Source organism: Nicotiana tabacum, chromosome 10, assembly GCF_000715075.1.
Source record: "Nicotiana tabacum cultivar K326 chromosome 10, ASM71507v2, whole genome shotgun sequence".
NCBI classification, from domain to species: Eukaryota; Viridiplantae; Streptophyta; class Magnoliopsida; order Solanales; family Solanaceae; genus Nicotiana; species Nicotiana tabacum.
In genome coordinates, this window is record NC_134089.1 from 140,839,104 (window position 1) to 140,911,192 (window position 72,089).

At 34.7% G+C, this 72,089-nt stretch overlaps 2 protein-coding genes across 29 annotated transcripts; one reads left to right on the forward strand and one right to left on the reverse strand.

Moving 5' to 3' along the window:
• Positions 1-9,094: 9,094 nt before the first annotated feature.
• On the forward strand, positions 9,095-13,877 carry LOC107829457 (uncharacterized). Of its 20 annotated transcripts, none has more exons than XM_075223359.1 (5): positions 9,525-9,853; positions 9,943-10,031; positions 12,278-12,363; positions 12,933-12,998; positions 13,719-13,877. In XM_075223359.1, the coding sequence occupies exons 2-5, from the start codon at positions 10,005-10,007 to the stop codon at positions 13,786-13,788; spliced, it is 249 nt and encodes an 82-aa protein (XP_075079460.1). In that variant the 5' UTR covers positions 9,525-9,853; positions 9,943-10,004; the 3' UTR covers positions 13,789-13,877. The 20 variants fall into 20 exon arrangements, 3 of the variants coding, with proteins under 3 accessions (XP_075079460.1, XP_075079458.1, XP_075079459.1); XR_012695771.1 differs by adding an exon at positions 13,124-13,184 and having other exon boundaries at positions 9,688-9,853; positions 9,943-12,363; XR_012695778.1 differs by lacking the exon at positions 12,278-12,363 and adding an exon at positions 13,124-13,184 and having other exon boundaries at positions 9,696-9,853.
• An 11,013-nt stretch (positions 13,878-24,890) lies between these two features.
• On the reverse strand, positions 24,891-40,189 carry LOC107798533 (uncharacterized). 9 transcript variants are annotated; one of them, XM_075223360.1, is made up of 9 exons: positions 39,924-40,189; positions 37,800-38,094; positions 37,608-37,691; positions 37,464-37,526; positions 32,406-32,482; positions 29,753-29,806; positions 29,370-29,441; positions 26,961-27,032; positions 25,890-26,173 (listed from the first exon to the last, which is right to left on the reverse strand). In XM_075223360.1, exons 2-9 carry the CDS (start codon positions 38,092-38,094, stop codon positions 26,150-26,152), a joined length of 741 nt encoding a protein of 246 aa, XP_075079461.1. In that variant the 5' UTR covers positions 39,924-40,189; the 3' UTR covers positions 25,890-26,149. The 9 variants fall into 9 exon arrangements, 8 of the variants coding, with proteins under 8 accessions (XP_075079465.1, XP_075079461.1, XP_075079462.1 ...); XM_075223364.1 differs by lacking the exons at positions 25,890-26,173; positions 26,961-27,032; positions 29,370-29,441 and adding exons at positions 24,891-25,072; positions 25,605-25,717; XR_012695784.1 differs by lacking the exons at positions 26,961-27,032; positions 29,370-29,441 and adding an exon at positions 30,599-31,908.
• Positions 40,190-72,089: the final 31,900 nt, after the last annotated feature.

Sequence of the window (72,089 nt, forward strand, 5' to 3'; positions counted from 1 at the left end):
ACGCGAACGCGAAGAGCAATTGCCCTCGAACCTGATTCCTTATACGCGAACGCGAACTCTCTTCTGCGAACGCGAAGCACAAGCTGCTCACTCTCCATGAACATGAGCCCTCAGATGCGAACGCGAAGCACAAACTCAGGCCCACCCAAATTCCTTCTACACGATCGCAGAGGCCAAAAAAATCCTCTACACTGCTGCTCAAATTCTGCAACCTCTCAACATAGAAATTGGTCTGATTGACCATCCGAAACTCACCCGAAGCCTCAGGGACCTCAACCAAAAGCACTAACACATCTTAAAACCTCATTCAAACTTGTTCCAATCATCAAAACACCACAAACAATACCAAAACCACCAATTCACATCGAATTCAAGCCTAAGTTTTCTAAAAACTTCCGAAACACGCTTTTGATCAAAAACCCAACCAAACCACATCAAATTGACCTGAAATGTTGCACACACATCCCAAATGATATAACGAAGCTACAGCAACTCTCGGAATTCTATTCCGGCCCCCGATTAAAATCCCACCTATCAACCGGAAATTGCCAAAATACTAACTTCGCCAATTCAAGCCTAATTCTACACCGGACCTCCAAAACCACTTCCGATCACACTCCTAAGTCACAAATCACCTCCCAAAGCTAACCGAACCATCGAAACTCACATCCGATCTCTCTAACTCATAAGTCAACATCCGGTTGACTTTTTCAACTTAAACCTTCTAAAAGAGACTAAGTGTCTCATTTCTTACCAAAACCACACCAACCGCAAACCAATCAACTCGACCACATAAAACACAGATAACGAAGCATAAAGAAGTAGAAATGGGGGAAATGGAGCGGTAACTCATGAGACAACTGGCCGGGTCATCACACAAAGCTACTCAGAATAAACTTGATTCCATTTGTTTTATTCAAGCCTCCACTCTTGTACACATAAATGATCAAAGTTACAAGAAACTAGTAAGGATAAACATTGACTTGTCCATTCGTTTTGTTTGATTCTTAAATTACTTTTTTCACCAGTACTTGTGGGGTTATTGTTTCGATGAGTGAAATGGAACTACTATATTTTGTTTATTGTACTCATTATTCAATTTTTATTTATATGTGACTGAAAAATATGCAAAACATGGTGTTACTATATGTTATTATGGTCTTTGTTCTTCTTGAGTTTAGTTTCTATCTAATTATAAATTTCTTTTTATGTGTAGGAGAAAGTGGGTGATGCAATTGGAAATGGTGGCGGAAAGTCAATTTGATCTTAATGTGAATGCGAAGAACTTTTGGATAATTGAGATGTCTAATATTCATGATACTATATGAATATACTCACTTTTTAAAAGTTTGTTGTTAATGGGCATTTTGACATATTATTTTATTAGTATGTTTATTCATTTGAATTATTATTTTTGGTATTTATCTAATTTAGTTCTTTATATCATCAAAATATATGCTAATAATGCATGTGCTTGAAATAGTTGTAATTACATGATATATGTAAAATGTAAATTTTTTAAAATTAAAAAATAAATTATATAGCCTAGCCAAAATTGCCACGCTTTAAAAGTGTGGTCATATGTCTATACGTCTACCATGTATATAAGCAAAGACCACGCGTTCTAAGTGTTCCTTTAAAAGCCACGATTAACAAGTGTGGCCTAAAAGGTAACAAAAGCCATACTTTTTGTGTGTAGTTGTAGGGTATAAAAGCTTTGCAATATGGGGTGTAACAAGCATTGTCTTTGTTGACTAATAAGCCACGCTTTTAAGCATGGCTTATGTCAAAGGTTACGCTTCTTTTGGCCACCCCTAGAAAAGCGTTGCCTAAAGTGGAAAAACGTTGCCTTTGACCAAAGGCCACACTTTTCCGGAGTAGTCAAAGGCCTAAAATGTTACAGTGATCCTCTTTTATAAATAAACCAATTTTATGTATGTGACATTATTAATTTATTAGTAGCTATTTTAGAAAGAATGCCGCGTGAATGACATGACTCCGGAGTACATTATTATTACTCGAACACAAGCATATGATGGAAAAGGAAACCAGAACTTCAATTGTTTGATTATTTTTCTTTTCGTATTTTCTTCTTAATTATCTTGTATCTACGACTTCATTCGAGGTAAGATTTGAGACTAAAAATTTGAAATTTAAAGAGTTCATGAACAATCAAGAACATAATGGTCTTCTTCGGTATCGTGGAAAATCACGTTTGAACATATCAGGCTAATGTGTATTACAGTACCCTTGTGGTTTGAAAGGTAGAATAATTATACCAATATTTTATTTTACCCAAGTTTCTTCTAAAGGTGGCTATTTGAAAAAACGACACCATTTTGTAGGTCACGATTAATTCTTTCGTTTAGTATGATGGATAAGTAAAAATAATTTGGGGATAAAAATTTAGTATCGCCTTATTCCTTATTTGGTTACTAATTTTAGGTTAAGTTATCCCAGGATTAAAAATAATAGTGGGACAATTTATACCTGTCAGATGGTGGAATAATAAGGAAAATTTTCACATTAGAATAACTGCGCTCCCTACTTTTTAATTTTACTAGTTTTTCGACACGTGCAACCCAAATAAAGTAATATACAGTTTTATAAATTAACAATAATAGTAATATCTTAAAAATGTATTGAGTAATTAAGTAATTATACATGAAAGAATAAGATGTGTGCAAGTTTTGGTGAAATATAAATATGGATTCTTGTACGATGACTTGTTTATCGAGGTCAAACTGATTGAAAATCATCTTAATTATGAAGATGAACTGTGAAAATTTAATTAGATAGATATTATTTTTTACTTAATTCTATTTTATTTTAATAATCAAATTTCAAAATATTGAATGATACATCTTAGCTAGCAAAATAATTATGTTTACGGAGTTTCATCGATTATTTGCCTGATTTTATCCACGACTCTCTCTTATAAGTTTGTTTCTTAGGAGTTTAGACATCTTATTGCACAATTCATAGGTTGTCTAAAAAAGTACAACTAAAGAAACATGAATCCTTATCACTTAGGGATTAATTTCTGAAAGATTGTAATATATCTGTCTTTGTCCTTAAATGTGTAAATTTCTTTTCTTGAAAATTTCATTCATTTATCAAGCTTATTTGAAAAAGGTAAAATTAAACCAAAGATATTATTAAATGCTCGGATATTTTTGTGAAATATATATCTTCCAATTACAAATACTGGTTTAATTTGATATATTCCCTCGAGAAATAAAATATATACTGAAAGCTCAGAATGAAACTTCTTAATACAAAAGATGCATTTAGAACTTTTTGCAACTTATAATTAAGTATTTGATGATAATTAGATGTAAGTAATGTCTCTTAAATTTCACATAAAAAAAATATTGTACAATTGATAGTAAGACCTAATATTTTCTAAAAATGTAATAAAACAAAGAAATTCAATCCATAAGGTATGGCATTAAACATATCTCCATTTCCGTATTTTGCTGATATTAAGCCTTAATAACCAATTTATATTATGCTTTTTCGATCGCATTTTTTGAAATGACACATCTTTTATTATTTGAATCAATACAATTTAATCCTTTATTATGCTATTCCAAATAATTTTTTTTCTTCAATCTAAAAGGGAATATAAATATTTTGTCACAAATAAAGTATCATACGTACATATTATTATTTTTTTGGTATAAGTAAACATTATGTACATATATTCACGCAGACATACATATACAATGGACTTTATTATTATACTTTATTTTGAGTGTACAATAGATAAGGCATGAACTATATTTTGATGATGTTTTTATGGTAATTAGCGAGTCCATTACTTAAATGGCCACTTAGCTATTCGAAATTATCTAATAAAGTCTTCTTTCTTTTGTTTGTAACAGAAAAGTAACTTAACTATGCTCATATATAGCACTCAGAAGGTCAAACAACCAGATTTCTCAAACTTTTGATTGTCAAATACTAAAATACCTATTTTATTACCCTCTAAATTATCAACTTTTATCTTCTTCTTTCTTTTTTGCTTTTTAAGTATTATGATTTTTTTCTCTTTTATACTACATTATGGACTTACAACAACAACAACAATAACAACGACCCAGTATAATCCCACAAGTGGGGTCTGGGGAGGGTAATATGTACGCAGACCTTACCCCTACCCCGAAAGGTAGAGAGGCTGTTTCCAGGAGACCCTCGGCTCAAAAAAGCAATAGGAGATGATATATTAGTACCATAAAAATGCGTAATAAAAATAACAACAATATATAAGAGATATGAAATATGAAATACAGGATACGAAATACGAAATACGAAATAGATGGCTAGTATAATACAACTAGAAGGTAAAGCCCTGCATCAATAGACGACCAATGACATTCCTAGTCTAACTCCTAACTAGATAGTCTCCCTCTATTGTGCTGTAGAAATATTCACACTCTCCCCTAACCTACAACCTTAATGCTCGACCTCCATAATTCCCTATCAAGGGTCATGTCCTCAGTAATCCTAAGTCGCGCCATGTCCTGTCTGATCACCTCTCCCCAATACTTCTTAGGTCTTCCTCTACCTCTCTGCATGCCCACTACAACCAGTCGCTCACACCTCCTTGCATGGAATATATATTTTACAACCTTTATTTTCTTTCATTCTGAATCGTGTAAATAAATTTTTGAATTTTTGTTGTTAATACTAAAATTATTATTACGAACAATTTTTTCTAATTAATTTTTTTACTATGCTCAATATTTTATTATTCCAATATTATATATGCATAAATACTGTTTTATTTTTCAATTTATTATTAAAATATATTTATTCTATAGGTAATTGATAATTTAGAGAGTAAAATCAGTATTTTGGCAATTAAAAGTTTGAGAAATCCCGTTGAATGACCTTTTGAGTGCTATAGACACAGTTAAGTGACTTTATTGCTACAAACGAAAGAACGACGATTTTAGTAAATAATTTCTGATGTTGAATGAGCATTAATGGACTCGGTAATTAGTTGCATATTACTACTATTAATAAGCGGGAATGATGAGCTGCATCTGGTTAAACAAAAGAGCAGCATCCGATTAGAAAGCGGGTGAGAAGGGTTTAATCATAATTTAATCAAAATACCCAACATTATAGTTCGACGCGTGCTGCCAGCTTTCTTCCAGGTTTGACACGTAGTTACCTAGCAAAAATTTGGATTGCTTATGAACTTCCTCTGTGAAATTATTCTCGGCTTCTTCTGTTTTGTTTGTGCAAATCTTTGATGATTTTTCAAGTTCCTCCTCTTCTTTGCTCCGTCTTTCTCTTCCAAGTTTTTGCTATTTGGATCATATACAGTAAAGGTATGATATCACCGTTATTTAGATTTAAGATTCAGTTGATTTTTAATCTGAACAATGTTTGCTTCTCATGTTTGAACTTGGGTTTGTATTAGAAGTGTTTGCGAAATTGCCCGAAAGAAACTACGATTGATCTAAGTTTATTTAATATGTTGTTTCAACAAATCTTAACTCACACCGTCAAAGTGATTTAAACGTGTGGTTTACCTTTACAAAATTAGTTTTTGATGTAGTTCTTGTGAACAATTTGACAAACCTATTTCTTCAAAATTTGAACTTTTTTCTTTTTGGATCTTTGTTTTTGGTTGATTCTTGAGGTTCTTTGAAACTGTTGCTTTTGTTAGGTTCTTTCAATTCTGATCTTGAGTAAACATTACTGTAATCTTTGAGTGTTGAGAGAATTATTGGCAAAAAAATGAGAACTTTTGCTTTTTTAGTAGTTTTAGTTACTTTGGGACTGTATATTATGATCTGTGATGTTTTTCCATCAAATGAAAGTGTGTGTTTCAGGTTAGATCTTAATGTGCTTAAGATACTTTTGGCCAATTAGTTCACAAGAAAAATATTCTAGAAGTTCCTTCAGATGCGGATCTTGGCTGAGAAAATTGAGTTTGAATGGCTCTCGAGGTGGCTGACACGAGCCTCTTAGTACAATTACAGGAAATATAATAGCTATGAAATAAGTAGGAGAATCAAAAGAAAGGGTAATGCAACAGAGATAAGTTGGGGATGGGGGGACTTAGGACCTGGTCCTGACTTGTGAGATAAGAACACTATCATCTCTTCCCCTGTATATCCTTCTATTTTTCTCTTCACTTCTCGATTATTCACTGTGAATTATTTCGTTCGTATCTACAGATAGTTTATCTATCTTTGTTCTATTTAAATTTACCGCAAGCTCTCTAAATTTTGGTTGGAGCGTTGGTAATCACAATTTTGGTTGATAACTGTTAGTTTTCAGTTGTTTTGAATATTTTTTGATAGCATCTTTACGTACATGTTAGTAACTATTCTTGATTTGCACTAATCTACTATGTCTTTTTGATAATATTTGGTAATATTCTTGATTTCCACACATCTACTATGTCTTTTTGATAAAATTTGTCATCTGGTACCAACTAATCAGTTCAAAATTAAACACTCTTATCAAATCTTATAGTATCAGCTATTTTTATTTCAGAATCTCTGTTAGGAGACTTGTGTTTTTTGCTACTCGAGAGTGTAATTAGCAACTTCTATTGCCTACTTCGGAAATTTTTTTATAAGTGAATTTGTGTTTCAATTGTGAACATACATTGTAGTCTACAGTTACTTTACTGTAAATAGGTACAACTATTACTTGTTTTTCATATTTCATGGATTTTTGTTTTCATTGTGGAGATAATTAAGGATTCATATTTTCCCATTTAGAAGAACTATATCAGTTGCTCTTCCGTCCTTAGATATTCAGGAGGTCTACAAGTTTGATGCTTTGGTCTGATGAAAGGACCACTTAAAAGATCCTGTTGGCTCTGACATACCTTTTTAAAGGTAGCAACTAAATCAGGCAGAGAAAAAAGAGAGTATGTACATAAAACCTCTCTTAGCTTGTTTGAGATGAATACTCCCGTTGAATTCCGAAGTTGTCCATATTGGAAATCAATTTCTCATTTCAATCAGAATCAAGTTACTTTGAAGATAGTTCATACATAAAAGTGGTTGACCAAATAAGTGAAGTGGTATTAGCAACTTTGAAAAATTATTTAAACTTTTCTCATGGAGTTGATCCTTTGAAAAACCTGCAATTGGATCCTCCTCAAGGACATTAATAGTTCCTTCTACAACGTCTTTTAACTTTATTAGTTGATTCTAATCTTCTAAAATACATAGTCGAACCTATAACTTTGTATAGTGTCTTTTCTTTACCATGTTATTTAATATTAAAAAATAAATAAATTGGTGCGTCATTTTGTAGGTGGCCTCATTTATTTAGCATATCAATGCATGAAGAATGAGATGTTAAGTTTCTTTATTTTATTTTTATATAGATATATAACACTATAAGTGGGAATAACCAGGCAGCTCATGGTCAACATGGCTCCCTGGCATAAGGATATTTCTGGAATTTCACAGTTACTTTGGCAGCGCCGTTTTTTTTTTTTGAAGAATTCTTATGCCCCTGAATAATCTCTTTATTGCTTCAGTTGCCACTGGTATTTGAGTAAATATAACAAACTTTGAGAACAATTTGACTGTTCAAAAAGTGCATGGTTCTGATTCATGTTGAAGTACACGTACAGCAACATTTTCCGTTCCTTCTTTTTGTGTTCTTTTTTTTTTTGGGCTAAAAAACATGAATGTTTTACTTGCACTTTTCTTCAGTCAATTTTGCTTGTCCAAGGTTGTTTGATCCTTTGACAGTGTAAAGTTATACAGTAATTCTTAGAAAAGTGAAATTCTATTTCCCGGTAAAATAGAAGTAACAGCAGACTTTCCTTAAGCTAAAATTTATCTAATTTAAATATTAAATATGTATTCTACGATTATTAAGCATGTTAATTTTTATTTAATTTAATTATTCAGTGTCAGCCTTTTTATGTTTTAATTATGAAAACATTGTAACCCATCTTTCCTCTCTGAATTAATTGTATCGGATCCTTACTAGACCTTTACATATCATTTTACTGATTTATTTTATTTTATAGAGCTTTTCATTAATTTTATAGATCTCTAAAGCATTAGTAAAAGTATCTTTGCCGAGGGTCTATCAGAAACAGTATATTTGCCTGTTCAGAATAGGGGTAAAGCTGCGTATATCTTATCATCCCCAGACCCCACTTATGAAATTACAGTGGGTGGTTGTTATTGTTGTTGTTGAGTACTAGTAAATTGACATTGATATACCTGAAAATAAAAAATTCATTCAAAATATGTTTTAACAGTAATAGTAGCACTTATAATTGGAGCAGTAAATTGGTTAGCTAAAATTAAATTGATCCATTGTAACTGCACATATCTTCTTTCACAATTCCTATGACTTTGTATTGTTTGTTATTTTCTCCCACTAAAAAATTGTAGATAGTTTATCCAAAAAATGGTACTGCTTCTGGTAAAAAGCAATAATGACATCAGATGCTTAAGAGATAAATTTTATATAGATCTTAATTATGCCGAATTGAAATTTTTTGAAATTATTTTACCTTTTTAAATAATATCTAAATATATAATTTTTGGAAAAAATAAATTAATTTACGCCTGACTTATCAATTATGGCATTGCCTAGATGGTATATTTTTGGGATAGAAAAACATTATTGTACTACTATATATTTTTAATTTGGGTTCGACGAATGGGTATAGAATGACGCCGATCTTACTTGGTAGGCGCTACCATATCAGGTTATACAAAAAAATTAATTATTTTGTGAGAGAGATTGTAATTTCATTTCCAAATCGCTATTTTTTTTAGAATAACCAATGAGTTGCTTTCAATTGTTTTTTGGATTATTTTGTCTGACCGTTTTTCCTTTTTAGCTTATTGTAGTTGCTAAGCAGCCATTCTTTCTCCTTTTGGTTTAATTATAATCATATTTTAAATGTACTGCATAATTTAGATTGTAAAGGACTTTGTTGATTTCTAATGAATAGGGATAAAATTTCCTGAAATCTTGGCCAACCATATATTGTTACTATAATATTAAGAAAATATTTTTTAATTAAAGCCTAACACAAACTTCTACTCTATAAAGTACTTTTTCAAATAATATTGTTCAAAAATCTTAATATATTTTTAAAATTTATAATGATACCTAATTCAAAACTCTTTTACAAACTAAAAATTAACAATGTGTTCTATTTGCTATCCATTCATTTCATATCAAACTTGTTTTCTTACAAATTAACCTGTTCAAACTTATAAAATTATGCGATAAATGAATTCAAATAGACACCATGGCCCATTCTATTATTAATAATGCAGGAACGCGGAACAGAAACATAGGATTTAATCATTTTTTTTAATTTTATAAATTGAGTGAAGTGAATACCCAAGTTGGACAATTTTGTGACAAAAGGGAAGCTAAAAACGTTCTTCAATTACGAAAATACAACCCCATGATTTGTTATTATGCCACCAATAAAAGATAAAACTACTCTAAAAGAAATACAAGAGTCCAAAACACTTTTTAACTAGAATGAGTAGGAACAAATATTGTATTTTTGAAGTTACAGTAAAATATCATACAACTTAGATCACCAAAAATTTGAATGAATAACAAAAAAAAAAAAAATCAAATCTGCAATATAGTGATTGGGCATGGGCCAGTCTTTACTAGTTTATATAGAAAAGCTAAGAATGGTCGACCAAGGGCGAATTTGTCATTCTACTATGCCATTTTATTTTATTTTTTATACGTATTCCTACACAATTCTAGAACCCTCCTCTGCTTTCGAAACGTATTTTCTGCATCTTCACACTTGGACCTGCTACTCCTCTTTCATTTACATTGATCTTCTAGCTGGGTCTCTCAATTTCAGGTAAGGGAATCTTTAATTTTTGCTTTAATATTCGTCTTCGGTGGTTACGTTATAACTTCACGTCTGATCATCTGTCAATTTTTGTCCAGATCTTATCCGTTCTTCTTGTTTTCTCCTTGATTTTTTGGTTCTCTTCGGTCTTCCCAAATTCATGGCTGGTATCATTCTATTTTTCATGGTAGTAATTTCATTTGCTTTCCCCTTCCTTTTTTTTTTTTTTTGAATTTCAAAAAATGTCCCTTTAAATTCTATTATATTGCGAACAAATTCATGATATACATAAGCGAACGAATTCATGACTCTTTGGCGCAAAGCCAGGAGCTCTTCACCGGAGGTGGTACTTTTTCTATTAGTTTATAATGATGAATTTCCGCATTCCAAGTGTTAAAAACTTGGAGCAAATAGAAACTGATATAAAAAATAAGGATGCTAAGACATTGGAAATATCCAATTCTAGGCACACATTCGAAATGTCGGCCGAAAAAATTGAATTTATTTAGAATCAAAGATTTCAAATGTATTAAAAATAAATTATACTTAAAAAATGGGGTACATTTTTATCTTTCTCCAGCCTTATTTGTTGTACTTATTTATTAATAATACTTTATTTTTGTTCATTTTCTCTTCTCTATTATAGTTATTTTACTCTCTGTAGTGTTAATTTTCTATTGCTGTGTTTGTATAGTATTTCAAAGTGTGAGTAGAAAATTCATTTCTTATTGTAGTCGAGTACTAAAATCGGGCTTAGTTCCTACTTCCTAGGAAGGGTATGTGATTTGCAAATGCAACCCTCATGCTTGCTTATGATTTTAAGTTTGAGGACAAGCATTTGAAAATTTGCATCGTAAAATTTTATTGTCATAGCATTAGCAGAGGAGGAGATTGAGGATAGCATTAGCCTTATTTCTATCTGCTTGCTGAGTTAATATCACAGATGTTAATAACTTAATATAAGATAGCTTATCCTTTCATCTTTGGTGTCTGAACATTTTACGGAGGTAAGATCTACTCCTTTTACTAAGTATTATAAATTCCTTCAATAAAATTAGCTTAAGGATGTTGATAAAAGAATAAGCTAAGGGCTAAAAAATGTGCAGATCCTTTGGGAGGAGGAATAGCAGATAACGGTTGTAGGATCTTTTTTTGACATGTTTTCTCTTGAGTTGTAGAAGTCATATAGGTCCTTGAGCTAGGAGCCTAGGACCTAGCCAACATATTCAAAATCAAGCTCTCATATTCTTTCATGTAAAAGAAACTGATTTTCTTGTTTGCTGTTTTTGTATTTGCATGTTCTATTGCCTCTTTTTCCTGAACTAAAATTTCACTTTCTCATGCATGTTCCAGTATTCAATTATGTTTGAAAAGCTGTTTATGTAGAGGCAAGCCATACGGTGTTATAGCCTCATTGGCCAAGCTTCTAAAATCAGCTTATTTTGAGAAGTACTTTTCTCAAAAGTACTTTTTTAAAAAGTGCTTTTGGTGAGAAGCAGTTTGTGTTTGGCTAATTAATTTGAAAAGCACTTTTGAGCAGTAATTAGTGTTTGGCCAAGCTTTTGAAAACTGCTTCTAAGTGTATTTTTCTCAAAAGTGCTTTTCAAAAAAGTGCTTTTGGAGAGAAACTACTTTTTTCTGCTTCTCCAAAACTGTTTCTGCTTCTCCTCAAAAGCGCTTTTTTTCCTTCCAAAAGTTTGGCCAAACACCTCATTTTTTGGCCAAAATCACTTTTGGCCAAAAAGAGCACTTTTGGCCAAAAAAAAGCTTGGCCAAACAGGCTATGAGTGTCATTTAGTATTGATAGAAGTTAGACTGGACTAATAGCACATGAAAGAGTGCAGACATCCCTTTCCATATTCAGTTAGCAAGTTTTCTCTCTTATATTAACTCTGAGTTATTTAATGAAGTTGAGGTAATGCAATGGGGCTCGCATACATTACGTGGCTTATGAATAATTAGTATGTGTTTTTAATCCATATTGGGACCATTGCTTAGTTTGATGTTTATACTATATCTTACTTGGTGTATTGTATTTTTGTGCTTCTGAGCATTCTTATAACTCTTACTGACGTTTCTGATGTTGCTTATGTTGTACACTTGATGCGGAGATGTAGATTCATAATTTGGAACCAAATCTAAATGCGTCTTAGCATATATTTTGATCATTGGCCTATTTGGATCTGTTTTTGACAACTCTATTGGTTCATTCCATTTATGAGACTGGATATACAACACGTCAAAATTCTTGGCACTAGGATTTGTAATGTAGAACATTCATTGCCACCTTCTACAGCAAATTTTGAGAGGCTCTTTTGTACCTTGAAGAGATTTGTCTTCAGAAATTTGACAGAGTATCTCTTCCAAATTGTTGTATTGATGCATCATAGCATAACTCTCTGTCCTTTTCATGAATTATTCTAACATTGACAGGCTTGTGTTCAGGAAGATATCGAAATCTTAGCAATGGAATGGGCCATTTTTACTCATGAACTACTCTTTCAGCCTCGTGATTTTTGGTAGTGGTGATCTATTTGACATCTTTGACCTTTGATACCATCAGACTATATATGTTATTGTCGACATGTAAACAATCTTTTTATATATGTGCATATGCTGTAAACCGAGAAAATCATAATAAAGATGGAAATGATGTGTAGCCTAGCCAAGAAAAATAAATTATAAATCAAAATTGGCAAATGAAACGTGCTTCTTTCTCATTGAAGAACAAAGTTTTTCTAGATGCCTCCATGAAAATTTAGAGTTTCCCTAAAATTGTTAAGTCAGGGGATGATGCATTTCTCTTGTTTAGTTAATTACTTTTATCATTTAATAGCTTTTTCATTGACATTTGAGCGTCATAAAATTCTCGGTAATTATGCCTCACACATCATCCATGTCTTGAGTAACATTTTCATTAGTTTTGGCATAGGTATTTGATAAGCGAATCTTGTTATCTCTTTATTGAAGTTCTTTATTGAGATTCTTTCAATGATAGCTTGGAAAGAGCTCGCACACAGTAGTACACTATACAAATGAATTTAAACATTTCAAACCAAACTTCAACTTTTGTTGGAATTCTTGACAGGTTTAACAATTATTTTGGCATAGACTGCAAGATTGGCCAGAATGTTGTCTTCAACAACCTTAAAAGGTTCTTTCTCTTTGCCTTCATTGAGCTCTTCTTCCTTCACTTCATAATTGTTCTTTGTGCGATACTCAATCTTAATCCCGTGAATGCATCCTCTACTTAAAAAAGCTTCAAATGTGGCATCATAGGAAATGGAGATTCTAGATCGTCTTCTAGAATATGTTCTTCAGTTAATTATCACCAATACGGGTATGTTCCAGCAGCAATGCATATAATGCTTCCTTTTGCTTTCAATAGTTGTGTTCACTTATTTCTCTACCTAATCATCTTTTGCACAATATGATAAAGGGAAACTAGATTTGAATTATTAAGAAGTTGAATTTGATAGACGAATTAACCAGATTATTTTTCGAACTAACCAGATTATTTAATAAAATAATATCGTAAATGAACTGAACTTGGCAGTTCGGTATCAGATATATAATGATAACTTTGGCCTTAATGGCCGTGGATGAGCTGAATTGCTTTCTAACGTTTACCCTGATCAATGCATTAGCCTTCACACTACAGAGAATATCACTGATCAATTTAGGCAAGTGAAACAGAATGATTCGATCTTTTAAAGCATAATTAATTTGGTTTCAAAGAAACATGCATGCTTCTATATCACTGAGAAAGCCACTGCAAATTATACTTTTCGTGCATATTTTTTATGAATATGATTGTGATAAGTTTAATGCATTGAAGCCTCTAATTCCTTTTCATTTCACCTGAACTTTGCAGGTTAAGAGATGCCAATCAATTCATTATTTCAAGGACCAACGGGGAAATTCTTCATTTTTTAATCGACTGAAATTTTACAAGGACATATTGTATGCTCCCACTTATGCAATTCTTTGTTTATTAGATCGTAATGCTATTAATAGCTAGCAATTATTTCAATTATGGCGTCTTACAATTTTTAACTTTTAGCTTGGTTCTAATTGGTGATAACTGGTAACACAAATCAAAGGAATCCGATAAATATGAAAAAGGTTAAAATACTCCTGTGACACTCGAGTTGCATATGCTAATAGCAGGTATAGAAAATTTTCTTAGCTCGTGGTTCAGAGTTATGGATATTAAACTAAGCGAACAATACGACTCAAGGTTGCTTCAAGGGAATACGTTAATTCTCGTAACTGAGACACTCCCACCCTCGACCTCATGGATAACAGAGAGTCGACCAATATAAATGCTTGAAACATTCATCGTTTCCAGCTATGTATCACTATTTAGTTAGTGATTTCCTTGGTACTTCTGTAACTCCTTTTAATTTTTTTCAGTTTTTCATACATTTTTAATTCCAGTCGCTAAACTTCAGTTTTACCAGTTAATGGTGTGACGAATTTTATTAAAATGTTAAAGACATTTAATATGCCATGAGCACGGGCTATCGCTTATCTAGTTTATCATACAAATTATCTAATAATTTGTTGAAGTAGGTGGTGTGCAGCATTAGAGAATGGGCAATATATCGAAAATATTTGCATGCTTTTTGAGAAAGAAAATATGTGCATGGAGGCGTGACCTCCTCAGCAGGAATCGATTAGCACTGCTCTTGGGCGATTTGGACCATTGGAACGCCATCTCCGACCAACTGGAGCCTGCCGGAGAGTTGCAGGTCATCAGAAGTGGCGATTTCTATAGTGAAATCTCCTAATTTTTGATGGAGAGGTAGTTATTGGTGTGGAGAACAATCTCTACGGCTTGGAATTGCAAGATTGAATGATTAAAAATTGAAGAATAGTCAGACCCGATGAATTGAAGTGGCTTTTCTCTAAATCTGACTTGATGACTTTTTTATTTTTTTAAATTAATTATTTATCATATTCACGCGCTTAATACCGGTGATTAACATGTAATTGGCCACATCAGCAATAATATTGTCACCTAATCATAGTCAACGGTCAAATGTCTTTATTAGTAGACATTTTCTCAAGTAGGAGTATTCAAAAGGGAAAATTCAAAATTTGTGTATCGGCTTTCAAAAGCCGTTTAAGTGGACAGGAAGTCAACACGCGTAAGATTCATAAATCATAAATGGACCCCATTCTACAGTGCATAGTTCAGCACTGTCTGCTACGTTTCACATAGCTCAATTACATGAACCGATGAAAATAAATGGGTCTGCTTTTTGTTGCAAATCCATTACACTGTGCCAAACGCTGCCATATACGATCCTACTCATTTTTAAATTTAAACCAATAAGAAACAACTTCAAACAATCCAAAAAAGCAAATGATGCTTTGGACTTCTGGAGATAGTCTCTGTGTCAAATTCCGTGTAGTTTCAAACTTTAAAATTAATGTAACTGAGGCTTCCAAACAAGTCCTAAAATTGTGTGCTTAGCTTGACGACCTATACATTTGACTTCTTCAATTTATTATATTGGGTAATTTTTATTACTTAAAAAATACTATGGGAATAATATGTTATTAAGTTTTGTAATACATGGCTACACAAAGATGGATTTGATATTAAGTTTTGTAATACATAGATACTCAAAGATGGATTCAAAGTTCAAACTTTAAATTTAATGGGTTTAAATTAAATGAACTCAATATTTAACATTGTTACCACTAAACTCATTATACTTTAGAAGTTATAGGTTCATAATTCACTTTTGTTGACATTTTTGTGAACTTTTCCATGTATATTCATTTTCTACTGCCATTAATTGTTGGGTTCAAAATTTAAATTTAGTGAATTCAATATAATTGTTTAAGCATGAGAAACACACTGAAACAATGTTCTATTACTCTGTGAAGCTTCGGTGTCAAAATTCCAGATTTTAGAATTGTTCAATATTATGCTAAATTATAGATGAAAAGCTTTTCGCTTGCATCACATAGTTGTTGTGCCAACAATTTTCTAGGCTTGCGATTCGGGGATCAAAACTTTTGGTAGACCATCAACCCCAAACTATATACTCCTCTTTGATATGCCACAACTACAACATATGAATTTAAAAAATACACCTATTTTTATGAGTAAATAAGAGTTTTACTGCACCATATATGGGGAATTCTCAGGTATAAATGGTATGTGCTACAGTTCACTATTAAAAAAAACATAAAAGATGGACAGTCATTCTAAGAGAAGAATAAGAAAGATCAAGAGAATCCTATCAAGCCCACTATTTTGAAAGAAAAATATTTCCCCAGTAGCGCCGGCACTATTCAAGAGCCATAACTCCAGTGTCCGGTGGTGGAATTTCACAAATCAAATGAAGCATCTACTCTTTGCGCACAATCCCCAATTGTGCGCTGTAGCGAAGTGCGAAGTGCACTGTAGCGAACTGGGCAGCTTTCTTTTACGCGATGTGGTCTCCTCTCTCGTTTGGCGATCTCATGCACGCTTAGGGCAGCCATGGCTACTGTGAATTCTCCCCAGCCTTTGGCTGTGGGAGAGGCAAGTCAAAACACGCTGGAAACACTCCCAAATACCAAGCCAAAACAGTCATCCGCTGGACAATTTCAAAGAAACAAATCTGCCGCAGTTTCGTCAAAAATCGATTTGATTCCTGTGAATATTGTTCATGGAGAACCAACGGTGGAATTCACTATTGAAGAGGTTAATACATTCACCATTGAAGAAGGATTGCACCAAGCTGTAATTCTCAAGTTTTCATATGGAAAACCAGACATTCAAGAGATGCGACAAATCATACCAAAGCAATTTGACGTGAAAGGCTATTGTAATGTCGGGCAACTGGAATTTAGACATATCTTGGTAAGATTTGATTTGTTTGATGACTTTGTTCAGTTCTTATCAAGGACAACTGGAATAGTTAAGGCAAAGGGTGAGGAATTCTTCTTTAGAACCTTTCCATGGACTATAGGTTTTAATCCTAGAGAGGAAACAAGTAAAGCAGCTGTCTGGATTTCATTTCCAATGCTGCCGCCCAATTTTTTTGCTATGAAATCAGTGTTGTCAATTGCTTCAGCAGTAGGGAAGCCCCTTGCAGTGGATAAAGCAACACAAAATCGAACAAGACCAAGTGCCGCAAGGGTAAAAGTACTACTGGACCTTAAAGACAAACATCCTAAACGAGTTAAATTCATATTGTCGACAAAAGTTCTGGGAAATATGTCGAGCACTATCAGGAGGTTGTGTATGATAATCTCCCAAGTTATTGCACATATTGTAAACATCAAGGACATGATGAAAGGTCATGTCGTGTGTCGAATGGAAAAACTAAGGAAGATGATGCAGTTGCGACAGAAAAACGAGCTGAACATGATGATTTTCTGCCCGATTTTGATTCAAGTAGTGCTGAGCAGTTAAAATGAGATGCTAGAGTTTTTTTTAATGCAAAAAGAGCTGGGAAAATTCTGGAGGAAGGTTTATTGGAGGTTAATGAAGTTAACCAGCACCAGATGTTGAATTTGCAGACAGAAGGAGGCCAACAAGCTGGTACTGTCAACGAAGGTATTGTTGGTATTCCTAATGCTAGTGTTCAGATGGACACAAGAAATAAGGCAAGGCGAGATAATGGACAGCTGGGTGATGGAAAACAAATTGTAACAGCTAATAGAAGAGTCTGTACAGGTACAAAGACTGTCAATGTAGAGGCTACACTTCCAGATGCTCAAGCTGAAAGTGAGCAGGGGTTTGAGCAGGGGACTCTGTCTCAGGGAACTGGCGTAGGTGGAAAACTGATTGATGCTTCAAAAATTGCTGGGCAACAGGGGAATGATGAGTTGATTAAAGAATCAGCTGTGGTTGCTTCTAAGGATACTGATACAGCTAAACAATGTGAAGGACAGCAATACCAGTCCAAAGCTATTGTTGTGAATGTTGAGGGGCATGATCATGCAGGTGTTGAGGCTTTGGAGTGTGAAGATGCTACAGTTTCTAAGGTGGTGAATTCAGCTGCAGATGTACAGGCTAATACTGGAGCTTTGAAACCTACAGCTTCTTTGAAATATACTAGTGTAGTGCAAGGATTCGAGGCAAAAAGAACTGGGCATGAAGACCAAACTAATGTGTGGTCAGATGTGGAAGTTACAGGATGCTGGAAATCAAATAAGGCCTAATGCAGGTTTTGATGTAGTTTCAGCTGTTGAAAATTCTGGGCAGAATCTTCAATGTCCAAATTTGAAGTATACTGCTACAGTGAATACAACTGTGGATCGAGATGCTAATACAGTTTTGCCTACGACGTATGATGCTGTGGGCTCATCTGGAATTTCTCCTATTGAACCTGGGCAGCTTCAGCAAAGAGCAGCACTAGCAGAGATGAGCAAATTTGCAAAAGCAGATAATAATCAATCGGCTAAATCCAAACATAGAGCCTGGACAGTTGTTAATCACTCACATAACAGTAGAAACTCCAATGCTACCAAAAATATGACTGCAGCATCATTGAACACCAATATTTCAAACTCATTTGATGTATTGGTTGAGGATCAAATCAGTGCCGTGATGAAGGATGACGAAGCAGTCATAAAGGCTACCCATACAAACTCTTCAAACAGTGTAGAGGTGCAGCAAACTCTTAAGAAATCTGCTACTGGTTTTGTAACAGCATCAGCAGCAGCTATTGATCATGAGCAAATTTTAACTCCTGGGGAGTGTGTTAAAGGTGTTGGGCAGGCTACAAATCCCAGCAACTATGCTACAAAGAGCAATGACTGGACAGAGGTGAATCCTACACCCAGCAAAAAGCAATCTCCAGGTCTCCAAAATCAATTTTTATCATCAAAGACTATTGGTGTTTCGAATTCATTTATTGCTTTGGTGAATGAACATGAGCAAGATGCGAAGGAGGCTGGGAATACGAAGCAACATATTGGTGATGAGGCAAGGCCAATAACTGAAAAAACTAGTTCTTCAGGTAGTGGAGTACAGCAGCAAACTTCAAAAGAAATAGGTGCCCGAGTACATGGTTCGACAGAAATAGTTTATTTTGATGATCTTAATATCCAAATGCCTAGTGAAGCTATACCAACACTACAATTCTCCAGTCAGGAATTAGCTAACATGATAAAGGAATCCCAGGTAGCTATTTGAGGCATACCACTCCAAAGATCAAGGCACCATTGGTTACTTTGAATACCTCGATCTATGAGATACCTTCACAATGTATGGAGTCTTTTGGTGAACAAGGAGGTGACTCAGGGCAGCAATTGATATCTACTGGAAACAACCAAAATGTGGAGAAAGGTATGGCATCACTTTCACAATCAAATTCTATAAATGAGAAGACTAGTTCTATGGATCAACAAGGTGAGACAAGTGCAATTGTTGTTAAACGCAAGACGGGGGCTGAGCGAGCTGAAGAGAAGGAAGAACAGTCAGCAACTCCTCCATCAAAGAACGAGGCAGCAAAGGTGCAAGGCGAGCAGGTTTCTAATTCCACAGAGAGCGGGCCAAAGAGGAGAGGATTAAGTCCAAATGTTCCTGCTTTTGTACCATCCAAGCAGCAGCAAACTGTAGCAGCTTTGGAGGGTGTTAGTTCGACAATACAAGCTGACAAAGAGGTTGAAAAATCTGGGCAACAGCGTGCACTAAGCGCAACAGTTTTGTCATCTATGCACAACTTTGATGCTACTAGAAGTTCAAGTGCAATGGCTGCAAAATACAATTTGTCATCTAATCCAAACACTCCAGCTATTGTTCCTACTGATGTTCGAAAAGGAGCAACAACATCAAATGCTGGGCAGCAACAAATCGTGCCATCTGGACAGAAGCAAATTGTTACAACCATTCAAGTTATGTCAGAGGATGAGAGAATGTTTTTGGATGCAATACTGAGTTCCAATTCTGCAAAACCTATAAACCCTACTGCATTGGTGACAAATACAAAGGGACAATCTGCATTAGTGGCACTTGATTTCGTCCAAAATGCTCCACAATCTGGGGAGAGACTTATATGAAGGAGAGGAAGATGCAATTTTCTAACTGTGTAGGGCAGAGGCAGGAAGAAAAGGTGATTTATCACCTATGCACAGCGGACAAAGTAAGAAGTCTCGTACAAGAGATAAAAGCTGGGACGGCAAAGTGAATGAGGAAGGAATTGTTAGGCGACTTCCAATGAGAGTAGCCAAACAAATGCAGGCTGTCCCAACTACATCAACGAGGTCTAACCATTCAAAAAAGAAATGATGATTTTTGAATACATTTTGAACACGGTTGAGGAAAACGACAAAGAATTACACATTGAAGATTTTACAAGTTTGGAAAAGAAGGGACAAGAATCAAATTGGTACTACATTTTATTCTACCACTTTCTTAGTATTCTCATCTGTAATATCATCACAGAGTATGTTATAAACTCTATGATGATCAAAGAATATTTGGTCCTTTCAAGTTCATATTTGTTACATGCTTGTTAGTAGGCGAGACTTTGTATGACTCACTAGGATTAGTAAGGTAAGGTTTAGCCCATTTTATGTTGCCTTAGCCCTATGCCTTTGGAAATTATCCAAATGACTATTAGATTATATGCCCTCATGAGACTTTGCCGGCAGCTACACCATGAATCTTCTACGTGAGGCTGCCTTCATAAGGCAATGCGAGGCGCAGAGGAGTGATTATATAGCCGAGGCATATAGGTAACAATACCGGTGCTATTGTCCCCCTTATTTGTACTTTTCCTATATGTTGTATTTTTCTTTTTATTATTAATAAAAAACTAGCGCTAGGCGCTTGTCTAGTGGATTGCAAAAAAAAAAAAGGAAGAATAAGAAGTATAAAGAAAGGGAAACAATAATGTTCAATGTTAAAATGTAAGGGATGAATACACCAGGAAAGCAAGCAACTTATTCATTAAGTAGGATTTCTAAGGGAGGAAAGAGTTTACTTTATTGAAAAAAATGAGTCCAATGTTTTGTTTGTGTTGCATAATATGTGATGGAGCTTTGCTTTTGAGCAAAGCCGTCAGTACTTTTGTATACTTTGCTTGACGTGTCACCTTCCTACAAAAGATATTGAATTACTAAAGTTAGTTATATTTTCATATGTTAATTATTTATTATACAACATTATGATATTGTAACTTATTGTACGCATCTGGACAATATTTACTTGAAATTGGAAAATACTCTTTGGAACTTCGATTAATTTGGACATATAATATTTCGATTTCAACTTGAAATATTATTTTCGGAATAAGGTACGCGTTAAATTCTAATTCGTTATTTCAACTTCAAAGATTGAAATAGAGAATTTAAAAATAAATATTTGTTTAAAAAGTATTTCTCATTAAGTAAAGTTTATGTCCAAACACAATTTAAAAATATAAATCTAACTTAAATACAGAATTTAAATTAATTATCATTATTAAATTTTATCAGATAAAATAATGTAACACAAATTGTTGGGCCCGTGTTAGCACGGGTCAACGGCACCTAGTGTTTATCTAAACAAGTAAAATATGACCGCTCAACATCTTCGGCATGCACATTGTGCTTATCAATAAATAATACAGAATCACATAAAATACTATTTAATATAATGTTTGGCCAAGTTATAAAAGTTGAAGAAAATATAAGTAGAGTTCAAAGCAATCGAAACATGATTAGAATGGATCATACCCCAAAATATAACCTTGAAGAGAGTATTAGGTGTAATGCGATCACATCATATTTTTGTACCTAATAACTCTATATAGCTGTCATTAGTAAGAAAAATTAGTCATTACAAATAGGAAGAAAGTTAAAGCACTTTTATACGCAACAAAGATACAAATAAAGAGTTATAACGCTAGTGAAAGTTAGGTTAAAAAAATTAGAGATAGAAGAACAAAATCTACAATTATAATGCAACCAAAGAAGTACAAAAATGAAATTCTTTTCTAGTGAAGAACACTCTCTCTAGGAATTTCAATCGTGCTCTCATTGCCATAGGAATTGGGTTCTACCACACGAAACAAATTTATGTAGTAAGCATCTCATTGTTTTTTCCTATATTGGTAAGCGAAATGGGGTTAATTATAGATACAATACATGCGTTTTTTATGATAATTAATTTACTCACAAAAATTTAAAGTCTTTCTGACCGACTCCAGCCTAAGCGTTCTTGTTGAATCACTGCCTTGATCACATATTAATACTCCCTCCGGTCCAAAATAAGTAATTTTTTGGTTGTTTTCACACATAAGAAATTCACCTTTTAACATTAATTAGCAATGAAATTGACCATATTAACCTTTACTATCTCTTCACATAAACACTCCTAACACATACTCCAACATTAATTACTCCAAGGGTAATGTAGGAAAAATATAATTAATTCATTCTTGAATTGAAAAAATCAGTACTTATTTTGGACCACAAAAAAAAGGTCAAAAAATCACTTATTTTGGACCGGAGGGAGTATTTTCTAATGCATCATAATCAAAAAGAGAATAAATTATTTTGTCGTTAAATTTATATTTTGTAATTAATTCTTTTTGAATTGCTTGATTTATAAATTTAGAAAAATGCAGAAAGTAGAAAGATGTGAATGGAGAACTATGGTAAGATAAAAATCAGCAATGTTACAGACATATAATTGTCATGTCGTTTGACTCGTTACCTTTATATTGGAAACAAGATGAAGAAGAAGTGCTAGACATGAAACTGTTTAAAAAAATTATTGTAATACTTGTTCAATTTCTTCGCTTTTGTGTATCAATAGACACAAACAAAGAAAACGCCCTCTACAAATATGATTACAGATGCTTGATGATATTATGGATATAAATTTTTTTTAACATTGCATTTAAAAGGGGTTATGCATCTAGTTGCTTGTGGCTCGCGACCCTTCATGAAGGGGTACGTAGGTTATTTTCCATTAGTTGTTTTTAAATTTTTATTAATAGGATATTTAATTAGAAGGGTATTTTAGTAATTTAATTTTTATCTTAAGGGCTTCCCACTTTTAATATAACTAGTTTCTCGACATGTGTGTTGCACGTGTATGCCAAATCATGTAAGAAATAATTTTTTAAAATAATATCAATATTATTGGAACAATAATTTGAGTAAAATATTATACAAAAAAATAAAATATAAGTTTATGCGAATGATCAATATGGATCATTACTTGTTTACCGATGTCAAAAAGATTGTATATATTTTGGTTTTACGAAGATAAACAATTAATGTTTAGTTAGATGCATGTAATTCTTTTACTTGTTTTATTTTATGGCAATCATCATGTAATTAAGTGCATCTAACCTAATACTTCCTTTAAAACGATTTTTTTGTTGTGTGTTCCCTTCCACTGTCTCAATGATAATTATATTGGGTCATTTTTATTTTTTGTAAAACTTTTTGATCTTTTACATTGTTATCTCTTCATTTACATTTTCATTTCGATTGCACCAACTTTTTCAACTTCCTGTAGCTCCTCAAAGTGTTTATCAATTTTAACAATCCTTAGCTAACATCAATTTGCGATAAAATTCAGGTTCTTCTTAATATACCAAATTTGCGATAATTGTTTTTACTTGCTTTGATTGTATTATAATAATATGATGAAGTGTACTCACTTAATAATTTCTTTTATATAATATTCTTGTTGTGTTCGTTTTCATCATTTCGGTGATAATTATATTGGGTTGCCATTGGCTTCTTCAAAAAATTTGGTCTTCCTGATTATCTCCTTGTTTATCTCTTCATCTTTAATTTTAATTAAACTAAAATTTTCAACTTACTGTATCCTCTCTGCAATTAAACGTCTTGCAACTTGATCTCCTCAATTTTTTGTATCAATATTGACAAGAAATGGAAATCTTCATCCTTAATACAGTTTACGATAAAATTTGGAGATGATTAATTATATTTTCATAACTCAAAAGGAGATGATTTATCGAGAAATGTGAAACCTTCTTGCTTTATGACGTGGGTGCATGATTAATAGTTTCTATAATGCCACTTAGCTTGTTAATTTGAAATAAACTACCCGACTTCTGCTTTCAAAATAGTATTTTATTGGAGTATGGGCTCTGATCGTGCAAGACATAGAGTAAGTAAATTAGTGAAGTGTTGTGGTACTTCTAAAGCACCAAGTGTGAAAATTTAGCGAGCAAATGAATAGTAATCACTGTTATATCAAGTGCCAAAAGGTATTTTTGTATCCGGAAAAACTTCACGTCCAACATTTATATTGCTTGTAATCATAACCTCAATTGCATATTCTTGCTTCTTAAAATGAATCGTATAATTGTCTACAAAAAGGTGTTATTTGGATTATAACTCCCTCAATTAATGTCACGAACCGGATTTTTCACTGTCGGGATCGTGATGGCGCCTAACTCCCTCAATTAACCTCAATATTTTTTGCATTCACCATGAAGATAGCACTCTGAAGCTCCTTTGTTGTTGTTCATTACTGAAGGCATCCAATGGCTATACCGGCAATAGTCTCTCGAAGTTAGACAAATAGCATAAATGCTCTAATAAAAATACGGATGGAAACAAAACATCACAGTTGACAAAGACCTTATGGTAACACATCACACCACTTTTGAGCAGAGTAACAGCAAACATACAAATCATCACTACAAAAAATATATGTATTTGCGTTTAATGGAGGTTTCAATACACAAGACTGGCGGCTTACAAAACGCCGTAATCTCTTTCACCAAAACAGTATTTGTGGCGGTTCCCAAAAATAGTTCTTCTTGTGGCATTTCCAATTGCTTAATTGCGGCGGGTGTAGGACCGCCGTAACCTAACCTAATTATGTACTATTTGATTTGCTTTTAAACTGGCTATTCTAAACCACCCTATCGTCTCCTCCTGCCTGAAATTTTGCATTTCTTTACTGCCAATATATACATATATTTATTCATTCATTTTAACAATTGACATCCCACTTTTATATTTTATTTAAAACACCGTATGCATCCAAGCTTCTATAATGCCTTTAATAATTTTGATACAATTATAAAAGATTAAATAAGAAAAATATCCATTACACAAAAACATAAAGTACTCTAAAATTACACTATCAAAAGTATTAAACTTCTATAGAGTTATTCATTACAACAAGATCCAAAAATCACAGTTGATGCTAACGACGGTTACTAAGTGGTAGCATCATTGTTGCTTTCATTTGAGGATGTTCCTAATCGATTATGGAGCGCCATTTCCTAAATCTGCCTGAAAGAAGTTGAGATAAAAGCATGGTGACAAATATTACCTCAATAGTTCTTAATTTCCAAATATGATACCAGTAAAAAGAACAAAACAAAAAGGGATATGGTATTAAGAATATTAAGAACTATAAGTTCCCTTATAAATGCTTGGTTGAGCACATAATTCATCACCACAGTATACTTTATCAAAAACATTCATCACCACAGTGCAATCGTTTCTGTCGTTGGCTGGAGTTAATTGGAAAAATAATTCTCGACGTTTGACACAAGATATATAAATAAAACAATAACAGCTAAATTTTGGAAAGAATAACCATGAGGGCAACAATAAGAATAGCAATGGCAAATTGACAATAGAGTATATGAGCCTTAAATTAGCTATGTTACTTCACAAAGAGATGTAAGAGGTGTGGAACGCTCAATTTGAACAAAAATCTGCAGTATCTATATAATTTATTTATTCAAAACGGAAGTAACAAGAATTATGAGTCATATTATAGTACGTCATAGGATTTTGAGGGAGCAGAAGGAGATACCAGACATTGAGGTGAGGTGAGTGATATTTTGTGAGAAAGATTTACATTCCATTGCTTTCTTTACAGCACATCGAACTGTGCCTTGGTGTTAATCTTCTATCGAGCTGCATTATCTGTAGAGACGCATTTTCAATTAACATAGACATTAATAATGTCACGATCCAAAATCCACTAAGGGACGTGATGGCTCCGAACACCACTGTCAGGCAAGCCACCGCGGAAGTATTAATAAATTCTCATTTTATCTAATTATTTTGAAATAATTTCCTTTAAACAAATAAACAATAATTAATAATCTCCACTGAATAAATGAGGATGTTTTTACAAAATTTAACTACTGAAATAAAATCTCGTGATCATCCCAGAACCCGGTGTCACAAGTGCATGAGCAATTACTAAGGAATCGAATAAAGCACAACAACTGTCCAGAATGCAAATTGGACAGAAAGTAATTACAATACACTGAAAGAGACTGTAATGGCTGCAGGCCGCCTCGAGGAATGCAGCTCGCCTAAGTCTCCGTATCAACCAAAGCCACTATGCCACTAAGCCACTAGCCACATATGAACCTGTGCAACAAAAATGCACAGCAAGTGTAGTATGAGTACGAAAACAACGTGTACCCAATAAGTATCTCGTCTAATCTCGAAGAAGTAGAGATGAGAGGTTGATTTCGACACTTACTAGTGGCCCAATAATGTTATATCGATAATATAGTAAATCTGGGATTTTTATAAACATGATTATAATTCAATGGAATGAAGCAAGTAAGGAATTCTTTCTTTTATAGAAAATTTCCAAATTTCTATTCATCATTTAAACATAATTTCATAAGCCGGGGAGAAGGCAACAATGACTTCAATGAGTTTCAAGGCAAGCAATAAAGCATGCGCAAATCAAGCCGAGGTCATACGGCCAGATCCAACAATATTTAAACTGTGCACTGCCGAGGGTCGAACAGCGCAAACCATAGATGCATCTATTTAATCTGCCGAGGCGTTCGGCCTGCTCCAAAAATAAACACATACAGACTGACAACCAAGAAGTCCACATGGAGAAATTTTCCAAAGAAAGTCAATCCTCTTTTAACCATTTAAGAAAAATGAAGTTTAATCAGTTTAGAAATTCATTTACTAATTCAATGTGATTTAAGCAATTCAAGCTGTCAATAAGTTCACAAATAATCCAAGTATAACATGCTCTTGGGTCCTAAACTACCAAGACAATAGCATAATAGTAGCTACGCATGAACTCTCATCACCTCGTGCGTACGTAGCCCCCACAAATAGGAGCACATAACCAATTAACTCACCTATGGGGACAATTTCCTCTTACAAGGTTAGAAAGGAGACTCACCTCGCTCCGAAGATCCATAACCGACATTCCACGCTCTTCTGAAGACTCAAATTGATGCACAACGCTCCAAAACTAGCCAATAATTATGCAAATTCATTAATATACGCTCAATTAATCATTACAATCCAATTTATAACAATTCCTAACTCCGATCAAAAAGTTGACAAAATTGCCCTCGAGCCAACGTGCTCGGATTCCGAAAATTTTCGAAGATTAAGCTTACACATAATTCCACGAACTCAAATATATAATTTACTCTCAATTCCATACCCAAAATCGTGGTTAAATTCCAAGAATATAAATTTCTAGGTCTTTCTACCAAAACCCCAAATTTCTACCAATTTACATGCTAAAATCCATACATAATCGATGTATTTAACTCAAGATGGATGGGATTAGCTAGGGGTGGGCATTCGGTATTTCGGTTCGGTTTAAGAATTTCGGTTCGGTATTTCGGTATTCGGTTTATTAATTGTATATACCAAATACCATACTAAAATATTTCGGTACGGTTCGGTATTTCTTAATTTGGTTTCGGTATGGTTTCGGTTTAATAATCGCTGAAGAATCAATGCTAACAGTGCACATGCACAACTGAAACTTTCACTGTGAATTGTGAAAGAATCTGCTCTGAACTATAAAGAATAGAGAATTGAGTTATTAATTAAAGTATAGGCTAAAACACCAAATAACTCCAGTGCACTGCAAAGTGCAAACTGAAAATTTTTGGGCGTTGGGGCTGGGGCTGAGAATTAGAATTATAGGCCAAAGGGTCGAGGGCTGGGGCTGGGTTATTAAGAAATTAGAAATTAGAGTTGGATGGGTAGATGGGCTGGGGTTGGGAATTAAATAAAGAAAGGTTTGGGCTTGGGCGTTGGGGCTGGGGCGATGGGCAGTGGGCTGGGTTATTAAGAAAATGTCTTTTAAAAATCGGTATTTCGGTATACCGAAATACCGAAATTTAAGAATTTTAATACCGAGGACCGTACCAAAATACCGAAATTGCAATACTGAATTAGACCAAAATACCGAAAAAACCCAAAACCGAAATACCGAATTATTTCAGTTCGGTTCGGAATTCGGTTTTTCGGATTTTATACCCACCCCTAGGATTAGCTTACCTTATCGTTGATGATGAAAAATCCAGCTCTCCCAACAATCGCCCAAGCCAAGAAAATATGAGAGAAAATGGCCAAATCCCGATTTTTAAAACATCTCTCTGCCTCCAGCACTTTCCGCACCTGCGGTCCCTCGACCGCTTTCGCGGTTCCGCAGGTGCGGCCCCACTACCACATCTGCGATCCTTCCCAAGCTGCCCTTTTTCCGCTTCTGCGTCTTCTCCACAACAGGTGCGGTCCCGCATCTGCAGAAAAACGACCGCATCTGCGGTCCCTTCACTTCCAGTCCAAAACCGCATCTGCGGTTCTTCGGGCCGCTTCTGCGGCACCGCACCTGCGGCCCAATTCTCACAGGTGCGGTTATGACAGCAACCAGCAAGTTCAGCCTTCCAAAAATTCCATTTTCGATCCGTTAACCACCCGGAATCCACCCGAGGCCCTTGAGACCCCAACCAATCATACCAATCAGTCCCAAAATACATTACGGACTTGCTCGATGCCTCAAATCGTAACAAACAACGCTAAAATCATGAATCGACCTCCAATCCAAGCTTTATGAACTTTAGAATTTCAAACTTCAACTTTCGATGTTTAAACCTATCAAATCACGTCCGATTGACCCCAAATTTTGCACACAAGTCATATTTGATACTACGGACCTACTCCAACTTCCGGAATCGAAATCCGACCTCGACATCAAAAAGTACACTTCCGGTCAAACTTCTCAAAAACCTTCAAATTTCTGTCTTTAGCCAAATGACTTCAAAATGACCTACAGACCTCCGAATTCACTTCCGATCGCGCTCCCAACTCCAGAATCACCATACGGAGCTATTCCCAGACTCGGAATCCCAAACGGACATCGATAACACTGAAATGCGCTTCAACTCAAACTTATGAAATTTCTTCCAAAATGTTAACTTCCACAATAGGCGCCAAAACGTCCCGGGTTATCAAAAACCCGACCCGGACATACGCCAAGTCCGAAATCATCATACGAACCTGCTGGAACCTTCGAATCTTGATTCCGATGTCGTTTACTCACAAATCTGATCTTAGCTAATTCTTTCAATTTAAGGCTTCTAAAATGAGAATTTTCTTTCCAAATCAACTCTGAACTTCCCGAAGTCCAATTCCGACGATGCGTACAAGTCATAATACCTAAAGTGAGGCTGTTCATGGCCTCAAACCGCCGAAGAACGGGCCAAAGCTCAAAACGATCGGTCGGGTCGTTACAAACAATCTATTGATCCTACTAGAATTAACAGTTGTATAATCTCGATTTCCTTACCTCTTGTCTCAAAAAACTCCGGACTTCAGCCTTAGATGATTGTTTCTTCTTGCTCTCAATATAGTCTTTCGTCTGAACCATATCCCGGAGAAAAGAAACAATATATCCTAAGATGTTTCAGGTATACAAAAAAAATATGCACTAAACAGATTGCCCAAATATATTTTGAGTCTAAAACAAGATCACATTCAAGTAAGAAAGGGAAAACCTTCACTTCTTCCAAAGAGAATTTAGAATGATCTAAATGCAAAATAATACAAAAATAGCATGCCCAAGCACTAAGCAGGTAGTTAAAATGGAAATTTGAGTCTGAAACAAGATCACTTTAAAGAAAATTCATTGTATTGAACCAGCTACTCAGGTACAAAGCAAACAACAGATACCTTCAAACTTGAGATGAACAGTGTGTCTTGTAAATTGCTGGATCTACTAGTAATCTGATGGACCAAGGAACCAATAGTTGTGTATAATGACAGATAAACTTGCAGCATTTTCAAATGTTAAAAAACTACCTCCTAATAATAAAACAAGCTTCTGAACAAGGAAAACAAGTAACAAAACCTTCATGAGAATCTACTTCAAATATTGAGTAGATAACTTTTTTCTGAAAAGGCTAGCAGAAGTTCAATTCAAATGTAAGTTTGTCTGTGGTAACTACACAATTGCATGGCTCAAAGACATATCATGTACTTTCCACCATTTAAGAATTCGATGTTAAGTATCAAGGTGAAAGAACATTTGCAAGATGAAGCATCACTCAAAATGATACTACAGTCAATTACATAAGAGCAATCCAATCATTCGGCCAATACAATCACACAACTCTATTAGTGGATATAACAGTAGACGACCAAAAATGAAACCATTCCGTAGAGCATCAAATACATACAATCATTGAAGAAAAAAAGCAAGCAAAGCACAGTTCAATTAACTAATTGACAGAGATAAAGTGAACCAACAATGAAACTCTACATTTGGCAAATACGTACAATCGTTGAAGAAAAAAAGCAAGCAAAGAACAGTTCAATCAACTATGTTGACAGAGAAAAAGCGAACCAACAATGAAACCCTATATCCACACGAATACATACAATTGTTGAAGAAAAAAAGCAAGCTAAGCACAGATTCACCAACTATATCGACAGAGCAGAAGCGAACCAACAATGAAAACCTAGATCCACCTAAATAAGTAATCAAAACATAGAGAAATAGAGAGGACCTGACTGAACCTTGATTTAGATGGGAGGACATCATCAAAAAACTCCTCGCAACTTCATCGGAGACCAAAAGCTTCATAGTTTCTTCCCAATCAACGCCACCATCTCCTTGGCGAGAAGAGGGGAAGGAAAGAGAATATAAGAGGAGAGAATAGGAAGTCGACGGTGATCTGGTGTACATGCCGCCGATTTGGTCAATGTTGGGGGCGGGAGAGAGGGTTTGACAAAATTGGGGGTGGGAAAGTGAGAGGAGGGAGTTCTAATTGGAAGAGTGAGATCTTGGATTATAATATGTTGAAATCTAAAATTAATATAGCGGCGGTTCAAAATGTCAATTTTATCTATGGCACCGCCACTTTTACAAATGCAAATATGGCAGTTCTCAAATTGCCACAACATTATATCGAGTATTGCGGCGGTTCTCAGCAACCGCCACACAAAAAAACCGTTGTAATTTCACCGAGTTTTTGTAGTGCATCTATAAAATTCACATTTGATTTATGGTATAGAAATCCGAGTAGGATTGTACTCAGTAAGTCTGCCAGACTTATGTAGTGCATCTAAAGTAACCAATTTGCCTGCCAGACTTATTTTGTTCATAGTAGCAATAAGATCTGAGAAGTATATATACTTAGCGAAAAGAACAAAAAGATAAGTATATATAACCATTGAATAAAATACTACGAATTAGGCGGGATGACTTCATTATTAGCTTTAAATAAAATGTATGATCCTGCATTATATGTGCTCACACTCAACTAATAGGCAAAGGTAATAAAATATTTATTGTCAACTTGATAACATTCTTTATAACTTTCAATTAACAAGGTATGCCTTTTTTTTCTTAGCCAGGATGTAGTTAGCCAATGTTCATGCTAGGTTTAAAATCTTTCACTTTAAATAGAAGTACAGATAACATTTAATCACACGTCTTCTTTCTGGGAAAGAGAAGTGCATCAGAAAGAGATACAAGCTATATTTATTTAACTACTTGGGTTCTTCTTCGGTCATCAAAATTTGACACATGGTTCACTTTTTCTTTTCACCAACTCAACCAACCCCCATCCTCGGATATATCAAGATATCTCTAGACATTACAATCACAACTAATGCTTAATGGAAGGCCCACATAAAAATTCTCAATTAAAACTCAATAAAATCATACACCAAAATAATAAAAAAGAACAACATATTTCTAAAAAAGAATAGTCTGATTTAAATACTAATAACCATGAAGAATGTATTCTCCACTGCTTTGAGATTGTGGAGCTACCGAATCGAACATTCATTTCAAGTCTTCCAGTTTCTTCTAAGTGAGCACTCTACAAAGGAATATCAAATCCGTTTTGTGTTTAAATTGATCAAAAATATTCAAGTGGGTAACCAGTTATAGTGTTATAGAGAAACATTCATCTCTTAGCTAAAGCAAATTGTCGGTTCATGGAATGATTGAGATTGAATATTCTACATGTCAATACTTGAGTTATGGAGTTTAAATCATTATTAACACAGATATGTTAGGAGAAAATTATCGGTCTGCTTGCAAATCTTGAACAAATTTAAATATGTAACCTTGAAAATATAGGTAAGGATTTCTTGTTTCAAATTACCAATGGTTCCAATTAATTTGTCTTTGATACTGATATTGCCTCATTGCAATTTTTTCCAATAATCTACATAAAGGATCCAATGTTTGGCATATGCAGCAAAATCATATGATAGAAGAATTCTTCAAATTTTGAACAATAGAGCTTAAAACTTTCCTTGCAAAGTTACAGCTAGTACCAACATGAGTTACTCATAAAGAATTTTAACTCACCTCATTAGTTGTCTCCATTCCCATTAATTTACAGCAGTAGTCTTTGTTGCCTCTACAATATTTTTGGTTATGATATCCTGAAAGATAAATAAGACTGAGGAAAACATATAACAGATTTAGAAAGTCTTTTTTAATAAATAGCAAACAGTCCATCTAACGGAACTGATGAAGATACTAATTAAATTTAAAGCAGTTCACATTGAGCACAACTGAATCAAAAAATAAAAATATAAGTGTCATTGCTAATAGACAAAAAACCCTCCTCCTTTATCCGGGCTTGGGACCGGCTGTGTCACAGTATAACTTGAACATAGGCGGAGTTAAAAACATAATTTTTTCTAGAGGTGAGGATCATGCATATCAACTTTACAGAGTTACAAAATCACAGAAATATGTGATAACCCTTTGTATTTAAATTTGCAAACACGAATGCTTTCACTGATTGGGTCTTGAAGAGTTTTACAATATAAACACCCTTATCTGTATATTGCGCATAAAAACCTATATCAGAAGAATGAAAGTGTTACAATGATTTGCAGGTAAATTAAATAAGCTAACTCTTATTTACGTCCTACCAAATTGCAGGAAAATTGTTTCAAGACCCAAAGAAAACATTAAAATAAATATAAGTAGAATAAGTAGAAACGAAAATTGTTGCTTCATTTTCTAAGAATAAGTGAATGAGGAGCAGCAATCAGCAAGATAAATATACACCACATAAGCAATATAAATAAGGAAGCTATAAAGTTATAGAAGGGCTTTTTGAATGATTTTCTTATACACTATGTTATATGTAGACTGGTCATCATCGCTATTTGTCGTAGGTGGTCGTATTAATATTTTTATACAGCTTGAACGCTTTGCTCTGGATAAAGCAACATATAATTGGTCATGAGAGAACACTGGTTTGCGTAAATAAATTCCAACATAGTCTAATATTTGTCTTTGTGCTTTATTTATCGTCATAGTGAAACATAGGCGTAGTGGGAATTGTGTTCTTTTAAATGGGATAGGTAATTTCTCATCATCTGAAGATAATAACGGCATTCTAGGAATAAATACATGTGTATTCTTAAAATCATCACTCGTAATTTTAGCGCTTATCACACGAGTCTTAAAATTACAGCATATCAGTCGTGTACCGTTATACAAACCTTCACAAGGATTTAAATTTCGCAGCAATATAAAGGAACAATTTTCTTTCAAGATTAGTTTGTAAGGAGGCAGACCAGCAGGGTTCAATGAATTTAGAAAATCCTCAAGCTGGCTTTGATCATTCAGTTCAATAATCTCATCAGTGGCAACAAATGCCTTAGCATCTTTAGGAAATAGAGTTATAAGTCTATCTTTCAATTCATCAACAAAGTTATTTTTTGCTGTCAAAATAACACGAGAGATTAAAAAGGAAGAATCATGAAAAGACGTATGCAAATCGGGATATATTATGTTGAATAAGAGGTCCAACGATTCTTTTTCAGTAATATAAGGAACAATGAAAGATGTCGGAATTTCTATTTTGTCATCCGTGTTTGTCTTTTCTGTTCCATTTCCAATTCGCATCAAATATTCATAAAAAGAGGGATCAGTTTTCGCACGCATATTCTCTGATAATCGGAGTTTTTCAAGCTCATTCCATATTTCGGAGTTCAATATGCTTTGCCGAATGAAGTCTTCCTTCTTTCCACTTCGAACCACAGGAAGAGTTTGTCTAAAATCTCTTCCAAATACTATAACTTTTCCACCAAAAAGAATATTTGTTTCCATTATATCTTTTAGGAGTGAATCTAAAGCTTCAATCATATTCTTTTTTGTCATCGATACTTCATCACATACAATCAATTTTCCATCGCGAATTAAAATGCTAGTGAGCTCTGCTTGCTGATATTGCAAGAAAAAATTTCATCGATATTAATCGGAATTTTAAAACGTGAATGAGTTGTTCGTCCTCCTGGCAGGTTCGAAGCTGCAACGCCATAAGTTGTTGTTGCTAACGCTACAAATCCTGTAGATCTCACAGTTGCTAATAAGGCACAATATAAGAATGTCTTACCACTTCCTCCAGGACTATCAATGAAAAATGCTCCAGATTTATTGGCAAATACTCTCTCGAGAATTATGTCGTATGCTATTTTTTGTTCAGCATTTAATTTTCTATGTAATAATAAATCTTCATCGCTCACAATGATGTTTTTTTCGAAATACACTTCCTTTGCTTCATTTGCTATATTTGAAGATGTGATCATTTCTGAAATAAGGTTGAAATCATTAATATCACGTCCCATAGAATGTAGTATGTCATTGATGTGATTCAAGACAGCAAGATGGATATCCGTTGGCCTTATTTTCGCTAGGCTCTTAAAGTCTTCGGACATTTAATCTTCAAAGTGTTCTTATAGTTCTCTTGGATATCAGGATTGCAGTATACTAATATTGTAGAAAATAAACGTCTTAAACTATATGGCATTTGATAACAAGCGGCCTCTGACATACATTCGACTAAGCTGTTATCACAATGCAACAATCCTCTTTTTTCTGCAGATTCTCTAAATGTGTCACAATATATTCCATTTACTGTCAGAAGATCTTTATATGATTTTGGTGCTCTCACATTCATTAGTAATAATCTAAGGTAATATCTTTCTCCTTCTGTTGGATGATACGTTACAACACGGCCGATAACATTAACTCGTTGTCGTCGAGTCCATATTTTATATGTAGATGACCATACGAAGTATTGTGGAAAATCTTTATAGAATAATTTAAGTTGTTTAGCATCTTTATTTGTTTCATTCATCAAAAAATATTATGTCAACATCGTCTTTTTAAGCATAGGATTTTTCACTATACTGTCTATCGTGTCAGTTTTTTAAAAGAGACAAACTGTAATCCGTCAAGATGTAAATGGAGGTGATAAATACTTGGTGTCATTTCGCTAATAGGAAAAGAAAATAAGCGCCGCAGAGCTTCTGGAGCTGACACCCATCTAGCAGATCGATACTCTTTTATCTCATCTATCTGTAAATTTGTGTTATCTTCGTGTAAGCCAAACGAAATCTTATCGTGTCCTTTACAGATATATTTGTATATATATTTGACAACTTTAATATCTGAGAAAACCTCTACATTTATATGGCAATTGTATTTACAGAGCATATAAGGATTGTACGGAACAACTCATGAGTTATCAAGAAATTGTTTCCTAACTTTCACAAATTTACCAGTGTTTCGTCTTCTATAAATTGGGTATGAGTTCTTTCCTTTCGTTGTCTCATCAGCAAAGCTCTTCGGGTACTTAAATTTGCACTCATTTCTTTTCATACATGAATTTGTAGGATCCAAATGACCACAAGGCCCATGCATCATGTGTTTAATAACAAGCTTATGCAAGTAAGAGTTCATATCAGGATCAGGCACCTCAGCACTAACAAATTTGTCACAAGTCTCGGACGTCAATTTGTAGTCATCAGTAAGTATAACAAGAAAATGAGCATGTGGAAGACCGTGTTTTTGGAATTCTATAGTGTACATAAAAGCTGCAACTTTTCCAAATATATTTCTTTTTAATATATCTGTTTTCATCTCTTCTACTTTTGCTCTAAACACTCGACTAACTAAATCAGACCTATTTTGAGTTTCATCTGTTGTGAGCAAATGTTCCTTTATTTCAGGCCAAGAGGGATTGCATGTCATAGTCAGAAATATATCAAGCTTTCCAAAATGTTGTACTAATGCAATAGCATCTATATAAAGCTGGCGCATATCTCTCGGACCTCCCGTAAAATTTGTCGGAAGAAAGTTTTGTTTTCCTATTTAGAAGCTTCTCTTTACCAAGTCTCAGGATATCCAGAAGTCTTTGTAATACATCAACCCGAAATAAATCTTGGTTAAATGAGGCAAAATCTAATCTCTGAGTTTCTACTTTTATGAATTCATCAACTGAGTAGTATTGAAATAATCTGCCAGAATATAAAACTTCATTTTCCTCATTGTCTCTCATCTATAGTTTGTAACAAGTATTCACGACAAGAAATATTATTCCTTTTTCGTTTTCCTTTTTGCAAAACATCAGCTTCCATATCAAGTAGTCCGTCAATTGAACACATGTTACAAAGGCTTGGAAGTTGCTCAGTCTCGTAGTAAGCTCATTTTTTCAATTTATTCCTAGGCTGTAAGATTTTTGGGATACCACAATGCCACCAATTTTGACTGTAAGGGAGTAAAATCGGATATTGCAATGGATCATTGCAACCATAATAGTAATTTACTATTTGACTTTTGTTATTGTGAGTGTAAATTCGGATATGCGGTGAACAAATATTGTTGTTCGTTTCTTGTTCTAGCCATAATGCTACTACTTCTGACACAGTTGACAGATTATATACTCTCTAATCTAAGCTAGAACCACATCTCAATGCAGCGTAAAAATTTGATAATTCCGGGATATGTATCAGAGATTTCAAGAAGATACCGTAAGGATTTATCTTTAGTATATCCATCAGCTTCTCAATGATCGACTGTCGAAGTATATCCGAGGAAGCCATTCGATTCAATATTTCTATGTTCTCATCGTAAAAATACAGCTGTAAATTTCTTGGTTGTCGATTTGTTGGAATCAAATCATTTATGAAGTGATACAGACCTTGTACCCTAAATGTATACATTTCGTGGTTTCTTTTTGCTATTACTTTGTCATAGTTCACCCCAAGTGAAGTGAAGGCAAACATATTATTATACAGTCTAATGTAGGTACGAAAATGTTCACATTCTTCGGTATTGCCTAAGTAGAGATTTAATAATTCATAGGGCATTTCATATGACGTCAACTTAACCGAACCATTGCTACAACAAAATTCTGCTGATTCATAATCAAACCTTTTAGCTCCACAATATTTACAATTTGGTACAGTTTTCAAAATGGTTGCATTACTGGGCAACTGTTTGAAATTCCAACAACCTATTATCTTTGATCTACAACCTGTGTATATAAGTTGTTGGATATCATACAAGTATTGAGAAAAGATATATGGCTAATATTGTTAAAAGAGTACCAAGACAAACCTCTTTTTATGACAACGGATACCTCGGGATCACGCCGTTCATCGAGTGGATTTGATGTGGAACCTAATATGCAAATCATTATAACTGATATATGAAATATTTCAAGTGAACTAAAATTGAAACTGCATTTTAATAGTCACTAACCATATTCGAATACAGAAACGGAGCCAATTATATTCTTCCCTTTGTTAGAACAAACTGTTGTGTCGTCCGCGCAAGATTTATCGGCTACATAGAAGTGAACGCATGTTAACATTAACAATACATATGTAGGTAAAATCCCAAAAATAACATCCAAAATTCTATATACATAAGAGTTATATTTCTTTTCCTAACCTTTTTCATCAAGGCAACATGATTCCCCTATTGTTAGTATTCTCTGTCTAGGTAACTCGGCGGCAGTTTCAGAAGATGATGCTACTTCAATATGTTCAAACAAGAGACCTTGGCTTGTCGACTCAATATTTTTTGATCGTCGTTGTGCTAAAAGCATTTCTTTTTTATCCGCTGACTGATTTGCATACACATCATGTCTCCTGAGCTTGAGTTTAGAAGCTCTTTCTGCTGAGTAATGTCGCTTCCTCTTCTGGAAAAGACAGCTTTGCGTCGTGGCTTTTATATCGATAGGCATCTGTATTTGAATAACTTATACATTTTTAACATGACATCTCTAATACAAATCAAAAAACAATTAATCTGACCATCAATAATGAGCGAAAATGTACTGTAAAATGCATTGCAAAATGAAGAAATTTAAAAAGAACACAAATATCCCTAAAGACAATATATAAGCGAGACCCAGAGCAGACAACGTAGAATCAAATATTGGAACATTCCTACAATATATGAAACCCATCACTTTAGGTGAGCCTCTAATATACCTAATGTGTTATTAGTTTTTCTTTTTCTTCCTGTTTAGTATATGTGTAATTAACCACCAAGTTGATCGTTTAGGAAGGCCAAAATTAATTACAACAAAATATATGCCAAAACAGTCTATAAATTATGAAAAGAGCAGAAGAATCCGTCTAAAATACACACATGTCGTAACTCTCATAGAGATATATCAAAATCCAAAAAAAAATATTTATCACCAAATAAACTGATAGAAAACAAAACAAGAAGCGCAGAAGTTGAAACAAAAGGAACATGACAGATTGAATAGGGAAGGAAGCGAAAAATATTATTGTTATCGTCAAAACACTGCAAGGCCTCATATGTGCATATCGCTATATCTATGTTAAAGATAGTGGTGCATTGGCCACGCTCAAATCCTAGGTCCGCCTCTGATTGACTTATATTTTATAACACATACAACAGCTGGTACCAACCATCCTATCAGCCTCATCAAACTCAGTCTTGAAATGCTAAGCTCTATGATCCAGTAAAACTTGATACATAACAGAAATTGTCACATAATTTGTGCCATAAGTAAATGACTTAATCATGAGGAGTTTATTAGTGGGACATAATGAAACTTGCTTGAGTTCCCATATTAATGGAGGTCATTCATTCAAATGATCATTCCAAAAGGAGAAGTTAATACAGAAGTTCAAGAAATGGGTAGAAGAATGTGATAAAATAAAACATGAAACTAATTGCTTTAAAAGACATTCTGTTTCTGATTATACTCAGGAATTAATGCTTTCTGCTACAGAGTCATGTTCTAGTGCTTAATTATGTGTATTTGTAATTCCTTCATGATTTGTCTGCTTGCAATATTGGATGTTAGATTAACTCGGTAGCTTCTAACTAATGAAAATGACACAAAACTTGGTTCTCTTTTAAATACATTGTGAGATCTCGAGGGCGGGGCAGGATATAAGTATATTAAAATATCTCTTATTAAATATATATAAATACTGAATTCCAAAATCAATAACATAAATAGTCAATGTTGTTTAGTGACACTTCGAACCCATAATCTTCAAATCTTTGGTTCACCTCTGTCCATACTATCAATGCTTAAGCTACGTTTCTGAACATGCTTTTTTTCTAAGAAAAAGCAGATTGTATATAGTTGGTCAAATTTACTTACTAGTACCTCTAACATTCAACAATCACTTAATTTTTGGTAATAGACAGAAAAAACAGATGTTAATGCGATTTGCATGGTAAGTGAAATTCATAGGGTAAAATCCTTTGAACTTGAGGAAATATGCAAACTTAAATCACTGTTCCTTTCACGCTACTTTCAGATTCAATTCAAACACACATGAAAAAAAAGTAAATTGAGATCTTACAATTTTGAAAATACAGTAATTAATAATCCCATCTAACTCTACAATAGAAATCAGTGCGATTAGATCACTACAAAAGATTTGCTAAATGACCGAAATAAATGACCTTGATCGACATTTCATCTTCTTCAAAATACATAATATTCATAAGTTTACTAACTAAATATTAAAAATTTATATTCTAAAAAACTATAATTCACTGGGTGAAAGAGAAACGTACCAGTAATTTGGTCGGAGGGTCAGAGATCGAACAAAGAAACAAAGGTATTCGATGATGTTTACTACCGGCAAAAAAACAAAGTACAGGCGAAGAGAAAAGCAGAGTAAATAATTAAATAGAAATTGAAGTGGTCACTTGTCCTTCTTAACCTCAAGTTGTAGGCAGATTTCACGTGCAAGGCCTTGTAGAGTCAACACGTATTAAAATTGTGCTACATGAAATGACCAAAAAGGACCTTGGTCGGCAAGTTGGCAAGACAACGCCCAGCTGCTTCCAAGCCTCTTTTATATATATATACATATGGCAAAACGATTGAAAATAAAGTAAACAATAGACACTTGTTAGGAAAAATCAGTTTGAATATTAGATACTAATAGGAAGGATCATCACATCTATTCAAGTAAATTTAGCATTTTTGTGTAATATTTTTATATGTAAAGTATTTAAATTATTTAAAAGGGTATTTTAGTAATTTGACTCTTAGCTTAAGGGCTTCCCACTTTTAATATAGATATAGATATAGATATAGATATAGATATAGATAACCCATATTTCAATTTACAACCAACAAGCCCAAAAATAATAGGCTAAGATTCAACATACAACTACAATAGGTTCTCAAAATTACTATTTAATTTTTAAAAAAGATTCCTCAAGCTTTTAAATTAATTTTTGAATTAGTAAATGTGACTCAAATATTAGTTCAACAAACCAAAATCATTTGGGTTGTGAAAATTAGATTTTTAACAAGCTTAAATATGTGAATTTAAATTCCGAATTTGATTTTGTGAGAAATTTGGAGTGGATGTTATTTAAACTTGTCAGAAATAGCATAAGGAGGTTGTATATAAAATTTGAAGTCATTTAATGGAGATTTGGACTGGTTTTGAAAAAGAATTGCAACTAAAAATCGTGGAAGAAGATCATCTACAGACGCTTGTATAAAAGTGTATAAGGTGTGTTTCTACACTCATGTAGACCATTATACAAAATTATACATAATTATATAAAAAACTGACTTCGTCTTCTTCATTGTGTCTTTTTCTGAAATTTAACTCAAATCTTGTTGAAATCAACTCCAAATCACTTCAAATTTAAATTTTGAACTCCTTTTGTTATTTTCAATCAATTGGAACAACAACCAATCCAAACAACTAACAAATTCAAAAAAATTATTTTCGAAAACAAAGCTTTGAATGGTCTTCAATGGTGAAATTCTACTCTTCAATTTTGTTACATTGCAAGTAGGTGACACAAGAGGAGAAGCAGAAAATACACGGCCCCTTGAAGCATATGTAGAAGATGTGAGAAGAAGAGAGAGTGAAAACAATGGTTGTGAGAACATAGATTTAACTCCATAGCTTTTATAAGCAATGGTTGTAAGAACACAGATTTTGAATTTGCTAGTGCTTTCAAAATATGTATAATGTGGGCTAGGTCGGGTAAAACTTAAAAACATGGACTATTTTTTTTTAAGATGGAAGGAGTAATATTAAGTATTTAATTCCTTGTACTTTATACAGTACTCCTTTTTTTAGTGAAAGAATTACAAGAAAATACACATGACTTCACACCATAACAAAAAATGGCCCATATTTTTAAGTTTTACCCGACCAAGCCCACATTGTACATATTTTGAAAGCACCAGCAAATTCAAAATCTGTGTTTTTACAACCATTACTTTTAAAAGCTATGGAGTTAAATCTATGTTCTTACAACCATTGCTTTTACTCTCTCTTCTCACATCTTCTACATATGCTTCAAGAGACCGTGTATTTTTTGCTTCTCTTCTTGTGTCACCTGCTTGCAATGTAAGAAAATTGAAGAGTAGAAGGCAACCATTGAAGACCATTCAAAGCTTTGCTTTCGAAAATGGGATTTTTTGAATTTGATAGTTGTTTGGATTGGGTGTTGTTCCAATTGATTGAAAATATCAAAAGGAGTTCAAAATTTAAATTTGAAGTGATTTGGAGTAGATTTGAGCACCGATTTGAGTTAAATTTCAGAAAAGACGCAATGAAGAAGACAAAGTCAGTTTTTTGTATAATTATGTATAATCTTGTATAATAGTGTATATGAGTGTAGAAACACACCTTATGCACTATTATACACCTTTATACAAGCGTTTGTAGACGAAATTATTCCACGATTTTCAGTTGCAATTCTTGTTCAAAACCAGTCCAAATCTCCATTAAATGACTTCAAATTTTATATACAACCTCATTATACTATTTCTAACAAGTCTAAGTAACACCCACTCCAAATTTCTATTTAAATCAAATACGAAATTTAAACTCACATATTTAAGCTTGTTAAAAATCTAATTTTCACCACCCAAATAAATTTGGTTTGTTGAACTAATATTTGAGTCACAGTTACTGATTCAAAAATTAATTTAAAAGCTTGAGGAATCTTTTTTAAAAATTAAATAGTAATTTTGAGAACCTATTGGAGTTAGATGTTGAATCTTACCCTATTATTTTTTGGCTTGTTGGTTGTAAGTTGAAATATATGTTATCTATACTATATTAAAAGCGCGAAGGCCTTTAGCGAAATGTCGTTCGCCTTTTTTACCCTTTAAAAATAACTTTCACATTAGACAAAGTTGTAATTTAATTATTCTCCTAATATATAGGATTTTAAAATTAAATAAAATTTTGTTTATTAAATTTTTCCTTATTTGAACTATGTAGAAGCTCATAATATTTAGAATTATTGAAATTTACTATAAATAAACAACTTTGACATTTCTAGATCCTTTTACCCATAAAAAACAACGTACTTCAAAATCAGAAAAAGAAAAAATTAATTTGAATTAAACTATTCAAAATGCGTAGGAAGGAAATTATATCTACTTTCGCCTTTGAAAGATGTTCATTTCTGACAACCAAGCAGTAACCAAGGATCTGTAGCAAATTTTATTATCAATTGATTCCTTTGAAATAAATTTTTTTAAAAAAAGTATCCTAAATGTAAATAAACAAGAAAATTATTTCTTTAAGAAGGAACAAAGTTGTCTTTGAAGTATTTAACAATTCCTAATTTATATAAAAAAGAAATATCTTGAGTATAATTACATTTTTTTCTAAAATGAATTATGAAATACACTTTGATTTACTTTGTTCCAGACAATTAGAGCCGTCAATATGGGTTTGGCCCGTTAGACCATACTAGCCCGTGATTTAGTAGGGTTGTGTTAGAATTTTTTGAGTCCATTTAAAACCGAGGTTTTTAAATCGAGCCCAAGTAAGCTCATGCCCTGTGAGGCTTGACTGAGGTTGGGCTGGGCCGGCCCGTAGGCCTGATAAAATATTTATTTGAAATATATAATATATAAAAACTATACGACACAAAAAATATCAAGAAGAGTATCCAAGCTTAAAGTTTATTAAGCTCATCATATTAAAAGATCAAAGTCATAAAACGTTAATTAATTTTAAAAATTTAATTATTCTTAATATTTAACTAATTAATATTGCATGCGAATTGTAGATGTAGATGAAAGTGAAGATATTAAGACAACTTTCTCACAAGCGAATTCAAATATGTTTGATAAAAATGATGTGTTGGATCCCGTAAGCATAATGGATGTTCTCTTGAATAGTTTGTTTTGAGTTTTGACTTTTAGTGAACGAATAATTAGTCTTGTCTTTTACTTTTATTAGTGTTTATACTTTTATTAGTGTTTATCATATATTGGAACAATATAAAAAGCTATCAAGTTTTGTGAAATTTTTCCAATATGATTTTTTTAACTTTTAAATATTTATCTTTTTAGGTTAGAACTTAAAGAAAAAATGTAAATTATATTTTTAAAAAATGATGGGCCGGCCCGTGGGGGCCAGCAGTCCAAATAGGGCTAGTGTGGGCTGACCATTATAAAGCTCATCAAAATGGTGGGCTAGCACAGCCCAGCCCGTCAATTGCTAAAGCTCACGTGGGTTGGGTTGGGCTAGCTCGCCCCGCCCATATTGACAACTCTAATTCTAATATAAATAATAAAAAAGGTAAAAGATACCCTAGAACTCCTATAATAAATAAATGAGAAAAATAGTTTTCAAGAAGGAATTAATTTGTCTTTAATTTCTAAAATCTAGGTTAAATAAAAGAGAAAAATATCTTTTCAAGGAGGAATCAACTATTTGTCATTCCAAATTCTCGGCAACTTTGCTACTTATCAAACAAAAACTTAAGAATGGTTTATTTACCTTTTTAATTACTCCTAACATTTTGTTTTAAAAAAAATGTTTTGTTTTTATATTGAACATTTTTTTTTTGGAAAGTGTCAAGTTCATATAATTCAATGTAAGAAAAGAACCATCCTTGCTTTTATATAAAATTATAGTTAATGTGTTTTTGTCTCCAAAAGCAAGAATATTATAACACAAATAATTATTTATGGATGAACATATCTTTTTGTAATGTTAATAGATCATATTACTCTTCAATGATGTACTATTCTTCAAAACATTATACATACAAAAATATAAAATTGTTTAATAATGAATAATAAATAAAACTATAGCATATTCATGGCTCTTTATATAATTGCGGTATCCTCTTTATTGTTCATTTTTTTAGAATAATACAAACTTGTTACATTCAGTTTAACCTTTTAAGTTGTTTCCTATAAAGAAGTTTAGAGGTTACTGCTAATACAAATTAACATATTGTGCTTATTCTGAGCTTTTAAATTAAATACAAAGCTCATGTATCGAAATCCAATAAAATATATCAGGACTTTGTGGGGCGATATTTCTTTTCTTATAGAATTAGTTAAACAAAATTAACATTCATATTTTTAGGAAGTTAACTATTTCCTTTAGTTTAAATTCTATATCTAGATTAATAATATTTATGTGATTTTTATAAAGATTTTGATTGTAATATGGGTACACGTGCAACGCGCTTACCCTAAGACTAGTATATATATATATATATACTATATTAAAAGCACGAAGGCCCTTAGCGAATTGTCGTTCGCTTTTTTTGCCCTTTGTATTGTATTTTAAGTTGGATATAATTGTAATTATAATCACTAATAAATTTTTATTTTTGGAGAAAAAGCAAAGACTGCCGTGTTATAAATATATTATATTATGGATGTTCATTTAGTACTCCGTTGTAAATAAGCTTCCTGAAGAAGCTTATCCATATGGGACTCCACAGTAAATATGTTTATCTATTTAAGTACTCTATTGGAAATAAGCTTCCTGAAGAAGCTTATCACTTCGATACCCGGTTATGGATAAACATTACCCCCGATAGAAGATTATCCATACCGGGTATAATAAGCTTATCATTTCTGTACCCAGTTATGGATAAGCATTATCCCCGGTAGAAGATTATCCATACCGGGTATAATAAGTTTATCCTTTCAGTACCCAGTTATGGATAAATATTACCCCCGGTAGAAGATTATCCATACCGGGTATAATAAGCTTATCCTTTCAGTACCCAATTATGGATAAACATTATCCCCGGTAGAAGATTATCCATATCGGGTATAATAAGCTTATCCTTTCAGTACTCCGTTATGGATAAACATTGCTCTCAGTAGAAGATTATCCATATCTGGTATAGTAGCAGCTTACACAACAAGTTCCTTTCTTCTATAAATAGAAGAGATTTTAGTTCATTATGTACATCAGTATGAATTCGAATAATAGATCAGTTTCTCTCTATACTTGTCTTTACTTTATAGTCTTTATTTTATAACACGTTATCAGCACGAGACTCTGCCATCTCGAGCAAATATTTTGAGAGTATCTGAGGTAAGAACTTTCTTTTCCTAAATAATGTCAAATCTTTCTAAACTTGAATTTGTAGCCCTGGATATATCGGGCAAAAGCTACATGTCTTGGGTGCTTGATGCTGAAATTCATCTTGATGCGATGGGTCTGGCAGACACCATCAAAGACAAAAATCAGGCATCAAACCAAGACCGTGCCAAAGCAATGATATTCCTACGCCATTACCTTGATGAGGGCCTGAAAATGGAATATCTTACTGTTAAAGATCCAGCCATACTGTGGAATAATTTGAAAGATAGATTTGACCACCTGAAGATGGTCGTTCTTCTACAGGCACGATATGATTGGACTCATCTAAGGCTACAAGATTTTACATCTATCAGTGAGTATAATTCTGCTATGTTCAGAATTATTTCCCAATTGAAGTTATGTGGTGTTAATATTACTGATCATGATATGTTGGAGAAAACTTTCACCATTTTTCATGCCTCGAATATGCTCTTGCAGCAGCAATATCGAGAGATGGGATTTAAAAAGTATTCTGAACTTATCTCACATCTTCTTATAGCCGAGCAATATAATGGGCTATTAATGAAAAATCATGAAAGCCGACCTACTGGTTCTTATCCATTCCCTGAAGTGAATGAGACGAACTTCCACAGGCTAAACGTGGAAAAAGTCGTGGCCCCAGTCGTGGTCATGGTCGTGGTCGGGAAAGAAACTCTAATCATAGTAATAATAATGCACCAAAGAACACTACTCACCACCAGCAGTGGAAAAGGAAGGAACAAAAGCATGAAGCGGTGCAAGCACCAAATGCAGAAAATGCATGCTATAGATGTGGAGAAAATGGGCACTGGTCACGTACCTGTCGTACGCCAAAACACCTGGTTGAGCTTTATCAAGCCTCCCTAAAGAAGACAGAGAAAAATGCTGAAACAAATTTTATTTCTGAAGATAATTTAGACTTCATGCATTTGAATGTAACTTATTACCTTGCACTCCCAGAAGGAGTAACAAGTCATGTAATCGGTGGTGAATCTGTAGAAATGTACATATTTTAATTTTTGTTATTTGTAATAGATAGTATGGTTATGTAATTGTTGTACATAAAGAAAAATTATTATTTGATAATGATGTTTACTATAATATATCTTGTTTATATCATTTTGAAGAATATGGATAACATTATTAGATCAACTTAAACTCTAGCAGTGTTTGCAAGAAATATACAACCACAAGAAGTGATTATAGTTCGTATATCTCATTGTAATTATATTTTGTTAAGTACCAGAAGTGGTATATGCCTATGATCACCAGAAATGATAATTTAGGCTTTCTATGGTTACAATTGAAGATAAGCTACATAAATATTCTTTATATTAAATGCACGCCTCGATTTGTTCATGAAGTAGTAAATATTTTAAAAGAAGTTGAGGCATCACAATTTGATGTGATTAATGCGCATTCAGATAATTATGTTCGATTTCCTGAAGGATGAGAATTTTGATAATATTAATCCATTCCCTGAAGTGAATTTGACAATACTAATAAGTCGGGTAAATAAGAACGCGCTCTTGATGTGAATACATTACAATTCACCTCCAGAAGAGTTAATATAATTGAGAGAATATATACTCAATATTTCGTATTTTAAATTTGCTCCTGAAGAAGTAACACAATTAAAATTACCTCATGAAGTGGAAAAATATTATGAAGAGGAGTTTTCGTGTGCTTAAACAATTGTTTTACATTGTTTATTTGATTGTGATTTTCTCTCATGACACCAGCAGTGTCTGAGCAATATTTGATAGTACAAAATGTATCAACAACTCCTGAAGAGCTAAATGTTTGCCTAAAGAATACATGACACCAGTAGTGCCAGATAAATATTAGATTATGGATAATAAATGAAGGCTCTCGAAGAGCTTATATACAAATATGTCATTCATATTATATGATTATGGTCAAAACATATGTTGTAGTAAACCTGAAGTTTACTAATACAAATGGCTATCATATTGAGACTACAAATGATTGGAAGATTGATAATCTTCATGTTTCCACAATCATAGGGGGTAAAATAATATGTATGTGAGAAGTTACCTACCTTATTCTTTAATTTGTACTATATCATGTATCACAGTAAACCAGAAGTTTACTAAAGCAAAAGTTTATGCCATAGTAAACCAGAAGTTTACTAAGAGATAACACATGACATGATAAACTTGAAGTTTTCATTTGCCATTTTTAAATGAGCTATTTGAGAATTCAGATAAGCATATACTAAAGAACTAGAAGATTCTTCAGGAATTCTCATGTGTTGCTTGTTCTCATAATGAATTGATTATACCAGCTAAAGTTGGGACTAAGACCCCTGATTCTGAAATATATAAAAGGTGAATATGAGCCCGTTCACCTATCATGTGAACCACTTATAGGTGCATATATGAGATGGTTACATGTGTAATTATTGTCAACCTGCAGTTTGGCATTTGGAATTGCTTTTCTCGATTAAGAGCATAATTTTCAGATTATGAAATCAAGACAGTTCATCTTGATAATGCTGGTTTATATCCAAGTTGGTTTAGTATTGAATACCTCCTATTAATGGCCAAACCATTGCTTATGAGAACAAAGCTTCATGTGTTGGTCTAAGATTTTCTAAATTGCATATAACATCAGATCAACAATATATGATAAGTCCTCCATTCACAATTGGTTTAGGATCAGAAAGCAAATATTTTTACTATCTTTTGTTGCGTGGTATATGATTAATTTCTCTACCATAATACACAAAGATATATTTCCCAAAGATGATTGGGGATATATGTTAGTTTTTCTAACATTTGGAGGATGGAATAAACAGTTGAAAAATATGCTATATGAATCGAATTATCATGATCCTCACTTAGAAGATAATTCAAGTCGAATGCCAGAAGCATTTGCTGATCCAAAATTAAATATCATATTTCAGCTGCAAATGCTCCTATTAAAATTAAAGTCCCTGAAGGATAGAGTTTATTGTACGCATGAAGCGTGGTAGACCAATCGGTTCCAAAGGTAACAATCCTTGAAAAATAGTAGGAGCTAATGATCAAAATGATCATAATGAGGAGGAAATAAGCTCTAGAAGAGCCCACGATATAACATTTCATGAAACTCCCGAAAAAGTTCAGGTACCTGAAAATAAAGAAAGTGATGAGATCTCCACAAGTTATGTCGCTTCGGAACTGACACAAAATGATCGTCGACGATATATTTAATACAATATAGTGCATAATATTGTAAAAGATTGTGAGGATCGGACTAGCAGTCCAGACACTTGAAGATGTTATACCATTTAGATACAAGTCTTAACCTATATATGACTTATTTGGCTAAATCTATATGAAGATCCTTGAAGGATTGAAAAATGCCCGAAGCATATAATTCAAAGTCTTGAGAAATATACTCAATCAAATTATAAAGATCTTTGTACGGTTTAAAGCAATCTGTGCGCGTGTGGTATAATCGCCTCAGTAAATATTTGCTGAAAGAAAGTTACATAAATTATGTTATTTTTCCATGTATTTTTATAAAGAAAATGTCATCAAAATTTGTTACACTTGTTGTTTACGTTGGTGACATAAATCTTATTGGAACTCCGGAAGAGCTCCAAGAGGGTCTTAAAAAATATTTTTACATGGACAAAGTGTACCCATTAAGTACACCAATGAATATTCAATTACTTGAAGTGAATAAGGATCCGTTCCAACCTCTAGAAGAGGATGAGTAGCTCCTTGATCCTGAAATATTCTATCTCGGTGTAGATGGTACACTTATTTATCTTGCTAATGCTAACAAAAGTCGTGCAGATCGTATTGGTAATGCAGATGCAGGTTATTTATCCGATACCCATAAAGCTCGATTTCAAACCGGCAAGCAGGGAGTGCATATGATTAAGATCAGTGATTCATTCGAGAAACATGTGGGTTGGAATGTGATAAAAGACCCACAATATTATATGGAGACAATGTTTCATGCATAGCACTATTAAAGGGAGGATTTATAAAAGGAGATATAACGAAGAACATTTCACCAGAATTATTCTACATACATGATCTTCCGGAAAATTGTGACATTGATGTGCATAAAATTAGTTCAAGTGACAATCCAACAGATTGTCTTTACCAACATCAATTTTTGAGAATATGGTATACAAGATTGGAATGCGGAGACTCAAATATTTGAAATAAGATTTTCTTCAGGGGAGTAAAATGCGCGTTGTACTCTTTTTCCCTTACTAAGGTTTTTCCCACAGGGTTTTCCTTATAAGGTTTTTAATGAGGCAGCCAGCAATGCGTATTACTAAATATGTGTACTCTTTTTCCTTCACTAGGATTTTTTCCCACGTGGTTTTTCCTAGTAAGGTTTTAATGAGGCACATTATCTTTTAATGAACATCCAAGAGGGAGTGTTATAAATATATTATATTATGGATGTTCATTTAGTACTCCATTGTAAATAAGCTTCCTGAAGAAGCTTATCCATATGGGACTCCACCGTAAATATGTTTATCTATTTAAGTACTCTATTGAAAATAAGCTTCCTGAAGAAGCTTATCACTTCGATACCCGGTTATGGATAAACATTACCCCCGGTAGAAGATTATCCATACCGGGTATAATAAGCTTATCCTTTCAGTACCCAGTTATGGATAAACATTATCCCCGGTAGAAGATTATCCATACCGGGTATAATAAGCTTATCCTTTCAGTACCCAGTTATGGATAAACATTACCCCCGGTAGAAGATTATCCATACCGGGTATAATAAGCTTATCCTTTCAATACCCAGTTATGGATAAACATTATCCTCGGTAGAAGATTATCCATATCGGGTATAATAAGCTTATCCTTTCAGTACTCCGTTATGGATAAACATTGCTCTCAGTAGAAGATTATCCATATCTGGTATAGTAGCAGCTTACACAACATGTTCCTTTCTTCTATAAATAGAAGAGATTTCAGTTCATTATGTACATCAGTTTGAATTCGAATAATAAATCAGTTTCTCTCTATACTTGTCTTTACTTTATAGTCTTTATTTTATAACATGCCGTCTATTTAGGTGCCATATATTTAGGTTTAGGAGCCTTTAGCTTTAAATTGTCGACTATATAGGTGATGTGTATTTAGGTTTAGGAGTCTTTAGCTTTTTCTTCTTTATATACTGTAATTAGGATTAGGCTTCTTTACTGTGTGCCCTTTCTTTGTGTTTAGGATTCTTTAGGTTTTTCTTTGTTTAAGATTCTTTACGTGTGTTTTTTCTTTGTATAGGTATTCATAAGTTTCGGATTAATGATGCAAATCACATAAGCTGTAAACAGGTTAGTAATATTTCATTAAAGAATAATGATTGAATGAGCTTTTTTCGTAATTGCAGACGCTTGATAGGTAATTCTTGTTTAACTAAAGTTTAATGGATTTTCAATATTATAGTATTCGTTTATGTTGATGTTTAATCCATCTTAATTAATCAACAGGGTTTTGAGAATTTATTGCAATGGTGAAAGCTGCTATAATGACTTGCCAAAAAAGCAAATAAGGATAGGACGAAGCAAACAATTGATATTGTCTTTTGAAAGATTTCAAATTATTGGTATGACCGTGAACTTCAAGCTTTTGGTAGAATTTTAAACTACTTTTAGGCATTAGTAGCTATTAATAATTTTGAAATTAGGTTTTATTTACCATCATTGGTAGCGAGACAATTTTTGTATATTCACTAGACAAGAGACAAAAGAAACATTAATAGCAGATTCAAAAAGAAAATATAAACTTGATAATTTTGAGATTGGAGGCACAATTCTTGAATCACAATTTCTATAAGTTTTTTTTTTTTTACATATTTTAATTTTTCTTTGGTGATTTTTCAACCAGTTGCTGTAAGAAAAATTTAAGTGGTGAAAATTCAGTTATTAGACAGTTAGACTATGTTACTGCAACTTAATAGTTATTTATTATGATTTCATTCATTATCTCCTAGCAACACAACAGTGAATTTAGTATTTTTGTTATAACTTGATATATGTTACAAGCGTGACTAACATGCTCCTTGTTGAGCAAGCGTACTTTATTTTATTTTATTTTATTTTTCAAACTTTTTTCTTTTTTATGTATGTGATTCCTTTTTTTTATATGTTTAATTTAATACTAAGAGATAAACCTTATAATGTTTGTGCTATTAGAGTTGATGTAATTGAATTATTTAATCATCAATTACATGTTGATTCTGAACTCATCTTTAGAAATATTTTTTTTTTGTTATTCTAATAAACTCATATTTAGAATGAGTATAATTCTGAATTCATATTGAGAACTCACACAATTTATATTTTATCTTATTTGAAAATTTGAATAAACTCACAAAAACTCGAAAACAGGTATGCTAGCTAAAAAATTATTTCTAAGATTCAAAATATTAGTTGACTTACAACTAATGGCAGCCTGTACGTAGGTGGCTACAAACTCTTGTTTGAGTAGCAATAAAACTATACATGTTTAATTTGTTGGCCTTAACTCTTATGCTTCTTGAACATTCTTTACATGATTAGGTGATGACTTTATTTGCATACAATCATTTTTTTTTGCATCTAACTTCACTGGATTAGCTTGTTTGTTTGTTTGTATATGTAGTCAAAGTTCTCAGTTTTTTCACTATCACTCTCATCTGTAATTCTCTTTGTTATTAGTAGGGACTGTTATATTAAAACCTATAGATCGTCAAATTCATAATTATAGTTTACCATTCTTTTTATTTTTTAGTTTATTCTGTATGCTGTATTTTCATGCATTAATCAAACAATAACTTTTGCTTTCAATTTCAATTGCGGAGTTCTATCCGTGGGAATCCTTCGCAGGGCTTTTTGGTTCTACTCTCCTTGCTTTTTGGCAAATTCAATGGGTCATGTATGCTTTATGAATCTTTTAAATTTCTGAATATTTTTTTCTTATGTTCTTGTTTTTCATCTATATATCTATTCTATCTTCAACATGAAATATAAAATTCAACTTTATAAGTGAATTCTATGTTGAATAACTTATAACTATAGCTAGCTTTTAATATTCATTGCTTTTTTCTTATTTATGTACGAGGTCTTACAAAGTTTGAAGTCTACTATAGCACTTTGACTTTTGTAAAAATTCTTTTCCCGAAAACAGACTAACTCCACCTCCCGAATAATTTTTGAGATATTCTTAGCCTCGCGAGTTACATTGGCACTTTTTCTCGAGAAAAGTTATATAATTAAATATGTAAATTGGGATTTAGACATCACACACACTAACATTAATTAGAACTTTGTCTTTAACATGGGTTTTCCATGAGAATTATACAATTTGATTTCATCTTAAAGAGTACCACTTCACGGTACAATTTGGTTCCGTCTCAAAAAGATTACCACTTTATACAATTCGAGAATTGTAGCCATCATCTTTGCTCTTACTACTATAGTGCTATTATTTATTTATTAATTTTGTTAACTTAGTTTTGTGCTACTCTTATCCATATAGTCATAGATTAAGAGATAAATCTTTTCCTTTTTGAGGCTTGCTTGGTTATGAAACATTGTTTAGCGAAAACTACTTGTCTTCGTGGATTTCCTTGTTATAGTTAGTAATTGAGCATTATTTTTAATGCACAATGATGATGCTAAAATTTCCTTCTACTTTTCTAACAGGCTCATGAGTTGGTTGAGTAGCTTTAGTAGACTTTGTATGGCCTTGAGATTCGAAAACATTAGGAAAAAAAATATTCCTTCCAACAATTAAGCATTCATATAGGAATCAGGTTAAGAAATATTAGACTAAAACAATAAGCATAAATATTTTTATTTGTGTTCTCATATGTGGAGCAACTATCAAAATATTTCAAAAGATATGTATTATATACTTTAAAATTTGTCAGAAAGTAATTTTCAGTATAATTATGCTTTATGATGACAATCAATAAGTCATATGCAAATAGATAAGCACACGGCCCAATAATCCTAATATTGAACTGTACTTGCCGCAACATGTTTTCTCACATGACAACTATATTATGCACTTTCAAGGATTATATCAGTTTGAACAAGGATTTTGATTATGAGAGAGCAATTGAAGTGACAAAAAAAAAAACATACACCAAGAAATATTATCTATAAAGACATAGTACGTGTGAAAAAACATAATATATCATTATTCACAAAAAAATTATAATTACAAATTCTATAAATTCAACTATTGCATAATGTAATAACATTTACTTTTCCATTTAAATGAATGTTGTATCTACATTGACGTCAATTGATATTACACATAATTCATTATTATTCTATACAAATCTAATTGATAGACACGGACTATACGTACCAAATCGAACATCTTTTTTACCCGTTAAAATATAAGCCATATAGTAAATTATTTTCCATCTTTTTTACCCGTTAAAATAGATTTCACATTCGACAAAACCGTAATTTAATTATTCTTCTACTATTTAGGATTTTAAAATCAACTAAAATTTTGATTATAAACTCTTTCCGTATTTGATAAAAACTCTTAATACTTAGAACTTCTTGTAGACCTTTTTACTGAAATAAGAAAATATACTCCAACATTTAGAACAAAACGAATATTACTCCAAAATTCATGCAAGTCGTAGTACACAAATGTTACAAACAAACAATTGTCGTATAAAATTAGGACGACTTCTTTTATCTTTCAATCAAATACTATTTCAATAACACTTTTTTACAATTAAGCTTAAGTATTGGAATGAATCGAAGTAATAATTGCTGTAAGATTAATCACATGATTAGCATTTATCATTTTCGAGTACTTGCAATTTTTGGTTAATTTTTTATTTTAACGCAAACCCCACTTTTAAATACTTATTTATGTTATTTTTAAAAATATTATTATATAATAAATATAGGTACACGCGCAAAGCGCGTACCCTAAAACTAGTAAAATTAAAAAGTAGAGAGTCCAGTTATTCTAATATAAAAAATTTCCTTTATATTTTGCTGGAAGTTTGGAAATGCTTAATTAACCTCTGGTTTTCTTTTAACATATATTCTATCCATTTGCTTTGCCTTGATTCAGTCGGACAAGTGGCAAATGATTAAGTTATCGTGGCCATTAGTTACACACTAACGTTAGGTTATGATTTATTCAGTTTAAAGGCACTACCTTTTGTATTTTGGGCATTTCATGAGACTAACAAACAGCAACTGGTAAAAGGTTGGGCTTACGCAGCCATTCAGGGCTTGTTTTGGGCCTTAGAACTTATCCGTAAGAAAAAATGACAATGTATAGCCGCTCAAATAATAGCCAATATATATATACATGGTGAAATCGGAGGAGTCTATTTCTCGCCACCAAGGCGCATTCGAGGAGTCATATCAGTACCTCGAGGCTGCAGGACTACGATCGAGCTCCCTCCCCCGAGGTTCGCCCACGGCCCAACAAAGATTCCGAGGGTGGGGAATTCCCGAGGCGAACAATCAGCATCAGTAAAGTCTAGCATCGTGCCTAGACGTCTCATCCCCGTATCTTTGCATTTAATGCACTCTGTACTATATTGTATTCCCTCTCCTATATAAAGGGAATCCACACCACTTTGTAAGGGGCTGATGTTGCTTCAACTACTCTACACGATATCAATAATATCTCCCCCTCTTTCTTCTCTCTAACTTACTCGCTCGAGGCCACTTTAGCATCCATCGCTTTCTTACTTGTTCTTCATTTATTGCTGGGTTTTGGCCGTAAAGAGCTTTGCGTGGTTATATTTTAACTGTTATCCCATTTCCGACTACCTCAATAGCTCGAGATCGAGCCAGATATCGACCTCGAGGTCCTTCATCGACCAGTCCGAGTCTCGGGCCACAAGCCCCTCGGTTTGATTGTTGCCCCGCTTTAGCTCGTATTTCTTCATTAAACTTCATACTTTTAGCATCAACTGCTCTAAACAACTAGCATAAAAATAGATCACGTATTTTTAGAATCCCATTTAACAAATTTAATTGTTGTTACCATTTTCACGGTAAACAGTTTGGCGCCCACCGTGGGGCTAAAAATAATAGTGATTATTTTCTTACTGGCTTCATTGCACAAACGCAAGTTATCTTTCACACTTTTTCTTGTCCAAGATCTCTTGATTTCAGGCCGAAATGTCTGGCTCAATAAACAGGGTTGAGAACAACTACCTCGAAAAACACGGCGAAAATGGTGTGGCTGTTCTAGTCGTTGGTGCGCCACCGCAGAACCCTGATAACGCACCCGACCCGATTCCAACGGACGTGGGTTCGCAAGACGCGCAACAGGTCGACGAAACCTCACACGCCGACGGAAGCATACAACATGGCGACCAACTGGAAGCCCAAGAAAACCTGGCTTGGGAAGCACAAGAAGTTAGTCTTCACGATATTTTTGAAATGTTGCAGACACAGCAGTTGGCTATCGCTCAGTTGCAACGCCATCCGAAGACTCCTAGCACAGTAGCGCCGGAAACTACTCCCCCAGCCGAACGGGTACCGGAGAGGTCAAGCAACGATGGATCGGTAGTCGATCCCGCCATCGTGAAAATGCTGGAGGACCTCACCAAAAGGATCGAGTCAGACGAAAAAATGATAGCAGCCAACGATAAGAAGGTCGAAACTTATAACTTCAGAGTTGACCAAATCCCGGGCGCACCCCCGATCCTGAAAGGTGCAGATTCGAGGAAGTTCATGCAACGGCCATTCCTAGAGGAAGCGGCTCCGAAACCCATTGCAAAGAAGTTTAGAATGCCAGAACTCCCAAAATACAACGGGACCTCGGATCCTAATGAACATGTCATTCCCTATATGTGCGCGGTGTAGGGCAACGACATAAAAAACGATGAGATTGAGTCAGTCCTACTGAAGAAATTTGGAGAAACGCTCTCGAAGGGGGCCATGATGTGGTACCACAACCTAGATCCTAACTTCATAGATTCATTCGCCATACTAGCGGACTCTTTTACAAGGGCGCACGCCGGTGCCATCAAGGTAGCAACAAGGCAGTCCGACGTATTCAAGATTAAGTAGAGGGAGAACGAAATGATGTGAGAATTCGTGTCTCGTTTTCAGACAGAACGAATGGAGCTACCCCTGGTCTCCGATGACTGGGCAGTACATGCCTTCACTCAGGACCTGAATGAATGAAGATCGGTGGCACCGAGGAAGCTAAAAGAAAATTTGATCGAGTATCCCACCGTGACCTGGTCGGACGTCCACAACCGATACCAGTCAAAGATCAAGGCCGAGGACGCCAAATTGTTGATGCTAAGTCTCTTTCTCGGGATTGATTTTTAGCCCCGTTGTTGAGAAATTCCCGAATGTGCCCACTATCGATTTGTCGGGCCACCGAATGCGTCCCGAAATACTCGGAGACTTAGCATCAACAATTTGGCGCCCCAACGAGGCAATTTCGAACTCACGAATAACGACCTTCGAGCATAAGCAAACTCGATGACTCAGAGACTGTCGCCAATCACCATACGATGGAAAACCCGAGGCCGTAAGACCCCGAGCGGGCAGATTCGGTATAACCAGATCTATTTTACATAGCAACAAAAACTGTAAGACCTCAACAGGCATGACAAACTGTAAGACCTCAACAGACATGAAAAACTGTAAGACCTTAACAAGCATGACAAACTGTAAGACCTCAACAGGCATGACAATTTTGTAAGACCTTACATCAGGCATAAAACTCAATCCCAAAGTTTAGGCTATACGTCGCATTTGTAAGAATCTCGAAAAGGCATACCCTCAGTGTAGACTCCTAAACTATCACTTGGAATAAAAAATGGCTCCGGCCAAACACATATGGCTACGGTCAAAATGGCTGCACCAACCAAATTAATGCGACTCAAAGACGCCTGATTGTCGCTAACAAAATCGCAGGCCATTACTTCGAATCTACTTTGAAAAGAACCGGTTAAAACAGGCTTCCCTCAACAGGCAAACGAGCTTCGACCATGTCAGCTCCAAATCACAAGGCTTCGAGCTACTCAGCCTATGAGCTAAACATTCTGAGGTGCTCGAACATCGCCGCTAACGACTTGAAATCGAGGTTCTTCCCGAACTGACGACGGGACAGGCAAAATTATTTCAAAAGACCTTAACGAGAGGAAAACAAAGCCTACAATATGCCCACGGGCAAAAAGCATAAGAGCCAATGTCGCCAGCCAAATGAGCCTTAGAGCCGCACACTAAAAGGTCGCAACGACCAACAACGTAAGAACCATTGTCGCCAACTTGAAAATTGAAAACTTGAGGATTAAAGTGAGCTCGAGTCGTAACCCGATTCAGAGACTAGATCCAAAATAGTTAACTATACATGCCTAAGGGCCACATACATAAAAGATTGCTCCGACCCAAGGCGTAAGAGCCATTGTCACCAGCCCATGCAGACGTAAAACTCGAGGGTAAATTGAGCTCGAGTCGGAGCTCGACTCGGAGACTAAACCCGAAGACGATTAAAGTACGCAAGCCTAAGGGCAAAAAATAAAAGCCGCTATCGCCGGCCTAATAAACATCCTGGCCATATTGCAGGTTCGAAGATTTCTATCAATTCAAAGGTCGAATCGACCCGATTGAGATCCTCATGAACAAGAGTAAAGAAGATACAAATTGCGGGGTTCCCCCTCTTATTTTTACATATTGGTGGTGAAGCACAATCTCAACCTACGACATATTATGAAAGCTATATACACAAAGAAGAAGGCAGGGAATAGACGTTCCCCCTTTCGACAACTATGGCCTAGTAGCCTCCTCCTCACTGTCCTCGACATCGGACAGAAGGAACTTAGAATCATAATCCTCTCATTTGGCTTGCTTGATCTCCCCCGAGAGATCGAAGCCCCTGGAATAAATCTCCTCGAGGATTTTCCTCTGGGATCTGCACTTCACATATTCCTTGCTATTGCTTGCACGATCGAGGGCCCTCTTCAACTCAGCTTTAGCAACAACAGCGCTTCTCAAATAGGCCGCCATTTTCTATCCCACCCGGGTATTGCTCATCACAACCCCGGCTCGGACATTTACCACCTCAATTTTCTCCCTCGGAAGCTCAGATAAAAGCCTTGTGATCATCTTCGCCCGAGCAGAATCGTTCGCACGAACAGTATGGATTTGTGCCTCAAGAGAAGAAGTCCCAGCCTAATCCCTCTCTTTGTCCATAAAATGGGCACTCACATGCGCATGCAGATCGGTAAATTCGTGTTTGACTCGGCCAACCTTGCCCCAGAGTTGTGCCAGCTCATCCGCCTTGTCCTTCAACTGAAATAGCAAAACATCACAATGCCAATATAGAAAGAGAGTGAAAGCCAGCATGAAATACAAGGTACCTATTTCTCCAGGAGGACATCCAGGACCCGGCTCTGGTCCACCTCACGCCGTAAGAGACGAGCTCGCTTTCCTTTGCTGCAGAAAGAAGCTTGAGGGATTTCCCCCTATCCAGAGCCTCCCGCAATGAAGTAGCTCGTCTTTAAGCCTGTTGAAGGCCTACAAAAGAAATCTAGATAAAGAAAAGGAAGAAGAGTGCGGGGCCAAAACATTCTTACAGCAGTCAAAACTCACCATAAGGCCAAAACGCTGAGCCTCACCGAAGGCCGAAGCGACGTCCGATGGCGTACCACTTCTGGAAGGTTATCGATCGACCGAATCACTTCTCCTTAACTGTTGCGAAGAAGTCGCCTCACTACGAGCCTTTTCGTACCCCGGAACATCTTTCCTTTTATCGGCACTCCTTGATCCCGAGGCTAGCAATCTCTCCTCCTCCCACGGGGGACACAACCTCTCCTCGAAAGGACTCCCGGCACCTGCAACAGATAAATCAAATAAGTCGGCAAGAAAGACGCCATTTCTTAGGAGGTAGAGTGCCGATCACCTACCATGGTGCTTCACCTCCCATCTCCCTTTTGACAGATCTCGCCACTGGCGCTTATCATAAATCGAGCAAGCTGCCAGCTTACGAGACTACTCGGCTAAATCAGGGACCTTACCGAGCGACCAATGAGTTGCTACAAATAAGGAACAAAAAGATATCCTTACGGAGCCAACCTCCGGTTGAAACGAAAACAGTTCATATGAAGCACTTACGTGTGAAAATGGAAAAAATTCTCCAATAAGGACATCGGTTTTTCGGATCCGAACGAACCGATTCATCCATCCACGGTCCTCATCCTCCTTGCTGCCAATTACAGGAGCTCGGGTGGATCGACGCTGAAGAGCAATCAGGCCCCGGTAGCACAATGGCCGATACAACCTCACGAGGTGGTTGAGGGTAAATTCTATCTCGGCCTTGTCGGCAAAATATCTCACCGCCTGCACTATTCTCCAAAGAGAGGGATGAACTTGCGCCAGCGTTACTTAATATCTCCGACAAAAATCAAGCATGACCCAATCGGGGGAACCCGACGCGAAAACATGAGTGTATATGCTCAAAAATCCCTCAATATATGTCATAACACTTTTCTCAGGGGAAGGTACAAGCAAAATCGTGCCTTTCCCCCATCCGTAATCTTTTTTGATCATCTCAAGGTTTTCCTCCCTCACTGATGAAATGATCCTCGGCACATGCTCTCGATTTCCCGGAACATTGGGAGGTTTCCCCGGCGTGACAGCCCTCATCGAGGTAGGGTATGCCGAGCCTCGCTCTCCTGACATCGGAGGCGAGCCGCTGGCATCGTTCGAATGTGGAATGGAGGAAAGACTCCCCTCCACCCGATGATCGGACGTCGAAGCAGCGGCCATGTCTATGGCAAACTAAGGGGGGGGGGGAAGTAAGGATCTGAGCAAAAATCTCCTGAAATAGGGAAGCGGAAGGACTAGCACAAAGCGCCAGGCTCTGCAGAAGAGATATCCTTATCAAAATAGCAAATTCGCCACTTAAGAGACATATGAACAAATATATAGGGGCAAAGCAACAACTGTCCGCCTACCAAAGAGGGACAATAAATTCTGGCCGCATTAACGTCACCCTCTCCTAAGGGAGCGTACTGGCGGAATCACTCTGACCTCCACGTAACTCAAAAACCTGCGGGACCTCGGGGAACCCCCCAACATCACGAACATCGGTTCGAGCGGAGCTGTCAATTTAACCCTGGAACATGGCTAGTTTCAGGGACTCGGTCGATCCGAGAGAAGGCCCCGAAGGGTCGACGCCGAGAGGTAAAAGCTAAAACGCAAAAGCAAAAAAGCAAGGAGAAGGGTTGACAGAATGAAAACTCCTTTTTTACATTGTCAAAAAGCAAAACATCTTTACACAATCCATTCCCCCGGGGGCCGCATACAAGGGGAAAGGGAAGGGATACAAAAATGACTAGGAGACTACTCCTCGTCATTATTATCTTCGCCCTTATCAGAGGCAACCAAAAGCGCCAGTTCTTCCTCCGCTGCACGAGCCTCCTTAAGATTAGCTGGCAGGTCGATACCTCTGGCCCTGAGTTCCTCCAGGGTCTCTCTCCTCGCCTCCGCCTTGGCGTGCTAAATAGCTCGGGTTAGTTTCTTCTCAGCTGCTATGGATATGTCACGAGCTACTATATGTGTCGTGGCCAAGTCTTACTGATAAGTAGCAGCATTTTGTTCTACCTCAGACTTACCCACGACCAAAGAAGCAATCTCCCTCCGAGCATCCTCGAGAAGATCCCGGGATGTCGCCAACTCCCCCGCCACTATTTCATTTCGGTCCCTCAAACCGGAGATCTCCGCATTCAATTGATTAATCTGTGAGCCACTCTGCTTGACCTACATGAGAAGGGTAAGCCAATGAATATATGAAAACAGAATATATGCGAATACGAGATAAAAAGTCGGGCACGAGCAAGGCAAAGTACCTGAGCAGCGAGATTGGCTTTCTCCCGGAGCGCCGTTTTCAAAGCAGCCCGAAGTTCTCCCAGCTCTTTTCCTCCCCGGGCAGAGCGAGCCTCCGAATCCTTCAACTTCGAAGTAACTTTCTTCCATTCTTTTTCATGATAAGAAAGCTCCCCGCTGTTGATACCCAATTTTGTCCTTCCATATTCGAATTCATTCCACTGAGCTGCTATTTTACTTCAAAAGATCATAATAATATTTGTAGGATTTTTAATAAATTTCCCTCTTCTATTACATTTTTCACCACATATTTTGATTAGCAATTATGGGAATATTAAGCATCACACTTATTTTAACTTGTTGAGTTATTTATACATGTAACGACCCGACTTGTCGTTTTAATAATTAGTGTCCCGTTTAGAGGCTTAAGACCTCAAGAAGCTTCATAACGTGTATTATGACTTGCGTGTGCGATCGATTTTGGTTTTTGAATTATTCAAGACTTAATTGAAAGAACAATATATTCTTGTTTTGGAAGCTTGAATGAAAAGAGTTGACCGGAGTTTAACTTTTGTGCAAACGACTCCGGAATAGAATTTTGATGGTTCCAATAGCTTCTTATGATTATTGCGGACTTAGACACATGATCGGAATTGGAGTTAGAAGTCTGTAGAACAATTTAACACATTTTGGCGAAATTAAAAGTTGACGTGTTCTAATTATTTTGTATACAAACGAGGACTGGTAAAATGATGGATATTAATTGGATATGATAATAAGTGTACGATGCATATTATAAGTGATATGGGGTTTAACGAATATCCTAAGTCAAAGTCAAGTTGGAAAATTTCCTAATAGACTAAAGTTGCAAATGAGTACGCGCAAGACCTCACTTTGGACGATCATATATACATATATATAAAGAACTATGTGATGGACAACCTATCAAATGAAAGTTTTTTGATTCTAGTTTCCAAGGCTTCAAACCGTTCATCATTCGGATACTCCTACCAGAAGTAATGACCAAATTACCAAAGCAGCGCAGAAACTTGCACTACCGCGGTGTCCCATGCGGCGTGCCTGTAAGGAAATCCAGAGAGCATTAGAAAATGTTTGCTGAGCACATTTTGCACAGCCGCCGCGGCAGTACAAAAACATGTTTTTTTAAGACCCGAACTCCATTTCATTTAACTCGTTTGGGGTTTGTTATTTTGGGATTTTCTGGTGCTTTTAGAGAGAGGGAAGAGCAATTCTAGAGAGATGAAGAAGCTCAAGTTCCTCGTTCATCAAAAATCTTGTCCAAGCCTTGAAATCGCATCAAAGGGGTTGCTAAGGCTTCAAGAGGTAAGAAGTTCTTTTTTCCAATTCTTCAATTTTGAAGTCTAACTAGAAATGGGTAATTAGTAAGATGAATCATGGATGTTTGAGAATTAGTTATACATGCTTGTAACAATAAGGTTATAGGAAGATAGTTGAGTTCAAATAGTAAAGATTTGGTTAAAATGGTAGAATTCTTCAAAACTTTAATTGAGTATTTGAAAGTCAATCCGATGTCGAAATTCGATAATTTTTATATGGTTGAACTCGTATCGGAATGAGTATTCAGATTTTGTAAGGTTTCAAGAGATTCATGATGTGGGTCCCACTGTTGAATTTTAAAATATATTTCGGATTTTATCTGGAAACAATTAGTAAATTCATATGGAATTAATTCGTATGATTTATATTGAGTATATTGAATTATTATGACTAGATTTGAAGCTTTGGACGAATTCGCGAGGCAAAGGCTTGTTGGAATTTTGAATTGATTGCAAAGCAAGGTAAGTGTTTGGTCTAACATTAGCTTGAGAGATTAGGAGTTGTGTCCTATACGTTGGTGTCAAGCATGCCCGTGAGTCTTATACTTTGATTAATGTGACTTTGTTTCGTATTGTATATGCTCTATATGATAATTTCTATTAAGGAATATGACTTGCAGAAGTATTATTGTTAATTGAACATTGTAGAGCATTAGCTCTAGTTAAAAAGAATTGTTGAACATTATAGAGCATTGGCTTAAGTTGAGAATTGAATTGTTGAATATTGTAGAGCATTGACTCTAGTTAAGAATAAAATTGTTGAACATTATAGAGCATTGGCTCAAGTTGACAATTGAATTGTTGAACATTATAGAGCATTGGCTCAAGTTGAGAATTGAATTGTTGAATATTGTAGAGCATTGGCTCTAGTTAAGAATAAAATTGTTGAACATTATAGAGCATTGGCTCAAGTTGAGAATTGAATTGTTGAATATTGTAGAGCGTTGACTCTAGTTAAGAATAAAATTGTTGAACATTATAGAGCATTGGCTCAAGCTAACAATTGAATTGTTGAACATTATAGAGCACTGTCTCAAGTTGAGAATTGAATTGTTGAACATTGTAGAGCATTGACTCTAGTTAAGAATAAAATTGTTGAATATTATAGAGCATTGGCTCAAGTTGACAATTGAATTGTTGAACATTATAGAGCATTGACTCAAGTTGTGAATAAAGAAGAGAGAGAATCATGACATTATCTCCCTTGCCGGGATGTTATTGTTTTGATGTTGTTTCCCTTGCCGGGATTTGATTGTTGTACTATTGTTCCCTTTCCGGGATTTTATTGTGATTTTATTTATTTCCTTGCCCTTATTTCTTGTGATTGTTGTTTGGGTGAGGAATAGTGTTAAAACACGAAGGGTGATGCCGTGTATGATTTGTGAGGAAAGAGTGTAAAGCACGAAGGGTGATGCCGTGCTGCACGATGTACCATTCCATGCCTATTATATTGAGAGTAAAAGCATGAAGGGTGATGCCGTGCAATTTATATTGATTCTTATGGTGAGGACGGGAATAAAAGCACGAAGGGTGATGCCGTGCACTTGTTCTTGATTTTTCCTGATTCTAATTGAGTTATGTTGTCCTTTACGTTTATTTACTGATTTTCTGTTGTTGATTTTATTTCAATGTTATAGATTCCCTTATCCTATTTGCCTTGTGTTTATTTCTTGGGTGAGGAAGAGTGTAAAACACGAAGGGTGATGCCGTATATTGTTTTGGTGAGAGAGTGTTAAAACACGAAAGGTGATACCGTGTATTGTTTTGGTGAGAGAGTGTTAAAGCACGAAGGGTGATGCCGTGCACTTTCCGTTTGATGTGTTTACTTGTTATTAACAATTCAAGTATATTAACTGTTTAGATCTCTTTACTGTTGTGATCCTTTGTGTTGGAATCCATAGTGTTTACAATACCTCGCCTTATTTTTTTTATATGTTCAATACTTCAAATTTCAATAATTGTTACATTTTTAACTCAATTGATTTCTCAACTAAATTTTTCCTTAAACCGTTTGAGGTTGTACTTTACTTAAAAGGGAATTCCTTCTATGTCTTGATTGATTGATTTCTCGTATTAAAGGTAATGATTCATTCGATATTGTACTTTAATTGAAAAAGGTATTTTCTTTATCAAATGATTTCTAAAAATAACTTCATCTTTTCTTGTTAATTTCCTATTTGGGTTGGGGGTTGTACTCTACTTTATGTTAAGTGAATGAGGCTCCTTGAACATTCTTAATTGTATTGGGTTATGGAACCTATGAACTGAGTAATATGAGATTATTGTTGTGCAATATGAGACAGAAATATGTGGGCACGAGGCCGTGAAAATATGAAAGTGAGCTGAGACCTATATTATCTATGATTATGAAATGAGGCGTCACAAGGTGACCGTTACTCGAAAGAATTATATTCGAAAGATGTTTATTTGAAAGATACTTATTTGAAAGATACTTATTTGAAGGAAATATATTCGAAATATATTTATTGAAAAGTATATTATCTTAGAGATTATTACTTGAAGGATTTATAAGCGAAAGATTTATATTTGAAGGATTTGATTAATTGATTGCACTTGTATCTTTTTTTTTGTTGAGAAACATTTATGGTGTTCTTGTTGCCTGCTATTTATATCACTGGTTGATCATTTTTGCCATCATTGTTATCTGCTTCCTATTATTTTTGTATGCTATATTGCACAGGTTTATTTGGTAGTCTAGTTCTAGCCTCGTCACTACTTCACCGAGGTTAGGCTAGGCATTTACCAGCACATGGGGTCGGTTGTGCTGATACTACACTTCTGTACATTTTTGTGTACAGATCCAGGTATTTGATCAATAGTAACTGTTCGTTGCGGTGGAGACTCAAGGTAAACCTATTGCAGCGTTCGCAATCCTCGGAGTCACCTTAAATTGTACTTATTTCCACTTGTCCCCTTTGTTTCGGAACAATGATGTACTTATTTTGTATAACTACTCTTAGAAAGGCTTGTGACTTGTACCACCGATTTTGGGAATTGTAAATTGTTAAGAGTTATTGAATTTAAAGTTGGCAAATGTCAATGTTATTTCAGTTAATGTTAGGCTTACCTAGTTTAGAGACTAGGTGCCATCACGACTCATTCGGAAGGATTTTTGGGTCGTGACAAGTTGGTATCAGAGCTCTAGGTTCATAGGTGCTACAAGTCATAAACGAGTATAGTAGAGTCTTGTGAATCGGTACGAAGACGTCTGTACTTATCTTCGAGAGGCTACAGAACTAGTAGGAAAAATTTCTACTTCATTCATTACTTATCGTGCGACATTTATTCAGCTTGAAGCATATATCTTATGTTCTTTTGCATCCACTCATATAGGGAATTGCGCAATACGCCAATGGGTTGTGATACCGTAAAAGGGTTATAAGGGATCCAGGGTTGCTCACCCATTGTTACCACGTGTCGTTCAAAATCAATGATATGAAAGTACAGAGAGATCTTTCAGTTGTGCGCATGGGGGTGCATCCGATTTTGATGCCTGATTGATAAGTAAAATCTTAAGAAGGTTTAGTTGGTTGACTAATCATCACAGGTGGATGTAGATCTAAAAAAAATAGTTAGTCGTATTAGAGACTATGTGTTTCGTATGGGATTTTTATTTAGAGAATAGTATTTACTAGCAAGCCGAGACACTGGAGGAAATGAGTTTAACTGTCATGAGGGTGACAAGTGCCAAGTAAATGGCTTGAGGTGTCTTATGACTGGTATCGTACGAGTGGTGAAGGTTAGTATTGTGGATCATCAGGAATGTGTCTTATGATTTCACACCAAGTGAGGGAAGTCAAATATATCAACGATCAGATTGCGGGGTCATGTGTTATACCAATTTTGGCCTGAGATGTATTTGTGTGGTATTGAAAGGTTTTCCAAAACTTGTATATGATCAAGAGCTGAGATTTGAACGGGATGATGATAAGACTTGAGATATTCCCGCATCCTTAATAATTCTACATTTCAGTATCAGCGGGGTCATGGAAACATATTCAGTATACTCGTAGTGCTTAAGTTAATCACAACACTCGCGTAGGGCAGTCATCTTTTAATGTACCAGTGGCATGGAATTTCTTGCAATGGTTATTTAAGTTTATCCAGTACGGACTCAGTATGAGCAGTCGAACTGCGGATGAGTTGCTATGAATATGGTGATACTTGGAACATCTTGAGAAATTGCCCTAGACTTGGGAGAAATCTGTTCCATCAGAGCACCCGTGCCACGTACTCCATTACAGTTACTACTCTACTTACACTACCAATTAGGGGTGGAGGAAAAGAGGGTAGATGACACCTAAGAGGTGGAGGCCCGACCTATTGATATAATTGCTATGGTATGGCTGATATCGCTACACGAGATAATGTCATTACAAGTATGATCTCGAGTTATTATAAAGTAACAATTTCATTAACTTGATTCGGTTCCGATTATCGAGGCAAGTCCTCCTAATATATGCCAATCATGAGTGAGGTTTGGAATCTTGAAGTCTATTTATGTGAATGCTCTTGTTGGGAGATTATATGAAGATAGTTATGTCTATCATTACGTGTTGGTCACTAAAAATAGCTGTGAGGCTAAAAGTGACTTTGTTAACCATTTCAGTGAGTTTGATGTAATTTCCAAATAATGATTTCAACTGTGAATTATATGCCCTACCGGTATGAGGGTTAATTATATGTTGTGATTTTGTTTGACGGAAATTATTTAGAAGAAGAAATAAAGGAAATGGAAAAAAATTTCAGTTGGCACAATGTGCGTATTACTTGTGGTACGGAGTTGAGGACGAGATCCTCATTTTTTTATATGACGTAAAATATTTAAAACGGGCTACAAGCTATGGTGGATGCTATATAAGGACGAGGTCCTTGTGGTAAAAAGTTTATGTGTTTAAATTCTCCCTATGGGAAATTAAAAATTTGTACTATAATACTTATAGGGAGTCATGCCTATGAGGCTTATTTGAAAATTCTCATATGAATATCTCTGGGCATAATTTGCCAAATTTGTATTTTAACTATGGAATTTAGCCCACAAGATAAGTGCCCAGGCGGCGTTAAATGTGACTTGTTAATTCAGGTAATTACTTACGAGGTCTTCATGCCTCGTTGTTAGAAAATGGAGGTTTGAAACGAGATTTTTGTTGGCATGAGATTAATTGGCGATTTGTAATCGATTATGAACAACTATTAAGACCAGAGATGCGGTTATGGTCATACATATGATAATGTCACAGTTGTAATGCGGAGATTTGTGTTATTGATATATACATTGTGGTAATTTGTTGAGTTGTGGATATATTGTTAGGAGTTATTTTGGTGTTACTCTGACAGGTGGATAGGCCCAATTATAGGAAAACTCTGCCGAAATTTCTGAAAAATTTGGGAGTTAGAAAAATTTGGGATATTGAGATGTGCAACGAAAGAGATAAGTTACATTATGTATTTGATGACAGACTCTACTTCTTATTTGAGGATGAATGACCTAAGTGGGGGAGGATGTAACAATCGTTAAGCGCTATTAAAAAAGTTGATGCGTGCGTAGGCACGAGTTGCTATAGCCAGGTGAGACTAATATTGTGTGATGATGTGAAAATCAGACCTTTTTGAAAATGTTCGGAGTGTAAGAAAATTGGTCTTAAAGTTTACAAAAGTGGGTAAGGGAAATAGCCTCAATTGAAATGATATTGTCGGACTTATTTCGAATGAGGTAATGTGGGATCAACCACGAGTATATGTATAAAAGTAGAAATATCAATTTGGTAACCTCAAAATAATTCTTAGTACGGTCGAAGACGAACGTTTGTTTAAGAGGTGGAGAATGTAACGACCCGACTTGTCGTTTTAAGAATTAGTGTCCCGTTCAGAGTCTTAAGACCTCAAGAATATTCATAACGTGTATTATGACTTGCGTGTGCGATCAGTTTTGGTTTTCGAATTATTCAAGACTTAATTGAAAGAACAATATATTCTTGTTTTGGAAGCTTGAATGAAAAGAGTTGACCGGAGTTTAATTTTTGTGCAAACGACCCAGGAATAGAATTTTGATGGTTCCAATAGCTTCTTATGATTATTTCGGACTTAGACACATGATCAGAATTGGAGTTAGAAGTCTATAGAGCAATTCAGCACATTTTGGCGAAATTACAAAGTTGACGTGTTCTAATTATTTTGTATACAAACGAGGACTGATAAAATGATGGATATTAATTGGATATGATAATAAGTGTACGATGCATATTATAAGTGATATGGGGTTTAACGAATGTCCTAAGTCTAAGTCAAGTTGAAAAATTTCCTAATAGACTAAGGTTGCAAATGGGTACGCGCAAGACCTCACTTTGGACGATCATATATACATATATATAAAGAACTATGTGATGGACAATATATCAAATGAAATATTTTTGAGTCTAGTTTCCAACGCTTCAAACCGTTCGGCATTCGGATACTCCTGCCAGAAGTTATGAACAAATTACCAAAACAGCGCAGAAACTTGCACTACCGCGGTGTCCCATGCGGCGCGCCTGTAGGGAAATCCAGAGAGCATTAGAAAACATTTTCTGAGCACATTTGGCACAGACGCCCCGTCTCCCGCGGCGCATGGGGCGCCGCGGCAGTACAAAAACGGGTTTTATAAGACCCGAACCCCATTTCATTTAACTCGTTTGGGGTTTGTTATTTTGGGATTTTCTGGTGCTTTTAGAGAGAGGGAAGAGCAATTCTAGAGAGAGGAATAAGCTCAAGTTCCTCGTTCATCAAAAATCTTGTCCAAGTCTTGAAATCGCATCAAAGGGGTTGCTAAGGCTTCCAGAGGTAAGAATTTCTTTTTCCCAATTCTTCAATTTCAAAGTCTAACTAAAAATGGATAATTAGTAAGATGATTCATGGATGTTTGAGTATTAGTTATACATGCTTGTAACAATAAAGTTATAGGAAGATGGTTGAGTTCAAATAGTAAAGATTGGGTTAAAAATGGTAGAGCTCTTCAAAACTTTAATTGAGGATTTGAAAGTCAATCCGATGTCGGAATTCGATAATTTTTGTATGGTTGAACTCGTATCGGAATGAATATTCGGATTTCGTAAGTTTTCTCGGGATTCATGATGTGGGTCCCACTATTGAATTTTAAAATATATTTCGAATTTTATCTGGAAACAATTAGTAAATTCATATGGAATTAATTCGTATGATTTATATTGAGTATATTGAATTATTATGACTAGATTTGAAGCTTTGGACGAATTCGCGAGGCAAAGGCTTGTTGGAATTTTGAATTGGTTGCAAAGTGAGGTAAGTGTTTGGTCTAACATTAGTTTGATGGATTAGGAGTTGTGTCCTATTTGTTATGTGTTATTTGTTGAGTACGACGTATAGACACGGTGACGAGTATCTATATGTTGGGGTCAAGCATGCCCATGAGTCTTATACTTTAATTAATGTGACTCCATTTCGTATTGTATACGCTTTATATGATAATTTCTGTTGAGGAATATGACTTGCGGAAGTATTATTGTTAATTGAACATTGTAGAGCATTAGCTCTAGTTAAAAATAGAATTGTTGAACATTATAGAGTATTGACTCAAGTTAAGAATTGAATTGTTGAATATTGTAGAGCATTGACTCTAGTTAAGAATAAAATTGTTAAATATTATAGAGCATTGACTCAAGTTGACAATTGAATTGTTGAACATTATAGAGCATTGGCTCAAGTTGAGAATTGAATTGTTGAATATTGTAGAGCATTGGCTCTAGTTAAGAATAAAATTGTTGAACATTATAGAACATTGGCTCAAGTTGAGAATTGAATTGTTGAATATTGTAGAGTATTGACTCTAGTTAAGAATAAAATTGTTGAACATTATAGAGCATTGACTCAAGCTGACAATTGAATTGTTGAACATTATAGAGCATTGGCTCAAGTTGAGAATTGAATTGTTGAACATTGTCGAGCATTGACTCTAGTTAAGAATAAAATTGTTGAGCATTATAGAGCATTGGCTCAAGTTGACAATTGAATTATTGAACATTGTAGAGCATTGGCTCAAGTTGTGAATAAAGAAGAGAGAGAATCATGACATTGTCTCCCTTGTCGGGATGTTATTATTTTGATGTTGTTTCCCTTGCTGGGATTTGATTGTTGTACTATTGTTCCCTTGCCGGGATTTTATTGTGATTTCATTTATTTCCTTACCCTTATTTCTTGTGATTGTTGTTTGGGTTAGGAAGAGTGTTAAAATACGAAGGGTGATGCCGTGTATGATTTGTGAGGAAAGAGTATAAAGCACGAAGGGTGATGCCGTGCCGCACGATGTACCATTCAGTGCCTATTATATTGAGAGTAAAAGCACGAAGGGTGATACCGTGCAGTTTATATTGATTCTTATGGTGAGGACAAGAGTAAAAGCACGAAGGGTGATGTCGTGCACTTGTCCTTAATTTTTCCTGATTCTAATTGAGTTATGTTGTCCTTTACGTTTATTTACTGATTTTTTGTTGTTACTTGATTTTATTTCGATGTTATAGATTCTCTTACCCTATTTGCCTTGTGTTTGTTGCTTGGGTGAGGAAGAGTGTAAATCAGAAAGGGTGATACCGTGTATTGTTTTGGTGAGAGAGTGTTAAAACACGAAGGCTGATGCCGTGTATTGTTTTGGTGAGAGAGTGTTAAAGCACGAAGGGTGATGCCGTGCACTTTCTGTTTAATGTGTTTACTTGTTATTAACAATTCAAGTGTATTAACTGCTTAGATCTCTTTACTGTTGTGATCCTTTATGTTGGAATCCATAGTGTTTACAATACCTCGACTTATTTTTTTTTATATGTTCAATACTTCAAATTTCAATAATTGTTACATTTTTAACTCAATTGATTTCTCAACTAAATTTTTCCTTAAACCATTTGAGGTTGTACTTTACTTAAAAGGGAATTCCTTCTATGTGTTGATTTATTGATTTCTCATATTAAAGGTAATGATTCATTCGATATTGTACTTTAATTGAAAATGGTATTTTCTTTATCAAATGATTTCTGAAAATAACTTCATCTTTTTTTGTTGATTTCCTATTTGGGTTGGGGGCTGTACTCTACTTTATGTTAAGTGAATGAGGCTCCTTGAACATTCTTAATTGTATTGGGTTATGGAACCTATGAACTGAGTAATA

Coding starts and splice junctions, on each gene's coding strand:
- LOC107798533 (XM_075223360.1), bottom strand. CDS start 38,094: ATGCCTATCGATATAAAAGCCACGACGCAAAGCTGTCTTTTCCAGAAG. Junction 37,692..37,799: donor ATGTTGCCTTGATGAAAAAG/GTTAGGAAAAGA, acceptor ACTTCTATGTAG/CCGATAAATCTTGCGCGGAC. Junction 37,527..37,607: donor CGTTTCTGTATTCGAATATG/GTTAGTGACTAT, acceptor TTTGCATATTAG/GTTCCACATCAAATCCACTC.
- LOC107829457 (XM_075223357.1), top strand. CDS start 9,633: ATGGGCCAGTCTTTACTAGTTTATATAGAAAAGCTAAGAATGGTCGAC. Junction 12,999..13,103: donor GTCTTCAACAACCTTAAAAG/GTTCTTTCTCTT, acceptor TACTTAAAAAAG/CTTCAAATGTGGCATCATAG. Junction 13,185..13,718: donor GTTAATTATCACCAATACGG/GTATGTTCCAGC, acceptor TGAACTTTGCAG/GTTAAGAGATGCCAATCAAT.